The sequence below is a fragment of the Ricinus communis genome, chromosome 7 (genome assembly GCF_019578655.1).
Source record: "Ricinus communis isolate WT05 ecotype wild-type chromosome 7, ASM1957865v1, whole genome shotgun sequence".
NCBI lineage: Eukaryota > Viridiplantae > Streptophyta > Magnoliopsida > Malpighiales > Euphorbiaceae > Ricinus > Ricinus communis.
In genome coordinates, this window is record NC_063262.1 from 16,751,004 (window position 1) to 16,823,092 (window position 72,089).

Consider the following 72,089-nt stretch of genomic DNA (forward strand, 5'->3'; position numbering starts at 1 on the left):
TTCGATAGAACCCAAAGAACATTTCCAACTTGGAGAACTAGATTTCCAAGTACCTATTTTACTTGGGGCTCTCTGCATAAAAAAATTTAAAATATTTACTGGGTCCTCAATGACGTTCATAACTTGGGGCTCCCTTTCTAAATACTTAGTCGGTCCTTTACATAATCTGTTCCTTGAAGAACCTTGAGGAACCATATTTTGCTTAGTTGGTCCTTAACATAGTCTGTTCCTTGAAGAACCTTTAGGAATTGTATTTTGCTTAGACCAAAAACTCTTCCTCCACTAAAAGCAAAGATGTCCAAGCCTAAACCTCCTCCTAAAGCTGTTATCAAAGCTCCTACAGCCTCTAAAGTAGTGAGACGTTTAGGACGGATCAAACAAAAGAGTGCTTTCTCCAGTACTTCTACAGACCCATTAAGCCTTTCAGATTCTTCTTCTAATAGAAATGGAAATGAGTCTTCTTCCTCTTCATCTCAGGTGAGTTACCTTCAGTTCATGTTCTGATAAATGAAACTTCATATGTAAATGTTTTAATATTTATCTAACTTTTTTCTTATAAAGTGAGGAAATCTCATTGTCTCCTAGTGTTGGTGATGTCTCTGATGGAGGCCATCATTATGAATCTATAAATGATGCTGATGATGCTGAGGTTGAGACTGGTGGTAACTTATTTGACTAATATGTGCATGTTCCTAACCCTCCTTCTAGGAGCAGTGCCTCCAAGAATTCCAAGAGCATTGATGCTCCTTCTCCTTTTTATTTTTCCTGAGGTATTTCTGATTTTTCAAAGTCTATTTTTTACCTATATTTGACTTTATTTCTAACACCTGATCTGATATAATATTTTATTTCTTTACAGGTTATAGCCTTAGTACCTGAGTATGCCAATCCCCTTTCTAGCCTTGATTTTGGTTTTCTCACTAGAGCCTCCTTAGATCAAAGCTCTATATCCTCTTTTCACTTTTGTAAGTCAGCCAAGGTTAATCTTCAGCATTTATTAAGCCTTAATCTGATAAGTCTGAATGAGGCCTAGCAACAGGTAGTCTAGACTTCTCTTCATACTCTAAGGGCAGTTGCCTCTACACTAGAGGATTAGATCTTGATTTGGGATATTGCCTCCAAAGTTAAGGCAAGGTTTCCTGGGCCTAGAAGACTCATACCAGCATTTCTAGCCTTTCTTAGAGGTTATTGTCTTTTAAGGCTTTGAAGGATAGTTTTGATTCATTGACTATCACAGCTGCAAATGCTTAGAGTGCCTATAAAAGAGTCGCAGATGCTTACTAGGAGACTTATGATGATCTTCAAGCTTTAAGACCTTAAATGATTGTTAAAGAGGCCAGACTTGTTAATCTTTAGGCAGAGAGTGATAAATTGAAGGCAGAGCATAGTGCTGTTTCTTTGGAGTAGCTACTAAAGGTCAAAAGATGAAAGCAGATTATCCTTCAATTCAGGCTTATAATGGAGAGCATGTGGTTTTCCAAGCTACTCAAGATTCCATGTGTTAGAGATGGAGTCAATTTAGTCTCTCTTATCTAATCACCTTGAGCTGTAGTATATTGGTTCTTCTTTGGTATAAACTCTTATACTCTTTACGATTTTTTGATACTATTATGATAATTCTTGCAAGTGTACAGTTTCCACAATAGTAGTATAGGATTGAATCTAGATTATCGTCCTATAAGAATTTGTAGTACTTAACACCAAAGTATATTATAGTTTTATACTAACTGATGTGCGTAAAATACACACATATAAATGGGGTTTTTAAGATTGATTTTATGGACATTTGGATGTGAATTGGTCTCAACACTCACCCTATGCATATGTTTGTATGCATTAGGTCTAAAAGAAGTCAAAGAATGAAAAAGGAAAGAATTGAAGCATAATTGGACGTCAAAGCTGCCGAAACGAGCTAAGTACGAGCATGAGGAAGCTGAACATGGCCGTGTTGGTCTCAACACTGGCCGTGTTATCAACACGGTTACAAACACAGGCCGTGTTACCAATACGGGAACCAACACGATCGTGTTGGATATCAAAGAAGAAGTAGATTTTAGGGAGCACGGGCATAGAGAGTAACATGGCTAGGAACACCATCCCGTGTCCCCAACACGGCCAGGAACACGACCGTGTTGGCGGCGACAGAGGGTTTTAATTAAAAGAACGAAGAGAGAAAAAAATGGAGGCGGTTAGGGTTAGAACGTCCCAAACCCTAGCTTTTCTTTCCCTAAGGGTTTTCTGAGTTGAAACTAAGAGAAAAGGAGACTTGGAACAAGTTTCAATCAGATTCCCTTCAAAGATCGAAGATTGGGCGAGGTTCATCGATTGATTTTCAAATCGAGCAAAAGGAACAAGAATCGATTCAATTGGAGCAAAAGGATTTGGGGCTGTTTACTCTCATCCAAGGGTGTAATCGGGTTTTCTCTTCCTTTGCTTATTGTTGTAATTGAACCTTTGCTTATTGTTGTAATTGAATTCTTGTGTATTTTGAGAATGAATATGATTAGCTAGATTAATTAAATCCATTGGGATTTCTTTACTATGTTGGCTTGATATTATATTGTTGGATTGTTTGAGCTAGTTTTGTATTCTTCTTGTTTTCAGTATTAATAAGATAATGCATTATTCATGAAACGTTGTGAATTGTGATGTTTAGATTGCTTTATGAGATTGAGAAATCCGTTTGGCAATTGGAATTTTGAATAGCAAGAACTGGTTAATAATCGCTTAGAGATAAGGATAATTAACTAGCCGGATTAAGAATTAACAAAGCTTAATAGAGGCGGATTAAAGCTTAATGCTAATTTAAGAATCAATCGTTAAGAAGAGATTCCAACTTTAGGTTATTAGGTTTAGGGATTCGGTTATCTCGAGAGAGAAACCGAATTCGGTTAAGAATTCGTCCACAGGTAGCATAATTAGACTCACCGATCCTTTATCTTTTGTTTGATTGCCAACTAGTTTAGATTCCCTTTGGGTTTGTCTTCTTGTCTTGATTATTTCATTTATCAATCACTCTTGCATCTCCCTTAGGACTTAGCTTGTAGCTATTAGTTAGTTTAGAAATTATTTATCGCTAATTTTAGGTTAATATAACAAAGAACAAAGGAGTAACTCTGGGTTTTCACTTTCCCGAGGAATACGACCTGGATACTCGCCATTAGTGCTAGACTGCATCGATAGGTACACTGCCTTAGATTGTAGCTAACACGAGTAGCACCCATCACTAACTAAATTAAAACAATAGAATTTAAGTTTGAAAATAATTAAAATCAAAACTAAATAGTTGTAATAAAGAAATCAAAATGAATTAAAACTCTAGAATTAGAAGTACGATTGGCACCCTGACAGGAGATTTTCGAGAAAATTACAAATTTGGTCCCTAACCTGGTAAAATTACATTTTGTTCCTTGGATGGGCCAAATGTCAGTATAGCTTTTGAAAAGTATCAAACAAGTTAAATTGTGCCCTAAGGTAGGAGATTTCAATCTAAGTACCTGAAAGTAGAAAATTACCAAATCAACCCGAAATGGCAAAATTGTTTCAGAAATGGAAAGTAGTTGAGGGAAGTTTCTGCAATTATCAATTCAACAAGCATAGCTCCGAATTCTAACGGGCATATTTTTCCAGAATGCAGGCGAAGTCCTCAAAATCCAAGTAAGTGAAGTCCTTAAAACTTAAGCATGCGAAGTCCTCTAACCCTAGTGGAGTGAGATTGACAATTCTCTAATGGAGCGAAATCCTAAGCAGATGAAGTCCTCAACACAAGAGGGCGTGGCCCTATATTGAATCATCAATCAAAGTTCGAGCTTACGAAGTGTGACTTATACAGCTTAAATATTCTTTTGCCATATCCTTGATGTCGAAGATTTGTCTCAACTTATTTTACACATTTGCATGTTCATAAATTTTGACAAATCGAGGGCAGTGGTCAGTATCCCTTTTATGGTACAAATATTGAAGGAACAATGGAAAACTCTATGATGAGAGTTACTACTTTCTCAAGTCTCGGGAGGTGAAGGACAGGTGAATCCAAAAGCTGCGGTCGAGGTTAATTCAACTGAAATTAGCCTTTTGATATCAATTTGGACCTAATTGTCAAAAAATTAAGTTTGAAGGTTAAAATGGTAATTTTACAACATCAGGTACTAAATTACAAAAATTAGAACTTCTTCTCTAAAGCCAATCGACTCTATATAGTGCTAACCGACTCTCTGATAAAAAAGAACGAATTGGATTTTGACTCCCCAACGTCATTTTTCCGGACGATTTTATGTCCAAATACAGTTTCTAGAAGGTTTTCTTAGTGATAACTAGTATTTTATCGATAATTACTTTAATTTTAAATAAATAATTGGGATATTTATCAATATATTCCTAGGATTTATCTCTTTCTGTAGGGTTTCCTCTGAAACCCTACCTCTATAAATAGCAAGAGGAGTTTAGGGTTTCACAAAGGATGCAAGAATTAAGATTCAATCGAGAGCAATATTAAAAGCAAAGAAACACTCAGAAAGAAAGAAAAGAGAAAAATCAAAAGAGAACAAAAGAAATTGCTGATCATAATCAAAATTTAAAGACTCAAGCCACTAAAGAAAGAAAGTTTAGAAAACTAAACACTTAAGAAAGAGGATTTTTGGAAACTTATTTTCAATCGATAGAATATTTTCCTAAGTCAGATCCAGCTCTGGATTCCTATCTAGTTTTTGATTCAACTGCTTCCCCATTGCCCGAGACACGTAGATCCAACATACGCGGTGATGACCTGAGGGTTTCTACCACCATACATCTGTATTAATCATAAAAACTGTTCTTTTATTCTTTTTTGTTTAATATTATTTTCTTTTAAAAATATGATTAGGGTTTTTATCTTTGATCAGTATGATTAGATTAGAATTTTTAAATATGCATGTTAATAGGGTTTTGAATTAAGTAAGAACAACGGTTTTTTCTTAGATCTAATATTTTATCGATTAGGTTTTAGATTTACTTAAAAACATAATTATAGGATTGATATTTTATCAATATAATTTGATAATTAAGCCTAAATTAAAACATGATTCTTTGTTTTAATAACCTATTGTCGGGTTATAGGAGTTTAGGGTTTTTAGCAATCTAGCTTTTTTTAGCTCATTTAATTTATTTTGTTAATTTTTTTAGCTATTTTGTCTCATTCTAATTTTGCTTAAACACCTGTGCATGTGAAAATCGACTCTAGACTGTGGGATTGAACTAGCAAATGAGGCAGGATCAAAGGAAAACTAATGGAAGGCATCCCTAGACTCCAAAGCCTATCGACTAACCATGCTGGCCCAATATTTTTTGCTTTTTTAGCATTTTTAATGTATTCTTGGCCACTGTTCAAGAGTTTCCTTTTTTGCTTTATTTCCCTTATTATTATTTTGTTGTTTATTGCATGTTAACCCAATACATGATTATATGACTGATTAATTAAAATGGTCACTTTGACTTATGGTTGAAAACTGATTCAACACAAATTTGATAGTCTAATAGGTTAATCCACTTTAACTAGGCCTAAACTCTAAAATTCAATTAAACTAGTGGGCTTTAACATGTTTGGTTAGGATTTGAACTTAGTTATAATCAAGATCACAACTAATAGGCCTTCTCATAACAAGTAGTCCAATACGCTTAAAGGTTGGAATCAAAAGAGCATAGCATATAATTGGGCTAGAACAGGTGGGCTTTATATATAATTGGTTAGTAAAATTAGATTAATAACTTAAAATAGAAGGTGGGCTTGAATAATATGGACTAGACTTAGGTGTAGTGTGTGTTGCTTTGATATGCCTGTGTATAAAATGTTTGTATTTACAGGAAATATTTTATTAAATAATAAATTTAAAGGTTAATATACACAAACAAGGAAGTTGGCTTCTGAATCCATCTATGGACTTTGTGGCTTAAGCTTCCTTATGGAATCTGAGTAAAGCCACTCATTAGTAAAAGTGTCCCGGTGATTACCCGAGTGGTGACTCCCATCTCTGTGCTAGTCTCAGTGACTAATTAGTATGTTCCCAATTAGGTTGAAAAGCCTTACAGTGTCGTAGTCATTAAAAACACTTGGGTGCGCGCCTGAAACTACCGTTCACACTTAGATGGACCTCACATGCTATAGTGCTTAATGTATAGAAAAATAATTATTGTATTTATAGGATAACCTATTTAATAAGCTATTTATGCAGCTAGAATCTAAGGCAGTGAACCTATCGATGCAGTCTAGCACTAATGGCAAGTATCAAGATCGTATTCTCAGGAAAGTGAAAACTTAAAGTTACTACTTCGTTCTTTGTTATGTAACCTAAAATATATGATGGATGAATTCTAAACTTACTAATAACTGGAAACTGAGTTCTAAATGAGATGCAAGAATGAATAAATAAATGAAACAATCAAGACAAGAAATGCAAACCCAAAGGGAACCTAAACTAGTTGGCAATCAAATAAAAGATAATAGATTGATGAATCCAATTATGCTACCCGTGGACAAATTCTTAACTAAATTCGGTCTCCCTCTCGAGATAACCGAATTCCTAAACTTAAGAACCTAAAGTTGGAATCTCTTCCTAATGATCGATTATTAAGTTAGCATTAAGCTTTAATCCGCCTCTATTAAGCTTTGTTAATTCTTAATCTGGCTAGTCAATTATCCTTATCTCTAAGTGATCATTAACCAGTCTTGTTATTCAAAATTCCAATTATTTAATGAATTTCTCAATTACAAAAAGCAATCTAAGGAACACAATTCACAACATCTCATGAATAATGTGATATCTTATTAATACTGAAAGCAAAAAGAATACAAAAAGGAACTCAAACAATCCAACAATTTAGTACTAAGCTAACATAGTAAGGAAATCTCAATAGGTTTAATCGATCTAGCTATATATGTTCATGTCTAAAACAACTAGGAATTCAATAACAATGAAAGAATAAAAAAATGAAACAGATACACCATTTTCTTTCGAATTGGATGAACAGCTCAAAATCTGAATCTACACTACGATTGATCTCCTAAATTGCCTCTTGATTTGCCTCAAAACCCACTCTTGATCTTTAATGTGATGCTTGAACCACTGGAATTTGTCCTTCAATATACGAAATATGGTCTACCAAAGTCGAATATTGAAGTCTAAAAAGGGGTGGCTCACACATGTATGTGAGATCTAGAGTCAGAAAATCAAACCCCTTACAAAAGAACTCGATTTTGCCTATATAAATGTTTAAGCATGGCTGTGCTCAAGCCTGTGCTGGACCTCCGAGTCCTAAAAAATCAGCCTCTTCTCCCTGACCATGCCCTCGCCGGTGCTTAGCCACCACAGGCCGTGGTGGCCTTGGAAATCGTGCCGAAAGGTCACTGTTGAGGGTCAAATGTCGATGGTTCAGCACGGCTAGAGTCCAGACTGTGCTCAACTTTGAAATGCTAGCCTTTGCTCAATTTTAATGGATTCTGGTCCGTATTCGCACGTATTCCCTCAAATACTAATAATGTCCATCGATGATCACCTAAAACATGAAAGGAACTAAAACACAGGTGATTCTAGCATAAAACAAGATAATTATGCATAAAAATGGAAGTGATTGGGCATATAAACATATGTAAAACAATGCATATCACTATTAAACAATAAAATTAAAAATAAAGATACACAAATAAGGAAGTTGGCTTCAGGATCCATCTATTGATGGGGTGATGCTTCCTTACATAATTGATAATGCCACTCAATTAGAAAAAGTGTTCCAGAGAATTACCTGGGTGGCAACTCCCATCTTTGCGCTAGTCTTTGTGATTAGTTAGCATTTTCCTAATTAGGTGGAAAAGGATTGCAGTACTATAGTCGCTAAAGACACTTAGGTGCACACTTGAAACTTCTGCTTACAGTGGTGACTCTATTGGGGATAAGAGAAGTTGATTCTAGTGTATGTTTGTCTTTTAATATTATTATTCAACAGGTGATTCTTGCACCACTACACCATTATCACACATTGTGCACTTTGGTCCTTATAGCCCTGATGATGTCGGTTAGTGGTTCTTTGGTTCTACTTGAATCTTGAAATTATAACACCGGTCAACCATCACTCACAAGTAATGAGTGAATATCCTTCGTCGCATGGACCCTTAAGTGGAGAAATGAGCCAAAAAAGAACACTTTTTACTTGTAGGAGTCCTTTATCCTTACCCAAGACACAACTTACAGTAATGACCATAGTAATCTCCCTTAAGAAGTATGATACTTGCTATTTGATATATTTTTTCTTATAAGTACTTTAGCCACATATTGAGAAGCCTTGGCCCAAAAACATGTGGAATTAGGCCCCAAGCTCAAATATATAGGCTTAATACTTATACTAAGAAACATTGTCTTATTTATTTTAAATATGCTTTAGGAGTTTATGGCATGTGTGTCGGGCCTACTATCCCTTGTTTATAGGAAGCCATGCCCAAATTAAAGGGAAGAAAGACTTACCACGAGCCATGTGTACGAGAAATAAGGTCAAAAGGATGCTTTGTATAATAATTTTATGTATGCTAACCTTTCTTCTTTGTCTTTGTATCTATCACGTACATAATGCATCTCATGCATCGCATACATTATACTAACATTTTATTTTGTAGCCATATAGACACTCATTTGGATTGGAAGAGGCAAGATAGTGGAAGCCTAGAGAGAATCCCTATCTTACCAAGGATCTGAATTGTGCTAGAGCTCCTTGAAAAGCTAAGACATTAAGCTTCCACAAGTGAGATTGAAGTTATATATGAAATGGCCAACAAAAGACCTAATGAGTAGGATGTCGAGAACCTCAAGAATGTTGTCATCGAAGATTTGAGGGGTGTGATTCTAGAAGAGCTCCAACAACTTTTGGCTGGAATGGCTGGTAATCAAGCCCCATCTATTGCCCTTGTTGTCTCAGTTGCTTCTTTAATTATTAATCCTACTATAATTGCCACTAAAACTACTGCTACTACTGCAGCTGCTGCCAATGTCAATGCTGAAGACCTTACTAGTAGAAGAGTACCCCCTAGAACCTATGGAATTTTGATGAATCTATATTAGCCAAGCTAAAAGGGAAACTGCCCTTGCCACTAATGAGGCCGTAAGTGGTATTGTGCTAGGCTTAACACGATGCAAGGCTTGCTGAAAATCAAAAGGTTGGATCCGACCTATGATTTCAAGTAATTAGTACTGGTAGGTGAAGAAAAGCTGCCTACAAAGTTCAGGGTGCTTGAGATGAACAAGTTCAGAGGGAATGGTGATCAGAAGGTTCATCTAAAGAAGTATGTAAATATCATGGGAACTACTTATCTAAGTAGGACCCAAATTGTCTAGCTGTTTGTATTGTCACTAGAAGGACCTATTGTAAACTGGTATTATAGTCTGGAATCCGCCAAAACTGAATAGCGCGATTTGTATAATTCTTTTTTTAAGCAATATGACTATAATACCCAGTTTGAAGTATCAATTAGGGACCTCGAGCCCACTAAGAAAATTCCAAATGAATCCTTCTTTGATTTCTTGACCAAGTGAAGGAATAAGGCTGGATTGATGAAAAACAAGCCCTTTGAAAAGGATTAAATTCATATGGTGGTCAGAAATATTTTTACTGAATGTGTCGAAAGGCTTCAGATGATGAACACAAAGACTTTTATAGACTTATATGATGATGGGCTTCAGGTCAAAGAAATCGAAAACAATAAAAGGAAGATTGTACGAACTGACAGAAGGCCGAATTATCAGGCTGGAGGGAGCAGAACTTTAGATGTGAGTATTGTCCAATTAAAGTTCTCCAACTTTAGGCAACCTCTCTCAAAGATTTTTGTGAGATTAGTGCAGAATGACATGCTCCAACCAACCATCCTCAAAAATCCACCTAACCCTAATGCACCTGGCTATAAACCCAACATCTACTATAAATTCTACCAAGCACCTGGCCACCCTACAAACAACTGCATCCGACTGAAACACAAAATCCAAGACCTCATCGATGCCAGAAAACTAACCGACCCAAACCAATTTAGTACTAGAAAAAACCTCGTACCGAAATACAATAACACACCACCCCCAAACCATATGTCCATGATCACCCCTGACTTTAATGAGAGAAGGTCATGAACTCTTTCTAAGACATATCCCAACCCGAGCCAAAACCAAATAACCCACAAAAAAACTTCACCGAGCTGGGGGCACCATCATCTGTGGTGTTCCAACATCTAAAATGGAGCGGAAAACTTAAGCTCCAATTACTGAAAAGTAATTCAACCCCTCATAATGGCTAATATTGTGAGTATCACTAAGCTTTTGGGCATGTAGCAGATCAGTGCAACTGTCTCAGGCACGAGATCCAGGACTTAATAGACTATGGAGAATGGCAAGTTGACCAACTTCCTCGGTATGGATGTGAAAACCTATTGGGATAGCCCTCGAGCAAATTTGATTTGAAGGTCCACTATTCGAGGCCTCCTTTGGCTGAGATTCAAAGAGGATATTATGCCAAGTGGCTGGGCGTCAGATGGTGGTCAAGCCACATATGAAACTTATCTTCTAGAGGTTTGGAAGAAGGCTAAGAAGAAGTTAGTTATGGCCATCGATATCTGGTATTAGTTCTAGGGATGAGTGTAAAGTCTAAGACACTAGGGAGAAGGATATCTAGGCAGACAACGACTTTGATAAAGAAGCTGAGCTAGTTAGTAAGGTGAAGACACGGGGATTCTAGAGTTGAAGCAACTCGAGAAAGCACTTGAAGGAGGGGATAATGGGTTGTTAGAGCAGCTGAAGGAAGATAAAAAGACAACCGACATTTGGAAACTGTTAATACACTCATCAAATCATAAAAAAGCTTTAATCCAAGCCTTATCTAGTATAAGTATTAGCATAGCAAATACCCCGAGGAGATAATCAAATGGGTAACTGACAAGACCACTAGGATGATCACATTCTTGGATGAAGACCTACCACTAGAGGAAAGAGACCACAACAAGGCTCTCTATGTAGAAGTAGAGGTCAAGGGGAGAAGAACTCCATATCTGATGGTGGATGATGGGTCAGCCATTAATATATGTCCCTCTCGCATACTCCCTAAGCTGGGGATGACTTTGAATGACCTGAAGCCATCAAATATGGTTATAAGAGCCTATGACGAATTGAAAAAAGACATGGATGGAATGTTTTCAGCATTGGTAAAAATGGATCCTATTAAATCCTAGATAGAATTCATCATCTTAGACATCCGAGTAACTTTTACTTTATTATTAGGAAGGCCATGGTTTCATGTCAATGGAGGAGTCCCTTCCGCTGTACACCAAAAGGTCAAATTCCTTCATGAAGGTGAAATAGTGACCATTAATGTTAAAGGTGGTAAGGTTTGTCTCGGTTATTCAAGAAGTTGTCAAGGAGCTGGAAGTCCCTAATGAATTCCAAGTTGTTGTTCTCTACGAGGACTACATGGATCCTAAAGTAGCGAGCATGTTTAAGAAGATGGATTTCATACTTGGAATGGGGCTAGGGAAAAACCAGTAGGGTATCGCTGAGCTACCAAATTTTAAAGATCAGAAGACTCTACATGGGCTGGGTTACCATGAAAATGAAGATGAGGATGAACCAAAAGGTAAGACTCAAAAAGATGTATTTAACCAGGAGTACAAACCCTACTTTAGGGAGCCCGAACCCGTTACAGTAGTTGGGATTGAGGTGCCTGGATTCTATATATTCAAGAATTTGATTATTGACAGGATGGTTGAGCTGAGCGTCAAAGAAGTCTGTCAGAAGATCACCACCAAGGTAGAGGAGCTGAAGCTGGAAGCATTTATCTCTCTGCTTGAGAAGCTGAGTCAGCAAGAGCTAGTTGCGCTAATAAAGGAGCATATCATTCATGTATTCTATGATGATATAATCACGTCCCATCTTTATGAGGATGATGTTTCTTTTATTTCTAAGATCAATGATATAAACTCCAATTTTGCTTACTTGTGTGATATTTTTCCTAATGGTAGTGTGCATTTTGATAATTATGACATGTGCATGTTTGACATTAATTCTATACAAATAGATTCATTTAATTTAGGTACAACTGAAATCCAAGGAATATTTTGATAGCTCATGATATAAATTCTGAGGAGAAGAGGAAATTAGAAAAAATAATAGAAAAAAGAAAAGAAGTATGTGTTTGGTCCTACAACGACATGCCAGGGTTAAACAGAAAGATAACAGAGCACCACATTCCAACCTACCCGCACATCAAGTCGATTAAGCAGAAGATGAGAAGATCAAGACTGAAATGAGCAAAGAAGATCCAGGAAGAATTCCTTAAGCAAGTGAAGGTCAATTTCCTTGATGTAATTGACTATTTGGAATGGTTGGCGAACATCGTCCCAGTCCCGAAGAAAGATGAAAAAGTAAGGATGTGCATGGATTATCGGGACCTGAACAAGGCATGCCCTAAGGATAACTTTTCTCTTCCGCATATAGATGTGATAGTCGACAATGCTGCTTCAAGTGTGATGTACTCTTTCTCCGATGGTTTCTCCGGGTACAACTAGATCATGATGGCAGTAGTGGACAAGCTGAAGATGTCATCTATCACCAAATAAGGTACATATTCCTATAAGGTTATGCCTTTTGGATTAAAGAGTGTGAGTGCAACTTATCAAAGAGCAGCCACTACCTTGTTTCATGACATGATGCAGAAAAAGGTGGAGGTGTATGTAAATGATATGATGCTAAAGTCTGAAACAAGGGAAGGCTCCATGCACTTGATAAATTCTTAGGACGAGTGGAAAGGTATAGCTTGAGGCTTAATTCGAAGAAGAATGTATTTAGAGTAACATCAGGAAAGCTGCTAAGTCATATAGTGAGTCAGTGAGGAATAGAGATCAATCTAGACAAGGTTAAGGCCTTTCAGGAGATCCTAACGCCAAAGATAGAGAAAGAAGTTAGAGGATTTCTGGGACATCTGCAATACATCAGTAGGTTCATTTCCAAGCTCTCGATGGTTTGTGATCCCATATTCAAGCTTTTGAGAAAACACCAAACCATTGTATGGGATGAACATTGTTATAAAGGCTTCGACAAAATTAAAGAGTATCTGATGAAGCCGCTAGTACTAAAGCCACCGAAATATGGAAAACGGTTAATTTTATACTTGGCCTTATAAGAGGAAGCCATGGGAGCAATGATGGTATAGTATGGGCCTAATGATATGGAGCATGCAGTCTATTATCTCAATAAGAAATTGTTGCCTTATGAGTTAAAGTATAATCTCATAGAGAAGACGTGTTTAGCCATGATATGGACTATGAGGAAGTTGAGACAGTATTTCGAGTCTATAAGGTCCAAGCTATTTTGATAGACCCGCTGAAATATTTGTTCGAAGCTCCGTCTCTTACAAAAAAGTTGGCAAGATGTTGGTACTTCTAATAGAATTTGACATCGAGTACATTACCAAGAAGGTAGTTAAGGGTAGCTCATAATGCAATTGAGGGAGATGACCCTTGGATCTGGAGTTTTTTGATAAAAATCAAAGGGAAATCGAGATTCAAGAATAGAATATGTACTTTGATAGAGCTGTGAACGTAATAGGTGCAAGATTAGGAGTAGTTCTAATCACACCGAAATGAGAAATGTTGCCAATGGCCAAGAGGTTGGATTTTAAAGTGAGAAATAACATGGCAGAGTATAAAGCATGTTTATTTGGACTGGAAGCGGTCGTGGTAGCAGGAGCGAAGCAATTGATGGTATATAGGGGCTCTATGCTAGTGATTCAACAAGCCCCTGAAGAGTGGGAAGTGAAGAAGAAAAATTTGAAGCTATATGTCAATTACCTTAATATTTTACTTTGCAACTTCTCTAAACGTCTGTTCATACACTTGTCGCGAGATGACAATTAGATGGTGGAAGAGAAGCCTTAGTTTTATGATCTGAAAAGATTTGTAGAAGATATGGTATATCTTGAGGAAGCAACTATGAAGGGAAGGTATGCATTGTGAATACAGGCCAAAAATTACCTTAGCTATGAAGGAGTGCTATACAGAAAAATGACTTCATGTATCCAGCTTCAATGTGTTACTAAAGCAAAAGCTCAGGTTGTAATGGAGGAGATGCATAAAGGGGCATGCGAGCCTCACATGAGCAGCATAGTTTTAACCAAAAAAAGTCATGTGTCAAGGATATTACTAGTTAATAATGGAAAAGGATTGCATAGCTCTAGTAAGGAGATGTCGTGAGTACCAGCTCTGTAGCGACTTGAGCCACATACCTCCAACTAAGCTTCATAATTTGACATCCCCATGGCCTTTTGCAGCTTAGGAAATCGACATCATTTGAGAGATAAAACCTCCTTCGAATGGTCATAGATACAAAGTAGTGGCAATCAATTATTTCTCCAAGTGGATTGAGGCACCTCCTTCGAATGGTCATAGATACAGAGTAGTGGCAATCAATTATTTCTCCAAGTGGATTGAGGTTGAGTCATTCATTATTATAGGGGGTGAGGCAAATCACTAGGTTTATAGAGAGGAATCTGATTTGCAAGTATAGGGTCCCATATCACGTTGTAACAAATAACAGTGTGGAGTTTATGGATGAAATAGCAAACCTACTAGTGGAGTATAAGATTGAACATTACAAGTCTTCTTCGAAGAGACCTCGGGCAAATAAAGTGGTGGAAGCAGCCAACAAGAACTTAAAGAGAATACTCTTGAAGATGGTATGTAATCATAAGGATTAGTCATTTTGATTACCCTTTGCACTTTTGGGATGTCAAACAATTGAGCGGACATCGATAACACAAACTCCATACTCATTAGTTTATAGGACCGAAGTGGTCTTCCCAGTTGAGTTAGAGTTGAAATCTTTAAGAGTTGTGTTAAAGGTTGAAATACTAAAGTATCAATAGGTTGAGCAGAGGTACCAGCAATTGGCTCTGACGGATGAAAAAAATGACGAAAGCCCTTTATCACGTGTATTTTTACCAAAAGCTAGGGCGTTCAATAAGAAAGTCAAGCCCGAAAGAATCAGAGTCGGTGATTTGGTATTAAAACACACAAGACCATCGTATTCGACCCAAGAGAGAAGTTCTATCATAACTGGGAAGGCTAATGCTTAGTAAAGAAAATTCTATCTAAGGGTGGCACTAAGATCTCAGACTTAGAAAGTAACGAGTTCTCTGAACCAATTAACCTGGATCGTCTCAAGAAATACTATGTATAAAAAATAGTAATAACAGAAAAAATAGCCTGCTGATTAGAAAACCTGGAAAAGGTTGGTTATGCAATTGTCAGAGCAATGAGAGAAAATAATCAGCTATAGAATCTAAAAAGACTGGCTGATGACAGGAGTTGTATCATGAAAAATCAAAAAGTACCCATTTGTGCATTTACTAAATGAATAAATTATTTATAATTTTATCAAACATACATATGTCTGTTTATTACTTTACGCACTAACTAAAATGAAAAACTAAGCTAAAGTCCTAAGCAAAATAAATGAGATCTAATAAGAAACGTATTTTCATCTTCTCCTCCTCTTTGCATTTACATCTACATTCTTAGACTCAGCAACTAACTCTCGAGTCCTCTTAAAACTTACAAGTCTAGGAGAAATGGTAATTTAAAGCTCGACCCAAGCTTTGAAGTTGTCGTCTATGGTCAGATCGCCTTTAAAGTCAAGGTTGCTCTATACCTCGAAAGGCCAAAGTCTCTCCATACTATCTAGGAAATCTTATCTCAGTGGGAAGCCTTCAAATTTGGGAGGAAATTCCAAAATCTACTGCTTTCGCTCGTATTGGTGATAAAGCTTTAGAGGTGTATAGAAGGTGGATGCCCGCAATCCAGATAAAGGCATGTAGTTGTTGTATACCATGAGCGTGAGATGCTAAATTCTCCACCAGGGGTAATCCCAACGAATGAGTGTCTTCGGAATGCCCTTCATCTAAGAAATCTAGCTATTATGGCCTCGAGAGGCAGCAATTGATCGAACTTGCACGTGCTTCGACTCGTACTCAGCCAAATCTGTAAAAAGAAAGGAAACAATAAAAAGAGAGAAAGTGAAAAGGAAAAAGCTAAGTTTAAAACCCGAAAGGGCAGCTTAGGCAAAATTTAGGACATTGACCTGCTAAGTTGAAAACCCGAAATGGCAGCTTAGGCAAAAGTTAAGGCAAAAATAGTTAAAAAGAAAAGAGATTTCATTGCATACCTGCAAGAGAACAAGGCTGCCAGCAAACCATTGATGGGTTTTATAACAGTGATGGTTTTAGCTAAGATGACTGGAATTGGATCTACTCCATGCTCTACTTGTTCAATATGACAACAATTCTGATATCTATCCCTCTTTGAGGAGCAATCATTAGAAATTGGGAATAGAGGCAAAAATCTAGCATCCTAACTGAAGCAGGTCTACCCTTTTCTTTCTTCTTACAACAAGAAATTAAGGAAGTGAGTGTGACATCCTGGCCTAGAGAAGCAATCCGATGAGAGCAAGAAATGGACGCAAGGGCTAGGATAGGATACCTGGACAAGGAGCAGGTTCTAGAATAGCAGCACCCTGAAGTACGGGGGTACATGAATGAATCAGATTGCACATTGGAATGGAGTAGGGAATGATCGATAGTATATATGTAAAAAGTTAGAACTAATCACATGATGCACTTTTTGGTTGTTTGGCTATGAAGTTATAGGAACTCCAAAGCTAAATATGCTTGGTTCGGGGAAGTCTTAGAATGGGTGACCTCCTGAAAAATTCTTAAATCCGCTAAAGGGACAAAACCGTGAGGCTAGTGGGCCAAAATGGATAATATCTTATGTGATTTGGTTCTGGATCATTACAGTGAGAGTGATGTATTCAGCAATAGAATGGAAAAGTACTTTAGTAGGGGGCATATTGAATAGCTCTACCAATTTGCCAGGAAAAGGATCATCAAGTCTTGGCAAAAAAATCGGATGAGTAGAGTCTATGGGGCCTTCAAGAATGGTAGAGAATTCTTTAATCATGAAACATAAATCCTACCCATTGAATCGTAAAACATGGTATCTTAGGCACCAAGCATTGATGGTAGAGCGAAGAAAACCATAATCAAGCTTGGTATGTTGCATAGCTTTGAAGGAGATAAGGTAAAATTTTCCAAGTTTGATCCATTCTTCACTAGTCAAGATTTTGAGAATAGTTTGGAAGGCTTTAGCACTTCTCTAAGCCATAGTTTTCGAACTTTGGAGTTATGAATCATGTATGGAGAAGTGTGAGGAGTGTATGCATATTTATAGGCCTTATATCAATGTTTAAGTCAAACTTTATGACTGTGGAGCCGAATCGGCTGACCATATAGTTGATCGACTGTGTGATGTCATCTGGCCATTTTGCAGCTCTTTGAGGGACTTTCGACATTTTCTCGGCCTCTTGGTCATATGCATACCCAAGATATACAATATTAAGAAGAAGATAATGATGGAGCATAGATTTAAATGTCAAAAGTGTGAAATTTTATATCTCGAAAAAGTCAAGTTTTACAGAAAAGTAATGAAAAGCAAAAATACAAATAATAGCAGAAAAATAAAAAATCAGGGCTCTTTCCCGAATCTCCCATCCCCTTATCAAAGTCGGTGCATGTCCCCTGGATCTTCAAAGTAGACAGCTGAAGCGTCAAAGTGTCAATCCTACGTTGTTAGGCCTAGATTTGACGTTGTCAGTCATCCACTTGCCCTTGCATACTCTCATGGTCCCTCTAAAGAAAACCCAAAAGAAGATTAGTCAAGTATTTCTTACATGCATACATGCATACATTTTGCATTTTACAAATTGTTTTTTTACTCGTCAGTCCTCGCTGAGGACGAAGAACTGCCTCCTTACAGCGTCGACCAGCCGATGTACGTGCTCGAACTGATTTCTCTAGACCTGCGTGATTATTTTTATGTGTTACTAACATTTCAAGAAATGGAAAAGATGCAAAATATCAAAAGGAATATGACTTACGTGCATGCAAGTGCTTGGAATAAACTTTAGCGGAAGGCAGTACTCTATGGCGAGCCGATGCTTTATAGCACCTGCGGGACTCCAGTAAGAGCCCATCGGATCCGAGAGAAATATAATGCTCCTAGGCACCACATCTAGCATCGTTGTAGGAGGTGCTTCGGATGTGGCACCTGTAGAGGAGCTCAAAATGTGTGAAGGTCTGGAGCAGTGAGTAAACCGTCCCTCTGTCAGCTCAGAAGCTGGGGGCGCATAGCGAATGAATTGTGGCATGACAACTAAATGAGTAATTAATCAAAATAAAGAAAGTGATAAGCCAAGCAAAGTCAATGACAAACTTGAGCCATAATGTCATTGCTAAAAGGCACGGTCCCGAGTAACTGAGGGATGAAAGAGGTGTAGTCCGTCCTCCAAGACCGGATGGTGAGGTCTTCGAAGTTGTTAAATCCCTCTAAAATCCTACTCAGCTCTTCACTAGCAAGATTTGCAGTCCAAAACATAGAAGGAGGGGGAGATAAAGGAACTCGACGCCTGTTAGGCCCCATCTCCCAACTGTATATCCTCTCACTAAAAAACCATGCCCGATAAGAGGGGCTAGCCAAGAGGACCCTCCTGAGATCGAGATCTGCGATAAAGAGCATATAGGGTCCCAAAGATCACGCTCACCTAGCTAGTCACTACGAGTCTGCAAATTGTAAAGGTAAGTAACTAGAAACTATAAGACGCACAAATAATTAATAAATTTTCTTTTATCTTGTTCCAGGCTAGGGAGTTGATCTACAAACAGTGCACATGGACTTGTGCCCACTCCAAAAGGATGCTCCTACACGAGCCGCAGCAGCTCAAGCCCGAGAAAGCATGAGAAATGCTGATAGGCTGTGAGCCCACCAAAAGGCCAATTTCCAATGCCCAAACCTGTAAAACAAAATTCAACTGTTGCTACGCAAGTATAGAAAGCATAAAATAAAAAGATCAAAATAGATGGGATTTACATGAACCGCATGCTAAAAGTTACAAATCTTCTTGCTTCCCCGCACTATAATGTCAATCTAGTGGTACAGGTAGGCAAGAGCCGAGATCCCCAATTAAAAGAGGAGACTTGGTCTAAATCCCGCAAAGGGGCCAAATAGTCAAAGTTTAGTGAATTTCCTGAATCACTAAATAGAGTAGTCCCAAAGAGATATACGAAGAAGGCCAGAGCCATCTGATCCACCTCTTGAGCATTCCAAGGCACAAAGCCCATATAGTGGAAAGGAATGCTTTGACAAGCTATGCACCCAGTGTTCTTGCATGCCAACAAGAACCCAAGTAAGTCCATGATATAATACTCTCGGATATCAAAGTGTTGATCATGAATCGCATCGTCAAAGGATACAGGTGTACCTGTAAAGTCTATCCCCGTAATGGCAACGAATGAAAGAGGGGAAAGAGTCAGCTCACCCAATATAGTATGGAATGTATGGGTAGTGTCCATCTATCTCTCAAGCAGGGCACATACTGAGGTATGATCCGTCCTCCCGCTGACTGACGAAAGCATTACAACAAATTGGCGGAAGCTAGTGTCGTCGATCCTAGCCTGAACAGAGCTAGGAAGCTCATAAAACCACTCGCAAGCCTCATAGAATTTTTTGACGAATTGGATCGATACAATATCACTTTAAAAAAGCAAAAGCACAGGTATATAAACACAATGCACACATATAAAGGCCTCAAACAAGTAAGTTATATCTTTAATTTATTCTTATTTTATGTTAAAAAAAACTAGTTTTCAGCCCGTGCCAGTCGTTTTAAACTGCGTAGAGCTGAATCGGCACTATATAGAGTTGATTAGCAGTGCGCATAGATGAATCGGTTTTGTGGGTTAGAGCACGGCTTTCATCAACATTTTTTATAAAATTTTATATATTTTTTAGTGCAAGAAAAATACCTCTCCGATGGTCGAAAATGCCTGGCGAGTATTCAATTTCGCTAAGAGAGGGATTTCCTACCCTTTGACAAGCCCAAGATCATTCTAGCACGAAATTGATGGAGAAAACTTCCAGTTTGGTGCGATTGGAATACATCCCAAGAATCTAGAAGTCAAAGCCGCCATTTTAAGATTGATTTCATGAAATTTGGTTAAAAAATGAGAAAGAAATCAAAGAAAGAGTGAAAAATGATTTGAGAGAGAAGTAGAAATAAAATTGATAAAGTGGATAATGAATGGATGCAAGGATATTTATATGTTCGAAAGAGGGTAAAAATGCCATTTTAGTCCTTGACCTACTAAAATTACACTTTAGTCCCTGGATGGACTAGTTACCATTACAAGTCTCCATAAGACATCTAAAAGGTCAGTCTATATCCCAAGGCGGAAATTTTTGAAAATTACCATTTTAGTCCTTGACCTATCAAAATTATATTTTAATCCCTAAGTGTGCCATCGAGAATATCTGCCAAACAACTTCTGTGCTAACTCTCTTTATCTTATTGAATATTACTAATTCCACCAGTATAAATTCTAGAGTACATCAATTGAGTCAAGTTATACCTCAAAATGGAAACTTTTTACAAAAAGTATCCGAAAGTGGAAAAATTTACTAAATTGACCAAAGCGGCAAATACAACATAATTGTAACCCGAAGGGGAAAGTAGTTAGAGAGAAGTCTCTGCAAAGGTAAAATCAACGAGCGTGGTCCCAAATTGATGGACGTGATTCCCAAGTCAACGGATATGGTTCCCAAATCAGCGAGCGTGGTTCCCAAGTCAATAGGCGTGGTTCCCAAATCGATAGGTGTGGTTCCTAAATTACAGCTATAGTCCTTTAATCAAGCAGGCAAAGTCCTCAAGTTTCAAAAGTAGATGAAATCCTTAAAACTTAAGCGGACGTGGTCCTCACATCAAATCAAATTTTCTTAACTCGAGCTTATGGGGAGTGGCTTCTGCTCATCAAAAATATACTTTTTTTATATCCTTAATATTATTATTTGTTTTAATTTATTTAATCACATGAATGCTTATAAATTTCGAAAAACCGGGGGCAACTGTCAACATCCATTTTTTGGATTCAGATATCGAGAGAATTATGAAAAAGCCTATGATAAAAGTTACTACTTTTCTTGAGTTTCGAAAAACTGAGAACGGGCAAATCCAAGTTAGGGCTGAGAATAATTATCACTTTTCTAGAATCAATTTGGATATAGTTGTCAGAAAACTAACTTTCAGGGGTATGTCGTTTCAGCAAGTTTAGGGACCAAATTGCCACAATTTTCCAAACTTTTTAGCCCTTAGAACCAATCGGCTCTACAAAGTGCCGATTGGCTATTCTTCGCGATTCAGACGCTATTTTTACATGTATTTTCAACATTTAAACACTCAAAATATAAAAATAAGTTTCTAGAAGTAATTTGTGATAATTATTGAGGTTTTTAAATTTTTTATGATAATTGTTTGAATATAAAATATTTAATTTCATTTTATTGGATATTAATTTGATAAAAGGAAAGGCAAATTGATAGTTTTTATTTTCAAATAATTGAATAGTTTTCTATTTCTCTAGAGTTTTCTAATCCTACTACTATAAATAAAATATGACACATTAGGGTTAGTTGCACTCTTTAAGTTATACTCTAAATTTACTAATTAACGTTCATTAGCTATACATAGGGAGTTTTTGTAGCAAGTTATTAAGATAGAACTCTAAATTAGGAAACTTATTTAGAACGATACAAATTTTTAGATCTCAAGCATAACTGAATTTTCTCAGCTAATCTTTAATTCAATTGCCTCATAGTCTCCTGAGACTTACAGAACAATAATCTATGGTGACAACTTGAGATTTTCCCCTACATCTACATCATCCATAGCATCAATACCTCCTGCCTTATTAGGTTTTTTATAATTATTTATAAATCTAGAAACATGCTTAGGATGTTTTATTGTTATTTTATATGATTTATGTGGTTAGAATAGATTTTTCCTATGAATTTACATGTCATGACAAATTGAGTTTTAAATATGATAATAAGAACATGTAGGATTTTGAATATGTTTGTATGATTTTATTGGATTTTAAACCTTATTAGTTTAATAATTAGGAAAATATAATTAATTAGTTTGTATTTATTTGAATTAAATTTCTAAGGTTTCATGATTAAGATTTGGAGTCTACTTTAGTATGATATTTCTACTTACTATCAACTTTGTTTTCTAGGGTTTGCATGTTTTTTTTTAGTTTTTAATTGTTTGATTCCATTTTTGTGTTATCTATTCTAAATATATATTTTAATCGAATTTTCTATATCTTATGCATGTGCAAATCAGCTTCTAGGCATGAAAAGTTGCAGAAACTCGCAAAAAGACCTCTCAAGCCTCCCAGAGCAGATCGGCTCTATGCTCTTGACCAATCGTTGTGCTCTTGGGCCAAATTTTCGAGTTTTGATGTATTTTTTTGCGATTTTATGTTATATATTTAGTATTTATGTGTTTTTCCTTTGTTTTTTATTGTAAGAAAAGGATGTAATAGCTAGTTTTTATTTTAATTTCTACATTTATATTTTATATTTTATATTTTATATTTGATGTATGTCAAATAACTGTAAAGTGATTACTCAATTAAAATTCGGACACATAAACACTATGTTAAGAATTGGACCTAGTATAAAAATTGTAGTCCATTAAGTTAATAAGATGGTAATTGGGCTTAGCTTAAAATTAATATAGACCTATTCGATTTTGCTATGCTTTAATTATAATTAGGTCATAATTAGCTTTAAGATCATAAAATTAGACCTTTACATAAAAAGTAATATAAGCTTAAAAGGCTTGAAACTAAAACATAACTTGTATATTGGGCTAGACTAAAAAGGCTTTACACATAATTAATTAGTAAAATAGGTTAATTAAATTTGGGTTGGATTTTAATAGAATGAGCTGTCCGGATCCAACTCTGGATGCGGCAAAACTTTCTTATGAAATCAAGAAACGCCACTTAATTAGATAAAGTATTCCGGAGAATTACCCTGGTGGCGACTCCCATGCGCCAGTCTTTGTGATTTGTTATCATATTCTCAATTAGATTGAAAAGCCTAATCGCTAAAAGTACTTAGATGGACGTCCGAAAACGTTACCCACACGATTATATTCAACTCTTTCTCAATTCTCTTTCCAAGCACGCTTTTTCCATATTGATATTATTGTAATATATATAAAAGTGTGAGAGGGGAGAGGATAAAATAATTTTATTATTTGCTTAGTTAATTTTGTTAAGTAAATTATTTATGAATTAACTTTATTAATAATACAAATACTAATAATTTATCAAGTATAAGTCTAATTCTAGAAGTCCAACTCTATTAGAATTTTAATATTAATTATAAAATAAAATTTTAAATAATATTAAATAAAACAAACTCAATAATAATTAAAATATATCATAATCATAACATATATAAAAATGTAAAAAAAAGCAAGACAAATAAATCTATAAATTATAATTACTAAAAGTTAATTTTATTTTTAACAAGTCAGCTAATAATTATAATTTTCTCATTAAGTCTTGAATTGTTAAGCATATTGCAAAGTAATGATTGATTACGTTTTTTAACCCCTATCTGAACAACAATAAGCAAGATTAGTATTATTATTCTTATATAGCAATTTATATTATTTTAAATTGCTTATTATTTGCTTTGTCCGAACGTTGGCCTTAATTTTTGACATGTGCTTTCTACGAAAGTTGTCCAATTTGGACTAGAGTTAGGATGTTAATAACTTTTTAATTTATTAATTGTATTCATGTTGTGTTATAAATTAGTTAGATCATTTATTAATTAATTTTAATAATATAATAATAATACTAATAATTTATTAAGTATAAATCTAACTATAGAAGTTCGATTCTATTAAAATTTTAATATTAGTTATAAAATAATTTTTTAAAATAAAATTAAACAAAAATAATGTAATAAAATTAGAATATATTATAATAATATCATAATAGAAATCGAAAAAGGAGAATATATAAATATATTAATTATAATTATTAAAATTAAAATTATTTTTAATTTTTAACAAGCCAGCTAATGATTATGGTCTTTTCAATTAGCTCTTGGATTGTTAAGCATATTTTTAAGTAATGATTGATGAGATATATAACACATGACTCAATAATAATAAACGTGATTATTATTATTATTATTATATAAATTACTTTATAATAATTTATATTATTTTAAAAAGGATAAAATATTTTAATTAATAATGAATAAGATACTTTTTTATTTACAAAACTATAATAAAAATTAAGTAAATGGATTATAATTTAAAAAAATTACTTTTTAATAGTGGATTTATGAATTCTAAGTTTGACAAATTTCTATCTTAATGAAATTTAATAATTTAGTTAATGGATTTATGAATATAATGCATGGATTAATTTATTTAAAAAGAAAGAGAGGAATTTAAATCAACATTGTAGTCTAAGGACTATTATTAAAGAACTTTCAAAAATAGAACCTACAAACTCTAATTCTTATGAACCCGTGAATCACTAACTTGAAAATCCAATGAACAACTTGAAATCAAATCCTAATATCGTCTAATTAGATTGTAAGATAATCAAGAATTAGAATTTAAGGAAAACCAAGTCTTTTAAACCTCAATTCTAAGTACGCCACAAGGATAGATCAATTCATTGCTAAGTAAATTTTGCAAAACAAAGATACAAGATACAAGCAATTGGGCCTGAAAGAAAGTATAAACTTTAATTAATCATCATCCCAAAATAATATATGAATTTGACATGTTTTAAAGACATCAAAATCTTAAGAGGAATATAATTCTTACTTAACTAATTTAGTGTAATATGAGTTTCTTTACAAATTTAAAAAAAATCTAACAACTAATCAAATATGATACTAAGAGCTAAATATGGCCTTCATAAATTTGGACTTTAAGAACATTAAACAAAGCCCATTCTTTATGATTTTTATTTGGTCCGAATTCTATTGGATTTTCATTGTTAGTCCACTCTTGCATATAGCCAATTAAGAGATCCTTGAAGCTCGTTGACCTTTGATCTTGTAATTGGACGTTGTAACAAACTTAATGGATCATTCCTTAATTCTTTGTTATTGCCTTCTTCGTTAAGTCCATCCAAATCTTCAAGCTTTATTCAATCCATATCAACTATGCTAAAAAATTTATAATTTAAATTTAACAATAATTACATTTTATTTTATTAAAAATAACAAATTTCAGTTACTAAACTATTATATATATATATATATATATATATATATATATATATATATATATATATATATATATATATATATATATATATATATATATATATGAAATTGAAAGGATGGACAAATAAATTCACTAAATTTTTTTATATATTATTTATTATGATTGATTAGATCATAATTTATTAATTGTGTCGATTAATAATTAATTCTTATAACTACTTATTATTTACTAATTTATATAAACTATTTGTAGGATAAATAACCTATAAACTAATATTTTAACTAATTGAAAATTTTATTAAATTAATTAACAAAAAGAAGAATGATAGAAAATTAAAATTTGATATAACATATCAATTTTTTTCTAAGAAATTATATAAGAAACCCTATTAATATTTTTTAATGAGAGTAATAATTTATATTTAAATAAAATTTATTATTAGCAAATAGTTAGGGATATTATAAATATTTAGCATAATAATTTTTAATTTTTAATTTTTTATCTTTTATTATAATAGATAAAATATTATAGAGATATAATTTTATTACTTTTTACTTTATTATGATATAGTACATATGACTAATATCTGATAAAATAAAATCTCAATTAAATAAAATAAAATTTCTATTTAGTTAAATTTTAAACAATCATAATTTCATGGTGTGATTGAATTTTACTTTATTGGTGTGACTACACGTCAACTTGGTTTATACATCTATATGGTATAAAAAAGGCAATTCAAATATCCTTGAATATAAGATAGAATTAATATAAGAACTTTTAATTAAATCTTTGAAATATATTTTTTATTTAAATTATATGCCTTATTTTTTTAATTTAAAATTTGATAAAATAAAAAGATAAAATTAAAATAATAAAATAAGTACTGAAAATTACTTGAATAGATAAATTTTTAAAAAATAAAATATCATTTATAGTTAAAAAGAATATATTATGCAAAATATTTTTTACATTTTTATCATATTTTCTATTTTATTTTTAAAATTATTAATATAATTGATAAATATATCAATTAAAATAATATTTTAAAATAGATGTATTATTTTTATTAAAATATTTTAGAAGGTTAAATTTAAGTAGATTTTTTCAATTTCTAAATTAATACATATAAAAATTATATGCCAAAAAATTATATATGAATCCAATCATTACCGTGTGCGACGCATGCGGAAAAACACTAGAATGCATAAATATGTATAACTGAAAGCCAAAGTGACGCGGTCTCCGCTACTCTCTTAGAACACGAACTCTGTGAAAAATCATGGAAGTTGGTGAAAGCTCTGCTGTCAATTCCTCTTCCGATATAATCTGGGCCAAGCTAGGTATCATTTCCCACTCCACCCCTCCCCTTCCCCCCTTTTTCTTTCGTACTTTTTATTTTCTTGGTTTCAGGTGGTCTTTTTCATGCCAAGAACTAGTCTTGGAACAACAGCTGTTAAAATTTTCTTTGAAGCCAAATTGAAATGAAATGAAGCAAGAAATTTGCGTTTTAATGTGATATAATGAAATTCAGTTTCTACAGATATGTACTTTTTTCATGCATGGTTGTAGGAACTTGAATTTTTAATGAAATTTTTATCTAAATGAAATTAAAGTTGTTTTCTTTTTGACATTCCTTTTAGTGAATCCTAATGGCTTTTACATTCTGAGTAGCTGCTGTTGGCATGTCGTGGATGCTATTACTACTGTATTTATACTTGTGAGTTTTGGTAGTGAAAGCATCCAAAATTTTCAGTTACTATCTTCTTTTATTGAACCCATATTGAATTTACAAGGTTTGACAGTCAACCGTGGTATTAGCCATGTTTTAAAGATCTGTTGGTTTTCTAAATTTAGATTCTTTGCTTTGGAAGTTACATCATGTGATAGCAATGGTTTGATGGGATTGATTACAGTCTGCAAATCTTTTACATGGAACATTTTACCAAGATGTTGATTTTTGATTGATATTTTTCTTCGTTGCAGTACCATCTGACTCAAGATCCTCTGACATTGAAATAAGGTCAAATGAAGCATTAATCTGCTCAGCGATCACCTCATCTTCTCTTGAAAGGCAGGAATGGTGCAAATTGACGAGGAACTCAGATCAACGTTCTGCCACAATGCAAAATACAAGGTCTTTTTTACTTCTCATAGATGTGGTTTTCATTGTAAACAACTATGCGCGAAATTTTATTCATCAACTTTTCTACATATAGTATCCCTCTTTTCCAAATAATGGAAGGTTGGATGGTTATAGCATTGAGCAAAATCTGAACAGCCAGTGTTCAGTGGATGAAAAACATCTTTGTATAAGCTCTTATTGTTATGAAGTATGAATCATCTTATTTATCTGAGTAATGCACTTTGTTCATTCTTATTGTTTCACAACATGAAGGATCAATTTTATTTATCCTTTTCTTGATATCTCAGTAATCTTTGGAATTAACTTAATTAATTATTGGGCCATGAGGATTGAACTTTTAGGGTAAAGACATCTAAATGAAGAGAATAAATGTGCTATCTTAAGAAGCTTCTCTATATGTTTTTCATCTGACAATTTGTCTAGTTTCTTTTGTTCCCTCTATATTTTATCACTTGTTTTTTTTTTTATCCTTCTTGGTATATGATGTCTCAACTCTAGACATTGCATGCATTTTCAATTTTCATTTGAAATGTTATGAAAGTTTTTTTCTTTTTCATTCTTAAAAAAAGAAAATCTTGTTGGCATAAATTAGTTATTTCACAATTAGTATGCTATTACTCTTACACATATCAAACAGTTACATTGATTTTTAGTCAATAGAAGACACCATAACTCCTCTCATTTTCTTCTAACTTATTTACTAATTTATTTTATGTGATGTAGTTCAAATGCAATACTTGTTGATGAGGCTGTTGTCCATAGTCAAGATGATATTATAATCAATTGTGGAAGTGAAATTATACCTGGCCCTGAAAAAGAAGGTCAGCATTTTTATATTCTTCGTCTTGAGGATTAATACACTTTAAGTACTCATGCTTTCTGCAAGAACTCTATCTATGCGTCACTCTTCCAGGTGTTTCTTTATATCTTACTGAAAACTCTTGAATTTAAAGTTTAATTTCTGTCCTTTTGTGTGTAAATTTTCTTGAATCAGTAGCACTAACTGGTGCAGATGTGTGATGCCAGAATGATAATGGTTCTTAACAATTATCCATTCGTTTTATAAGTATTGCTAGTGTTGGACCTTGACATAGATAAATACTTTATTAATTAGTTCCTATTTTCTTCCCTGTATTTCTTTTCCCTTCTGCTTGTAACAAAGAGAAGTTGTTAAATTGATTCAGAAACAGAATATTCAAGCTTCAACTTACTATGATAAGATATTTGATGATTAGTGACTGTACCATATGAGCCAGATCTGTTTTAGACTTAAGTCTGAAGGGCATCAACAGTCTGTAAAGTGTTGACTACTTAGAAAATATTAGTAGCATAGGAACTTATAAACTCAAAGTAATTCTGAACCTTTAAGCATTGAACTGCTATAACTAGTTCCACTTCTGTCGGGATTTGAACTTCTAAAGGAAAGTAAAAGTATTTTGCTTCCTGGTTCAAAAAGGACTCGAAATAGAAAAGCTAAACATGCAAAGTTAATTCCTCAAGACATCGGAACTGGATGGTTCAAGCAAAGCTGGGGCATTAAAAAGTACCTTTGTAGCCTGAAAGCAAGGGAAACCAAAGATAAGCTCTGGCAATAACATTTATGCATGGTCGCCTTACTTGATAATAGTCTATCTAGATCATGATCCTTAAATTCCATCTGTGGCCACATTCTGAGTGAGTTGATTTGGTACAATTGACAATTTGGGGACATTCTGAGTGAGTTGATTTGGTACAATTGACAATTTGGGGAGGCTTGAAATCTGTTTTCCAGAGTGCTAATAAGTCACAAACTTAATTTTTCCTTTTTCTTTTTTCTGATAAAGAAATTTCTGAATTTATTCTTTCTTCTCAACCATGGTACCAAACTGTTTATATTTGTAGGTTATTTGAGTTATAGATTTAAAGTAATGCCTCCTCCAAAATCCTGCGCGAGGCAATTAAAGGTAAATAGTTATGTTGGCAATATTTGAACACATACTTTCTCTGCCATTACTATCTGCAGGCATGGTTATCCTTTTCTGCTATTTACTTTTTTTTCTTCGTCAGGTCTGTATAGATGCTGATCATGCAAAATGTAGTATTTGCTTAAACATTTGGCATGACGTTGTTACTGTTGCTCCTTGCCTTCATAACTTCTGGTATGTGGATTATTTTGTATTGTATTTTGTTCCCATAATATTATTGCTGTTTCTATGTGTTGATCCCCTTTATATTCTCTGTAATACAGCAATGGGTGCTTCTCAGAGTGGTTAAGGAGATCAGTCGAGAAACATTCGACTGTGCTTTGCCCTCATTGTAGGGCAGTTGTACAATTTGTTGGTAGAAATCACTTCCTGCATAGTATTGAGGAGGTAATAGCTTAGGTTTTATTAAGTTCCTTCTGTAATGCTTGTCATTGTGATCATTTGGTATATTGTACATACATTTGTGTGCAAACATGTAAAAATTCTCCACTTCTCATTTTTGTATGTGGATGCTGCATTAATTTTAATTACTTTCTTGGTTACAAATGTGTGATTCTTTTGTTACTTGAACATAATAAACTATCTTTTATTGCTTTTTTATAATATTTAGGACTAATTGCAAAAATAATCACTACCTTTAGTGTTTTTTGCGTATTTAATATGATTTTTTAGTCTTTGGCAATATCAGCACGAGCTTTATATTTTTTGCAATTTAAAGCATTGGCTGAAAAATTGAATATAATCTTGCTGATGTGGCGCTGGAGTTGGCTTAAGTACTCCATGTATATGCCACGTCAAGAATCTTACCTTTACTTAATTGCAAATACACTCACGAACTTTGATTGTTTTTTTTCTTTTTGCAATTTTATCACGATTTCTTAATTTTGGAAAATTAGTATACAAATTTAAACATTTAATTATTTAAGATATAATTCAATTAGAATAAGTAAATAATAAATTTAATTACAATAAAAAAATTAAAATTAAAATATTTAGTAATTAATATAAAATTTAATTGCAATAAGAAAGCTATGTATTTAATTAGAATAAAATAAGAGCTTTTGCCCTTGGAATTAGAGGTCTCAATTTTAAGACCTCCCTCCACCTACTGTGAGTTTTATCTTTCATAGAGTAGCTAGACAAGGTATGAGACCCCATTGAAACTCACCTGAAAAAGATCTCATACTCTACTAACACTAATAATTAGCATATATTAACCATATTTTTAAAAAAGTTAAAATAAAATTGTAAAAAGTATATATTCATATCATATGAAGAGAATAATTAAATTTTAGATTATGTTAATTAAGTATTAGCTATGCAAAATCTTCATATAAATATTGGCTAATTATAATATCATAAATTTTAAATCATAAGAATTTATTGTAGAACCTACTTATGCTTTGTAAATTTATAATTGATTAATATTAATATTAAAATCATGTTTATTATTTTTCAAAAATTTTAGTAATTTAAAAATTTAAAATATTTATTACCATTTACCCCTTTTATTTATTATTTACTATATTTTTATTTTAATTAAATGCATAACTTCCTTATTGCAATTAAATTTTATATTCAATTACTAAAGATTTTAATTTTATTTTTTTGTCTTATTGTAATTAAATTTGCTATTTACTAATAATTGAATTGAATAATCGTATAAATTAAAAAGTCATGATAAAATTGCAAAAAAAGCAAAGTACGTGATTTTCTTTGCAATTAAGTAAAGGTGGGTTTTTAATGTGGCATCTATATGGAGTAGCTGATCCAACTTTGGCGCCATGTTAGGGAGATTATACTGCATTTTTCAACCGGCGCTTTGAATTGCAAAAATTGTGAAGTTCATGCTGAAATTGCCAAAACTAAAAAGTCATGTTAAATTCGCAAAAAGCGTTAAAGATCATGAATCTTTTTGCAATTAGCCCTAATATTTATCTGAGTATCTATTCCATGTGCATTTTTCTTTGGCTTCTTTTCTGCCTCTTTTCCCCCTCTTAATGCTGTATCAATGCTAGTCTGACACTAATTAAAATGCTGCTGTGTAAATTGTATCTATAATATTACAATGTAATCGTGGATCTTTATTAATATCATGTTATTACCTTAAGCAATGCCAATAATATGATACGTTGAAGCAGTGCCATACCATTTGTAAAATATATGTGCTGCCAGTTTTATTTTCACATGAACTTTTTTGTATTGAAGTGCACTGATATCGTTTATTTCAAACCAATATTGGAAGGTTTCTGCTGTTCTTTGATTATTTGTATGTACTTGATCTTGTTGGCATGCTTCCATATACTTATTGTTTGTTTTTCTTGAACATATTTCTTTAATTGTTTAATTAGAAGATGACCTTGTCTTTTGTTGTATGGTTTTGGTTTTCTGAGAATTTCTCTTTTGTAATCATGGTGCTGCTTGTTTGTCTAGGATATACTACAAGCCGATTCTTCATTAAAACGATCAGATGAAGAAATTGCTCTTCTAGATTCTTGTGCGTCAGTAAGATCTAACCTTGTAAGTATTTAATTGTTTGGAACTTGTTTATAGGACAAGAATCTATATGATGTCTGGAGTTAGGAGCAAATTAAGCATGTTAGCGAAAGAAGTAGAGGCATGAATTTTTGGTTCACCTGGACTTATGTGACTTCATAATCTGTTAATGGTGTTGCAAAGTTGCATAAATTATTTCCCATGTTAGATTTATGTGCATACATTTTCTGTTTTGGCCTATACTATGGGAAAGAGACAATGAAGAGGATGTTATTTCGTTTTGCTCTTCTTCTTGCAACCAACATTAACACACTATCATCATATTACAAACTCTTGATTAATCATGTTAGTATGTGAAACTTGTTAAAGGTCCTGCATTAGTTTTTGCTTTAAATTACTATCGATTAATGGATTCCCTTTTGCACATTTTTTAATTCATTTTTAGTCTTGGTGCTCCAGTTGTTTTATGTCTTTGCTTGGTGTTTTATCTGTTTTTAGTAGCATAACATTGCATTCTTCTATGTGTTAGGTCTTTTGGAGAAGGAAAAAGAAAATCAAATCCTTGTTGCTTGATTTTTACTTGTGGTATATTAGGTTATTCAAAGTGGTAAGAAGTCCAATCGGAAGAGAGCACATTCAACATTGGATGTGGAAAATGATGGTGTGGAGTTCCCATGTCCTCAATGTGGTAAATTATCAGTTGGTTCCATTTTATTTGTTCTTCCAGCATTAATTTGTTTTAAATTACTGATCTAGGAATGAGATTACTGTTGCATCCATTTTTGATGTTGGGTTGTCAAGGGAAAATAATAAGCACTTATTATTGCATGCTTTTTTGAATTGCTAAACGCATCCATTATGCTCTCTTTTCATCACTACAATGACACCAGGTTCATTGACACTTATTCATGTCACTATCACTGCTGCCGCTGCCATAGCATTTGCCACCACCCATCGTCATCGACACCAATAAGGGAACTGTATCAACATCAGCACAAAATTTTCATTTCCCAAGATTTTGGATTAGCGGTTTCTGTCACAATCTTAGTCGTGTTGGTGGTCATGGTATCATGGTGTTATCAAAGTGTAAGGGTTGTCAGTAGGCGCTGTTCATAATTTTTAAAGAATTAGTTTGCAAGAAAAGGGGTATTTACTAATTAATTATATGTAGTGTAATGGATGTAATAGGAACCAAGAACAGCCTGTTTCACTTGTGATTCTTAAATGGTTGTCCAAAACAATTTGCAGCATAAGAATAGGCAAAAACAAGAAATTTTTGTGCTCCCACAGCAATTATTATTGATATTGGTGCTCCCATAGCCACCAGTATTGTGAATTTCATTTCTCCCTGCCCATCCCTGCAAAGAACACCACCGTCATTGCTTTTGCTGTTGTCGCCACTCATTGGCAAACACTTCGTCACTTTGGGCACTGGCACCATCATATTTAAAAGAATAATTGGAACTCAAATGTCTTGACCTATAAATGTTGCTTTACATCTCCATTTGTCAATGTTATCTCTTACTAATAAGCCTTAAATTTCTAAATGAAAAATGAAAACTGTAAACAGAAAATTTAAGCTGTCTTTTGCAAGTTAAAGGTCCATAAGATTATTGAAGTTGGTAAATGCATAAGTATCCATTCCAATTTATTTATGTGCTTTCAATGCTACTTATAAACAAGATTCATTGAGCTGTTTTTGTTCTATCATTGTTCTTGTTTGCTAATTTTGAGCTACTTGCTGTCATGCAAATTTTCTTTTTCTTTTTCCTTGTTTTTTCTTCTAATTTTACTCTTAAAGATGTGGGTGTGAAGTTATTATTTTCTGATTTTGAATACTTGGTTAAGTGAAGTTCTATCTGCTTCATGTTTCTGACCTATGATTTCTTATTGCTTTTATCAATTTATTTGAACTGTTTTCATGTACGACACTCAGGTACAGAAATTAGCGGCTTTCGCTGCAGCCAGAACACGGTCCATTTGCAATGTCAATCTTGTGGAGGCATGATGCCTTCCAGAACAGAATTTGGTGTACCCCAACACTGTATGTGCCAGGCTTGTGTCTGTTTGTGGTTTAATTTTGGGTGCAGTCTTGACTTTTTTGATTGTGTAAACATGCTATTGGCTTTTTCTTTTTTTCTTTTTTGGTGTCTAAACTATTTTTTGTTCAATTAAGTGTTTGAACCTGCTAAAAATATATAATATGGCGTCTCTAACCGGTTTTACAGGTTAAAGTGCTTATATGTCTTATTTTGAATAATAAACTGATCTAAAATACATTCCTTTAAAATTATATCATAATCTCTTTCTTTTTTCTTTTTCTTTTTTCTTTTTTCTATCAATTTTCAGCACTATTTTTTTTTTAAATTTGTGTTTGTTTCTCAAGACTTCAAAAAAAGAAAAGAATAAATTCTTTTTATTTTCTCATTTATCCAAATAAGAAAATGAAAAAAGTTAAAATGCTATATTATATTTTTATTTTCTTGCTTTCACCTCCAAAAAATTAAAATTAAAATATTTTCTTTCACTTCAAAACAATAAGAGAGAGGGAGATATTAAGTTTTTTTAAAAAGAAAATAATTCTTAGAAATTTAAAATAATGAGTAAAATTTTCTTGAAAAATGAACAAAAAAAAAGAAAGTTTAATCTAACATCTTTAGATTTTTAGTGCTAAAAAAGGATTTAATAAAAAAATAGAAAGAAAAAAAAAAAGAAAGGGATAAGAAGAAATAAAAAAAATTGTTAGTAATGAAGAGTAAGAATATTTAGGTCATTTTGTGTGTAAAATAAGTTTAACTTATCATCTTAACCTGTAAAACTTGCAAGACACCATAATATACATAAATTAGCAGATTTAAACACTTGATTGAACAAAAGATTAGTTCAAACACTGAAATAGAAAACATTAAAAGGATTAGACACTAAATTTGTAAATTCCTTAATAGTTTATACCCTAATTTTTCATATTTGTATCTGTTTCTCCGATGAATCTCTTTCCGTGTCTTTGTCTCTTGGTTTTAATGTAAAGATAGTTTCTTGAAAGTAGGCTAATGATATTTGCTTCTTTGTTGATTATGTTTCAAGTTGTGAATCCACTGTTCAGTGGTATAAGTCCATTTAAGTTGGAGACAGAATTAAAAAAGTATTTGGAATGGAAATGAATGCTTATGTTTAATTTTGAGCATTTTGAATTATAAAGCATTTATACCTTTGTCATCATTAAGATATAGTAAAGTAATTTCTTCCTTTTCCTTTTAGGTTTGGGATGTGATAGAGCATTTTGCAGTGCTTATTGGCATTCTCAAGGGGTTACCCGAAGCAACTCTCATTCTGTGTGCAGTCATGAGAATTTTAAACCAGTATGTTTCCGTTTCTGCATAGAGTTTCTTACCCTTCCTCACAGCCATGAAACTTCTTAATCAGTATCTGCTATTACTCTTGGGCTACTAATCTGTAGTTCCTGTAGGCCACAGAAAACAAACCTTAATGATGCAGCTAATTTACCCTCAGTATACTTTCATTTTGAGTTATAAAATCATTGAAATTCTGTTTGTCCAACCATATCCTTATATATACACAAGGAAATTTCGGTGCCGCCCTCATCTTCTCAGGTAATTTCTATTTGGAAGTCTATTCTTGCTAGCACATCACAGAATGTCTTGACTTTCGTGGAGCACTAACATTCCATTAGTTTAGCAGATAAGATTCTTGTACGTTGTATATTAAGAAGGTGTTCTTCAGTTAAGAGCTGAATCTGCTTGCATGATCAAGGATCTTAACCAGATGAAATGTCCTAAGTTGGCTTGGTTGTAATGGGATTTTGGTTGGTAGGTAAGGACCCTGTGATCGACAGAAACATTCCTGTGCTTTGCAGATCCACAGCTGTCTCATCTGCAAGGGAATGATATGGATGTTTCATTCTATACTTATTCTGTAGCAGTCCATTATCTTAGATACAGAAGAGGAAAGAGAGAAATAGCTGGAAAGAGATGTATATGCATACCTGTTATGCGCCTTTCTCTTCCTTTTTCCTCCTCCCTTTTCTGCTTTCTAGAAACTAAAATATTAGCTCATTTTAGAAGAACCAATGAGCCACTTAGTCAAACCATACTAGTACGTCTTCATTTGAAGTGGTATTTAGGCTACATTTTAGCTTTTATGTTCTTAAACGAAAAAGAGCTACCAGTTATTTTTATATATAAAAGATATTATTCCTTAGAAAGTTTTCTTAGACGTGGATATCAATTCTAAATATTCTTGTCTTTTGGTTTTTATGATTTAATGGTTGATTAAACTTTGTTATTTCCATTATAGAATTATTTGCCACTATTATTCAATTTTGACTAGACATTCTTAATTTATTTTAGATTTGAAAGTATTAATATAGGCCACATTCTCAAATCCTAGTGAGCGTTTTTCTGAAGTCCTATTTGGCTAGGTTTTACCTATATATATAATTATCTTTTTTCTTCCAAAATTATCTTATGGTTTTCTTTTTCCATTTTTGTGATGTAGATATTCAATTTTAAACATTTCCACTAAATAAATTATGTCTCTACTAATTAATTACAAATTAATTTAGTCATTTTGCTTACTGGAAGGAAAAAGGTCATGGTAGCCCCAGCTTACTACAATTAGATAAAGGCTGTTATGCCCCAAAATTGGGACCTCTAATAATTTTGTTATTTACACTTCTTAAAAATGTTACTAGTCTCTTGAACACTAGTTGGCTTTGGTGATTCTAAAGTTGCAGATTATGGAGACTAAATATAGCACAAGGGTCCTTATTGGTGCTAAATATTGCTTTTCATTTTTAGATTTTGAAGTGGAGATGATAATAGAGTTCACTTTAGGTAGGAATTAGGGAATGACAACCGCAGCTTTTTCTGGAAGCCTTTATGATGTGGGTTCCTATAAAAATTCTTTGATTTATAACTTACCATGGTGCATGAAAATGTTAGCTGGAATCCTTCTCTCATATTTTCCTGTCTTTTCGCAAACATCCATAAGAATATGCATCAATTGGAAGTTGGTGATAGTTTTAGGCAATAGTTTAATGAGCAGAGAAACGTTTAAGTGAGGCTGTTTGCATGAGAGTTGATAGTCATAAATAGAGGGCATGGCTTTCATTTGGAAGGAAATTGTAGAAGATGAATTCACCACAAATGACACTCTGTGTCTGTTTTTATTTTTTGAAAAAAGAAAAGTGTAGAACTGTAAAAGAGAAGCTAATTTTGAATTGTGGACTGTGACGTCTTTCTCGTGCTGAACAGGGTTACTTCTTGGGATTATAAATCAGTTGTCAAAAGGCTGATATTGATATTAATAGTCATTAGTGAGGTTATTTCATTCTTCAAATCAAATGACATTCTATTAAAGTATCAAATGTGTCGGGATATGCAAAACGATAATACAACCTTTTTCTTTGTTAAATTGGCAGATGAATAGTAATTCTTTTTCTTTTTGTTTATGGTCCTCCTTTTGTATGCACCCTGTTGTATATGAGTGCTTTTCCTATAGGTTCTCCATCCACAACACAATAATTTTCAGGTTAGAATTTCTTTATGTTTTGTTGATATTTCTTTTATTTATCAAATTTCAGGAGCTCTTTTCCAATTTTCTGCAGCATCTGTTAATAGCTTTATAATGAAGTGTCAATCCTTGTCATTAATCTAACTCATATATATCTTCATATACCTCTAACAGTTCTTTTTTGTTCTCCAGACAGAAATTTATTTTCTTCTCCTACATCAGTTTCCTTTAAATGTTTGCCCATAGTTACACTATAAGTTTGTTATTTCTATCCCTCCTCCACCATGCTCTTTTTCATTCTTTATTTTTCCCCTTTTTCTTCGAGTGTTTCCACTCTCCAAATTGTCTGCATGTGGATGATGTTTATTGACTGAATTCATTATATATATTGTCAATATGAAGCTTATTATATAATGATTGTTTCTCCAACATTTTTAAAGATTATTGTTTGGCTGTTGAACAAGTCTTCTCGACATCTTATAGTTACATTTTTGGCATTTTATTTGTTTATTAGTTTTTTTAACTAATGATGTATGGTTAACAACTTTAGCTCTATTATGCTTGTCATTGTGTTTCATATTTGGGCTTTTGTAGTGTTTGATATTGAAAAATGTTAGTGCTCAAAAACTTTCTGATATTCACTTTCTTAATACGTCAAGTTTGTGAAAATTGTTCAAAGATCATAATATTATGCTTTGCAGATTTCTCGACGCAATATCTTGCAGATTCCATTTGTGGCACATGAAAAGAATCGGCATGAACAAGATGTATGATGTCTGTAATTCTAATATTTCTTATTGTAGTTCTTTTACTTTTAAATTCCGATTAATGCTAGTGTTTTATAGATCACTGAGAGGTGTATTAGACAAATGGGAAAAACACTGCAGGATGTTATATCGGATTGGATTGGAAAGTTCAACAACAGAGAAATTGGTGAGTTCTTAGTTGTTTAGCTTAGTTTAAAATGTAAAAATGGACTTGATTAGGTCCATGTCATGTTCTATTTATGCTATCACCAATGTCTATGCACTTCTCTTTCTTAGTATTAGGTTTCGCCCAATATTTATTTTTGTACTTTGGCATGATTATTTCTCTTGAACTATGCCTACGGAAGAAAGTATCCTCTTTTTTTTTTTTTTCCAAATAAAAATATTTGTAATTTTTGATTGCAGATCGTACAAGGTTGCCATTGAATCACGCTGAGATGATAAATGCAGGAACACATGTTTGCAAGTATGGATTTTTTTTTTTCTTTTTCCTTTCAGTTACTTTTCTATAGGCAGTGCATTACCTCCAATTTAATCTATATTCTACAAGACAATTTTAAAATGTAACAAAAGTTCCAATTCTTTGAAAACATAAAAGGATTGAGGTTAAAAGATATCTAATCTTAGATTTCGAAGTTCTTTATGAACGTACACTGCTAAATTGGCATTAATTCATTCCTATCTCACACCCATGAAAATCACCTTTGAAATACCCTATGGCAACCAAGAGAAGGAAAAGGGAGGGTTGGGGTTGAATTGGTTATTTATAAAAATCAATATCAATTTAAAAACTTTTGCTTAAGTATTAAAAAAATTTTAGCGGAAACAATTAATCAAAGTAATTGAGTAATTCTTAATATAAAATGCAATAACAATTAACAACATATAAACAAGCATAATCATAAATAAATATGAGAATGTAGAGGAGAGGGATTCAAGTGCAAGACTTCTAGTTGTTTGGCCAACTCCTTGCCTACATCAACTCTTTAAGTTTCATTTGAGATTTCCACTATCAATGATTCTTCTGGGTGCAAGATTAATACAAGTGCTCCGAAGCTCACACTTGAAACTTCTTTAAAGTGTTCTAGCGGCCAACATTTAAATTCTAGTGTTTTTTTTATGGCTACCACTCAAACCTTTACAATATACCAAATTTTCTAACTCTTCTTACCCAAGAAGTGTTTAGACAGTATTAAAAGGTTTTCCTAAACAACCCATTCAAGATTCAATTTTGAATGTTGTTAGAAAGATGTTTTAATGAATTTACAAGAAAAACCCAACTCACTCTCTATAAATAAGTCAAATAACAAAAGTAGAGTGAATTTACTACCCTCCATAAAGAGTTTCAATCCTAAGAATGAAGAAGAGGGTTTAATAATGATTTAGTCTCACGTTGATGTTTGAAAATGTTTCTTACATGTAAATGCACTTTTGAGCTCAAGAACTTTTGAATTCCATGTTCCAATTGAGTTTTTATTACCCAAAACAAGAACTAGCCATTATTCCCTTTAAATGATGAAGTTATAGCTTGTTAAAGGGTGTAACGACTGTGATATAGATGTCACAAGCATGAAGGATGCAATGACTATTTTTCTCATTCACGGCTATGAAAACTGATTTTAGAGTTGTTGTGGCCGTGACAGATCCTTCATGGGTGTGAGACATCGGTTCGTGGTTGTGATGCAAGTCGCGAATGTTTCTGCTAATTTTCTGCTCTATTTTCATGGGCGCAACATTATATGTCGTGGACATGACTGCTTCAAAATTTGAAATTTTGAGCTATACAGGTCCAAATGATGAACCTTTTTCTTTTGAAACTTTCATCCATCTATAACTTTGTAGAAGCACTAAACAAAGATGTTATTAGTAATAACTAGCAATTCGCTTGTGCTAATGTACAATTATTGATAATCTTTTGATCTAAATTTTTAGTTTTAAAATATCTTATTTTGATTTTAAATATATTATATTATAAGAAAATAATTGTATTTAGCAATTATTTTATTTTAATAAGCATTTCATATTATTATTTTACTTTAATAACTTTTAAATTTAATTATTATAAAAAATAATAAAAGAACATAATAGATATATAGTAAATTAGTGGCATTATATAATTACTAATTATTTTATTATATTTAGCTATCATTTTATTTTGATAAGTACTTAGTAATATTATTTTGTTTGATTAGCATTTAATATTATAATTTATTAATGTTATCATTTTATTTGATTAGTATTTAATATCATAATAGATTATTATATAACTACATCAAAGCTACATATATTTTTATATTGAAACTCTACATAATGTGGCTTTATAGAATATTGCCAAGTGGAGTCTCATGGGAAAACTTAGCCTATTTTATTTATATTATATATTATAGATGTTTCACATTATCAAAATCACATAAGAGACCTTGGGATCAACAACCTTTATGCCTACTAAACCTCATGATAGAACAACCAAACAAGTTGTTGGGTACAAAGAGAACATAAGAGAAACTAAACCAGACCAAGGTGTTTATTTGACCAATAATGCCAATTTGCTTGGGTCTTACCTTTATAGTCATAAAATGAACCACATAACAAAGGCCCCAACAAGGTCTAAACCAACATAAGTTATCTAATTTATGTTTATAAAGCTTCAATCAGGTGGATATGGTGAGAACTTATAAAAGAGTCTAGGGGATTTTAATTTTAGACCATAGAGACTAACAATTTTGATAGATCATCACCTGAAAAATCTAGGACATGAATTGAGAAAGGAAATGAATATAGTAGGAATGGGGAATGGAAGGCAAGAATTTGTTTTAGAGGGAGAGTATGGACACAAGTATAAAGGAGGAAAGGTCTTGCTATTGCAAAAACGATGACAGGTGGCCAAAACGATATTGTGTGTGTCAGAAAACGTAGCTAGTACGAATTTAATAAGAAGAAAGGAAAGGAAAGGTCTGAAAGGGGCAAGAGGAGATTAATTTTAAACATAGTTATCTTTTGAGACGGATGGTAGATCATAGAGAGAGGGGCAGGTATACTTTTCAAGAGGAGAGGGGTAACCTAACATGTAGAAGTATGAGTTCGCCTGTGGGCTTATTCTTATGTCCTTCAATATAGGGGGTATAAATATTATGAAAAGAACTCTACAAGTGGTGGATTTATTCTGGTGCATTCAAACACTGGTCCTGCCTCAGCTCTAACAAATTCTGAGTTTCTTTGAAACTTTTTTGGACTTGATAATAAAGTAGAAATAATTCAGGTCAATCGGGAAAGATCTAGGTTGACTTCCCGGAGATTGAATTCTCAGAAAATCTTTGACAGTTATGCATAAATTTTTATTGACAGTATGTTATCTAGGATTCTCTTTATACTGGTAAAGAAATGGTAGGTTAGGTCAATTTTGTGTTTAGTTAATGAGGTTTTTATAGATTCATTAGGTGCAACTATTGCTGATATCCTTGTTAGTTCTATCACCATGATTGCCTTCATTATTACTAGTTTTCCATGTACATACTTCAAATGTGACTTGTTATGGTTTTCTAACTCTTATATCTTGAATTTAAAATTTCTAAAAATTTAAAGATTAATTATAATAGAATATGATATATAGTTTGGTATTTGAAATGTCACTGTTTTTTTAATACTTTAGGTGTATTATAATCGTATTTAAATAAATATTTTATACTTATAGATTTCTCAAATGCAGCATATAGTCTAATGATTTTGGTTGGTTCTCCCCTGTTTATAGCCTCAAGTAATATAAATCACATCCTATTAGACTCAAGAAAAGAAAAGGAGGAAGATTCACAATGCTCGCATAGTTGACCATCTATCATGTATAATTAATTTAAGGATTCCTTATATAGTACATCATTGCTGGTCTGTTTACATTTAGAGTTTAAGATTTAGGGTTGAGTCCTTAATCTTTACAATTGCTTCACAATCATTTAATATAGTTCTAGATATTTCTTTGATTTTGGAAATCCCCAAAGTCTTTCTTCATCTTCATTCAGAAAATTATTATTTTGAGAAAATCTCACCTTATTGCATCACCTAATTCTTGATTTCTTTTTGTCTCAAATCTCACCTTCCATCTCTCATCAACATGACCAACAGAAGAAATTTTATGTACTCTTATTACCAAAATGTCAGATAGTGGAGTTACTTGAATTAATTTACCATTGAATTATATATGCTTGCAAAATAATTGAATAATAATCTTATTATTAAATTATAATTTTTTTTGAAAGACTTTTTGTTGGTTTATTTGTGAACAATATATCAATTAATATATTCACCATAAATCTATTCCGTGCTTTTTATGGTGAATATATAATTAATAATTATTTTTATCAAGCAATGACATTTTTTCATTTATTCTCTCTTTATTCTATTCAAATTGTACAATATAATTAGAACTAATTTTATAATTAGTCCTTATCCTAAAACAATTTATATTTAAAATAAATTAAAATTTGGTGATCTATTATAGATTTCGATTTTTCCTTAAACATAGATAACTTATTTTGTAAGTAAATAATGATTCTTTATCTTAAAAAATAACATATTAATACAATTAATATATCAAATACAATAATGCCTATTTCAATATAATTTTTTTATTTATTATTTTATTAGAGACTTCTGTTGTAAGACTCTAATTTACAAACTCCTTGAAATAATCAAAGTAATGTATCTGGATACATACTGATTTAAATAAAAATGCAAACTTTGTTGGGAAAGCAATAGAGAGTGAAATGCAACTTAACAGTACATTAAGTCCTATTCTCCCCCTGGATCAATCATGGGCTTAAAAAGAATCCAATATTAGCCCCACTTTGGAACCATAAACAATTAGATTATTAGTGGAAAAATTTCCAAAGGTGTACATACAAAACAAAGATAAGAAAGAAGAACAAAAAAAGTGTCTTTTAGGATTAAAAAGGCAAGATGGAGTGTACACATGCTAATTTGATTAAGCAATGGCCATTAAATATTCTAAGTTGCAAAGGACATAGCAACAAACACACTATTTGTTTGTTTTATAATTTTTTTTCGCTTTATCAATGTTTATGTTTATATACAGTATAGACAAATTTATTTTATGTAACATTCCTTTTCTTTTTTCTTATTAAAAAATGATTTCTTTTTCTAAAAAATATCATACTAATTATAATATTAACATTAATTTATATAAATTTAATAATATATTAATTACTAAATTACCAGAGTAACCTCATATTTCAATAATGATTAATAAGAATTTAACACAGGTTTCTTAGTAAATTTGTCTTTCCCCCTCCCTATTCATACTTTCATATATATATATATATATATATATATATATATATTATAGATTGTAGGTAATATTATTAATTTGTTAGTCCTCTATTCTTGATGCAGTGATTGTTATGACAAATTGGTCTCCTTTCTCTTATACTGGTTTCGGATTTCAATTCCTAAAGATGTAAGTCTTCTTAGTTTCAAGAAATCAAGTTGAAATTCCTCATGTTTCTGGTAAAATATTGCTTTTTCTAGTTTAATATGTGATCTTTATATGCTAAACTGGAAAATCAGGTGAGAGGTGCATGTCAGAAGTTAATGTCGGTTATCCTGTCCTAGCCCTCTCCCTTTAGTAACGGAGTTTCATTATTATACCAATGAAAGCACTTCGTAAGTAAAAATTTGCGATATAGTTTGTCCTTTAGGAGTTATAACTCTTAATAAAAAAACGGGGTAATAACTGAAATTTTGGAGAGAGTAATGCAATCTGATGGGACCTTTGAAAGAAAGTCATTGATAATGAACAGATGTACAACTATCGTATTGCATAATTTTTATACAATGGCAATGCTTGGTCCATAAACTGTTCTGGCATGCGGCCATGAAAAGACCAGGATCGTTTTCTTCTTCCTCGCCGTCTCCTTCTACTGCTTTTGCTTCAGAGTTTAGGAATCCATTGTGTTCCTTTTTTGGCTATGGTATGGTCCTTGGAACAAAAAATTTCTTTAGTCAGTCATGAAAGAGGATTGGACGGACACTATTGCTGTCATAATTGACAGTTAAGAATTATTTAGTATTTGAAGCTTTATATAATGCACTCGTAGTTTCTACAAACATGACATTTTTTTTCCTTTCCATTTTCTCCATTTCTTTTTGAAGTACACTCCACCCACCACCTTGGTTTTGGACCATCTGATGCATTCTTGTCCTAATGTGCCTCTGATTCAACTTGAAATTAACACTTGTGCACCTTGACTTAATCTGGTTTTCGTTGGTTCCCTCCTTTGTCCTTTATTCTTCAACAATATGGGATGCATAATGGCTATGAATATGGTTGGCCGAATAGAAGAGGCTAGTAATAGATTAGCTATTCTTCAAGAGTGGGTAAATTCAGTACAGAAATATGTTTATTCTTGTTCCATTGTTTGGTTCATGAGTATAGTGTGCATATTAAGCAAATATTAGTCCAAAAAGAGACCATAATATCCCTGCTTAATTTTTCTAGTATTATTGTAGCAACCAGCTTTTGTAATATGAGTCTTAGCAATTTCCATTGAAATACAATTAAAATAACAAGATAAACACATAGTATAAATCAAGGATGGATCTAGCATGGGGTTAGTGGGGCACTTACCTCCACTACCCTAAAAGATTTTTCTAATTACTTATTTACATGCGAAGTTCTAGTTTGCTCCATATCTAAAACTATTTTCTTAACAATTTAATTTGTTCTGACACTTAAATTATATAGATTGCTTAGAGACTGCATGGTTAATTTCAGATCTATTCAAAACTAATTAGTGTTTTATAAATTAAACTAACTAGATATTTAAATTAGAATAAAATTGTGAACTTTTATGTAATTATTAATTTATTTCTGTTTGATGTGACCTTATGGGCTTAATACTTAAAATTAAATAAAATTCTCATGAATGTGATGGGTCTTGTACATATTGTATATACTATAAAAATCTTGATTTAGTTAGATTATTTAAAATAAAGATTAAAGTTAAATAATGAAATCTTACACACAAGGCAGCACACACACAGATATATATATATATATATATATATATATATATATATATATTACATATCTTGCTATCTTCTGTCTTTGATATATCTAATTTTGGATGTAATAATAATAGAGTATTCATATTATATCAATTTTGTACCAATATTTCTTGCATCACCCTCATTATTATGAAACTAAAATATTAACTTCACGAGCATAATCTTAATGTGATGGGATGGTTTTCCAAAATCTTTTTTTTTTTTTTCAAAACTCAATTTTAGATGTCCTTTAAACTTAATAGTATTAGTGAAATATTTTTCCCACTATCAAAGAAATTCTGCTTATATTCATGGAATGGTAGTATAGTATGTCTTTTCCTTATTGGATTTTTTATTTTTTTTATTAGATTACGATTTCTGATGTAAAAGGTCCGCAAGTGAGTGGCATTTGCAGTTCGCGTTGATAATTCTGATAATCTTTTTTTCTCCTTTTGTTTTCATCCGTTGTCGAGGTTGTATTTTACCTGCGTTTTTCAGTAGTTTGTACCACTGGAGGCACTTAGAAGGGAAGATTGTTGGTATGGACATGCATGTCGGACACAGCACCATAACGAAGAACATGCACGCAAAAGAAATCATGTCTGCCGCCCTACGAGGGGTAGGGATACATAGCATGGAGCTGGATAGACTGCCAAATTCTGATCTGCTGGGTAACTTTTGTGTTTGCTTTTGTACCATCTAATTGGTCATTTTGTACTTCGGGTATAATTTAATCGAAGTTTTGGTATTTAGCATGCCTGACTTGTGCAAGTTTCTGATGCAATTTGAGAAATATATGCTGACTGCATTTTGGAAACGAACCATGCCCAACTTAGATAAATTGATTCTGTAGGAAGATATATGTATAAATGCCAAGTTTAGCTAGACAAATTACTTGAAATGATCATGAATATAAGAAGGGAAATAGGAGAACATTTACCATTCATGTTTATGGTCAGATGCACATTTGCCCCTGAAGCTTTTTTACCCTTCATGTTTACAGTCAGATGCACATTTGTTCTTTAATGTCATTTACATTCCTCTAAGAACACTTGTTATTCTTGCTCTGATTCTGTTCTTTAGCCCTCCCAATTTTGATAAATTGTATTTGATATCAGTATCCGAAAATGCATCAAATTCTTTGAATCTATTAAAGAAGCATGACTTGCAAGGAAATCAAAAGGATTTTTGAAAATCGAACATTAAAAACAATAAAAGAATTTCCTTCAAACAATGCAATACACAAATTCGGTCAATCTCACATTATTCTTTTGTGATGTTTTCAGAATTAAAATCGAACATTAAATGAAAAGAATATTAAGATGTAAGAGTTTTGTTTTAATTTGACTCGATAAAATCGAGTATCAAGAAGCTCAGTTTTTTTTGGGTAGTATTTGTATTGATTTGGTTGAGATTGAGTTAAAATCGATAAATTAATATGATTGCAGCATGCAGGTAGTATCTTAAAGGATTTTAGTTGAATTTTGAAGTTAAGATTTAAAAGTTGCAAGTAAACATAGGATATATTTTCTATAAAAACGTAAGAAATGATAATTTTTTTTCTTTTGTGAAAATAGGAGTAAAATGTATATGTTATTAAAAAATTAGTAACATTTTAGAAAAATATTGTGAATCTTATTCCCTTTTAAGAATAATTTGTTTCATATTAATTTTCTTAAGAATCTAGCTTATGTTACATATATTCTAGTTTCTGTGCTCACTATAGAGCAGATTATTATATAACAACTTACATAAGTATTAATTATTATGTGTTGCACTTAATTAAATTTGCTATTGTAATTAGAGATGAATGTCAATTAAAAAAATAAAAAAATAAAAAAAATATAGTAAAATATAAAATTGAAAGATGGTAGGATTATAAAACATACACAATTGCAGCAATTCTTATCTTATTTTGGTACATATAAACTATTATTAAAATTAATTGTAAACATTATATATATAAAGAATTAAATTTAAAATAATATAAAAACTAAGATATCAGTCTTAAAATAACTAAATATTTAATTGAGATTGTTTAACTATACAACTAACTAATTTTTATGATACACAAAAGATATTCATATTGATATATGAATTTATAAATTAAACTATAAAATTAAACTTTTAATATAAGCAAGCAAAAAAAATACTAATAAGAATAGTACGTAATCATGAAACTTCTTAATAAATTAAAATAATTTTTTTAAGTATACCTTTTAAGAGCTTTTAAAAATAAGGTTACAAATTATTGTAATGTTATTCCGAAAAGTTATATTTCTTGCATTCTCATTAATCTTATTTGAAGATGGAGATAAAGATAAAATTAAAAATGCAGATGGAGATGAAAAATATAGAATATATAAATGACAAATAGTGACTTATATTAGAATGGTTATGGCGTTAAATAATGACTTTTCAATTATTGAAAGGGAAATCATGAGACATAAAATTAGCATAATATGAAAATCAAGAGTTGTTAATAACATATATAATTAATAAAGGAGATGAATATAGTTATATTTATTATCGCTCTCACTAAGTCCTTTAACCCTTGAGTATTAATGGTTACTTAACAACCAATTTCTTATATTGTTAATACCTAGGCTCACACAACAACCCTTTTGAGTTTTAGTTGGACAGAGTTTCAATGTAATTGAAAAATAAATTTGCAAGAGTTTTGGTATATCTAATTCATACACTTGGTTATAGAGTCTTTAAGAAGGGTATTTATACACAAATCAATCGCTTGGAGACATTATAATAAGGCCAAAACTCTTTAATTATAAGATTTGATGACTTGGCAAAAATTGCCTAAAGTCATGGAAAGTGCCCCCGCGCTCCCCAAGCGCGCTTGCGCTTTCTGAAAAGAGACATTGGGGCTTCAACAGCTCCAGCCACGTGGCATTGATAGGATGGTTGAAATCTCAACGATTACTGACATCACATTAATTGCAAAAATTGCCCCGGCGCCACAATAGCATCATCGCTCTTGCCTTGTCCACATCTAGAAGTACCCTCGTACTTCTTATCACGCTATCGTCTGCCAATTTTTATCTCAAGTCCTAAAGTGAGGCGTCCTCGCGCTTCCGAAGTGCTCTCACGCTTCTTGAAGCTTTGACATTTTAACTGCCAGGTATCATGAGGCAATTGGCCTACTGTCAGGTGGACTTTTCAACATCTTGCAAACTTTTGGCCATGTCAAAAGCGGCCTCGTGCCTTGAAAGCGCCCTCGCGCTTTTGGGGTCTTTATACAAGACTTGCTTCAAGGTTCAAGAATGTTTATTCTAAGCTTGGTTCCTTTGGTGCTCTGTCACATAGATACTCAGTCATGATGTTAATTTGGTTGTTAGGATCAAAATAGAGATCAATTGCATCTTAGGTCAACAATCTCTCCCTTTTTTATCTTGACAACCAAATTGATTAGGAATTCAAAATTGATTAAGTATAGATGCAATTGAATAGTTAAGAACTAACATTCAAGAGTCAAAGGAACAATTTACTTAAGGGTTTAACAATTTATTACTCCCCCTCAATTTTTGTATTTTCTCCCCCTAAGTTTTTATAATTAAACATGTTTTTCATCTAGATTCCAAGCATATCATATACTTTGCAATTTAAGAACTTGCCCCCTTTTTTATGTACTTATCCAATTTAGGACTTTCTCCCCTTTAGTCAAGTTAGGTCTCTTTCCTTCTTTTCATTTGTCATGTATTAATCATTTTAGGTTTCTTTCCTCCTTTAGCAAAATTAAAAAGAACAAGGAAAGTAAATTGCAAAGAGATAGAAAATAAGATAAGATTTCATTCATAAAGAAAATGCTTTATATATGTGTGATCAATTAAATGGAGGCATGTATGAGAAGAAAAAAATAAAATGAGAAATGAGAAAATGAAATAAAAATAAAAGGTCAATCTTTTTCTTCTTCATCCTCTTGAGAAACTATAAGCTCCTTTCTTTTTTCACTAGAGCTTACTTGAGGAGGTGGAATTAGAGCCTCTTTTTCCCCCCAATCCTTTACATTACAATGAGGAATCTTGTGGGCTTTTTGGATTTCACTAAATCCGCATGCAAATGGTGGAGATAATTCCAAGTTTTCTCCATTTGCTTAAATACTTTGTTCTCAAAAGGAAAAGAAGATGAAGTGGGAAAAGAGGAAGGGGTTGGCTCACTTGGTATCTTATGGTTTTTCTTCCTTTTCTTTCTATCATCCACATACTCCCCTATGAGTAGAAAGAACTCCTCATCTATTTCCCATTTAGGTCCAAGTCTAATGAATTTGGCATGCTCAAGGAAAGCTAATCCTAGCAAAAGTGGTGAGATAGGAGGCGTTAGAAAATTCTTGTTTAGAGGAGTGAGGGCATGAAAGTGTTTGGCAATTTTGGTGACATGTGAGAAGATAAAAAATGGCACCATTTTGAGTATTGCCAAGATGAAGAAGGTGATCAAGAAAAAATTAGAAGTGAGAATGCGCTTACCATGAATCATCGCATAAAGAAAAAGAAGATCTTTTTATGGAACTTTCTCAACCCCATTATCCCTTACATGGATGTTGGTGGCTATCATCCTATGCACTACCTAGTGTATTTGAGATCTTTGGAGTGGGAGTCTTTAGAATGGGTTTCTTTAGTTGAAATTTGCCTCCAAAATTGGAAAAAACAAAGAGGCGTTTCTACAAGATTTTCAATAATTGAGAGATGACTTCTTTCCTAAAAACCAAAAATAAAAGAGAATTAGATTGTATAAAGTGTTCTTCTCTCCCCAAAGAGCCTAAACTCTATCCCATAATAATCATTCTCATCCTTCTTTTTGTTAATCACTAAGGTAGAAAGAAATTCCTTAATGAGATTCTGAAATTGTATTTCGAAGATTTGGGATAGGAAGAAGTTTCTAAGCCCTACATTGTCAAGGAGTGTGTGTACCTCTTGTGAAATACCAAGCTTAATAAGGACTTCTTCATCAAAGAATCTACTAGGTTGAGTTTCTTTCCTTTATATAGTCATGTACTTGATTCTTACTTCATAATTCACACCCTTCGTTCTTTCTATGATTGTTTCAGATGAAGAAGAGCTTCTTCCAATAGCCTTTCTTGGATCCATACTTGTCTTTAAAGAAGTAAAAGAGAGATTTTGGGATTTTGAAGAAGAATGAAGGATTTCTAAAGTCTCAAAATGAATAAATGTGTAAAAAATGATACAAATGTATAAAATTTGGCTTTATAGTTTTAGTGAGAGTTTGAAAATGGTCAAAAATGGCTAATTCAACATTAAAGTTCATTTTCAAAAAATCTGTAATGACTAGTCTTTTATGGAATCGAGGAGAAGCGCAGTCGGCTTTTGAGAAAACAGTTGCAATGACTATGATTTTAAGAAACTGCGGTCGCGCTGAGTCGCGAGCACGCTTTTAAAGTCATTTTCAAGATTGCATACGGACCTATAAAGCATGAGCACACTTTTTATAATTTCAAGCAAAAACCATGCAAAAATGAATGAATGAGAATGCACTTTTCACATTGATCAAATCATTTTGTGTATGAGTATTCAAATGCATAAAGATTAAAATTGATCTAGTGTTAAGACAATTTCAATACTAAAAAAAATTGCACAATAATGAAGAATGCACAAGTACAAGCATAAATAAAAAAATATACACAATTAGCATTCATAGGAAGAATTTAAACTAAGGTGCTTCCATTTATCATTCATAGTTCTCCTTTTATGAAATTCATTCTCTCCTCATTTAGGGGCTTAGTGAAAAAATCAGTTAGTTGTTTTTTGTATCAACATACTCTAGTACTACACTACCATTTTGAACATGATCTCTCAAAAAATGGTGTCTAATATCTATGTGCCTACTCCTAGAATGTTGAATAGGATTCTTAAGAAGGTTTATAGCACTAGTGTTGTCACATTTGATAGGAATGTGATCAACCTCTCTCCCATAATCTCTTAATTATTGCGTTATCCAAAGGATTTGAACACAACAACAACCCGCCGCCACATATTCAGCTTCCGCGATAGAGAGAGCAAGCGAAACTTGTTTCTTACTAAACCAAGACACTAAGCATTCACCTAGAAGATGACAAGTTCCGGATGTGTTTTTCCTATCTAATAAACTACCAGCAAAATCGGCATCTGAATAACTTTTAATATCAAAGGATGTTTCTCTAGGATACCAAAGTCCTAAGTTTAAGGTTCCACTTAAATATTTCAGAATTCTTTTACGACATTTTGATGAGACTCTTTTGGACAAGATTAAAATCTAGAAAAAGGCAAACATTGTACATAATATAGAGTATGGAGATAGTTAAATATAAAAGTGAGCCAATCATATCTCTAAAGAGCTTTTTATTTATGCTCTTACACTTCTCATCCTTGTCCAATTTAGTTGTGGCACTCATTCAAGTTTTGGCTACTTTACAACCATCCATCTCAAGTTTCTTTAAGAGCTTTCTTGTGTACTTGGATTGATTGATGAATATCTCATCCTTGCTTTAGCTTGATTTGAAGACCAAGGAAGAATTTGAGCTCTCCCATCATATGCTCATTTCAAATTTTCTAGTCATACACTTAGCGAAATCTTCATAAAGTAACTAATTAGTAGCTCCAAACATAATGTCATCAACATAAATTTGAACAATTAGAGTATTATGTTTATGTTCCTTTATAAAAAGGGTAGTGTCAATCTTGCCATTTTAAAGCCCATTTTCAATTAAAAAAGAACTAAGCCTTTCATATCAAGCTCTAGAAGCTTGCTTCAACCTATACAAGGCTTTTGAAAGTTTAAAAACCTGATTAGAAAACTTATGATCTTTAAAACTGAGGGCTTGCTCAACATAGACTTCCTCCTCAATGAAATCATTTAAAAAAGCACTTTTCACATTCATTTGAAACAACTTAAAATTCATGTGACATGCATATGGTAAAAGCATCCTAATAGCTTCTAATCTAGCAACCGGAGCAAAGGTCTCATCATAAACAATACCTTCCTCTTGTAATCTTTTACAACCAATCTAGCTTTGTTTCTAGAGATAAAGCCTTGCTCATTTTGCTTGTTCCTAAACACCCATTTACAACCTATAATTTGGTTATCCTTGGGTCCAGGAACAAGTTTCTAAACTTTGTTTCTCTTAAATTGGTTGGGTTCATCTTGCATAGCATTCACCCAACTCTTATCATTTAGAGCCTCATTAATGGTCTTTGGCTCAATTTGAGAAACAAAGGCTAGATTATTTCAAGCTACTAGTTTAGAACGAGTACTTACACCTTTTGATAAGTCTCCAATGACTTGAGTAGGAAGATGATCCTTTTTGAAGTTTCGACCCTTGGAAAGATTTTGGGAGGTTTCCATCTCTTGGGGGTATTGAGTTGCATCTTGATTATGTTGATCTTCTTGAATTTCCTCTATAGGTTCGTCTACTCCTTTCGGGGGGGTCATCAACATTCACTTTGAGTTCCTCGAATGCACCTACAAGATCATTCATATAAACACCTTTCCCAAGATCAAGTTTGTTTGATTCATTAAAAAGTACATTCATAGACTCTTCAACTACTAAAGTACATTTGTTAAAGACTCTATAAGCTTTTCTTGAGGTGAAATAGCCTAGGAAAATTTCTATGTCGATTGTGGCATCAAATTCTCCAAGATTGTCCTTAGTATTTAAAATGTAGCATTTGCAACCAAAAACTCTAAAATATGAGACCTAAGGTTTTCTTCCTTTTCCAAATCTCATAAGAAGTTTTACTTAGTAAAGGTCTTTTTGAAAATTCTATTTGCAACATAACAACTAGCGTTAACAGCTTCAGCCCAAAAGTAAAAAGGAAGTTTATACTCATTAAGCATTTAACTAGCCATTTCCACCAGTGTTCTATTTTTTCTTTTCACAATTCTAGGAGATGAAAAATTATAAGAAATTTCAAATTCTTTACAAAGATTTTTGAAAAGATCATTTTCAAATTCTTTTCCATGATCACTCCTTATAGAGGAAATCAAATACCCTTTTTCATTTTGAACATGTTTTGCAAAAGATTTGAAAATATTGAAAGCTTCATTCTTATGAGCAAATAAGTTAATCCAAATAAATCTAGAGTAATCATCAACAATCACAAATGCATACGACTTTCCACCAAAACTAGCTACTCTAGTAGGTCCAAACAAATACATATGTAATAGCTGAAATGGTCTAGAGGTACTTACAATAGTTTTGGATTTAAAGGATGATAGATGTTGTTTTCCCGTTTGACATGGTTCGCAAGGCTTGTCTTTGATGGACTTCACTTTGAGAATTTCATTAACTAGCTCCTCTTTGGCTAACTTGTGTAGAAGCTTAATGTTTGCTTGTCCAAGTCTTCTATGCCATAGCCAAGATTCATCAGTAATAGACACAATACACTTGAAAGATTGATTAGCAACTTTGTGTAGGTCAATTGTGTAGGTGTTGCCACTTCTTGTTCTTTTGAATATCACTTTATCATCCACTAGGGAATTGATAAGACATCCACTGGAGTCAAAATTGACCTTGTTCCCGTTATCACACAATTGACTTACACTCAATAAATTATGTTTTAAACCATCAACTAGGAAAACATCATAAATAAAAGATTTACCTTCCTTAACAATAAAGCCGATGCTAATTACCTTACCATTGGTATCATTTTCAAAAGTTACTTTGCCTCCTTTATAGTCTTTGACATTTACAAAGAGGCTCTTGTCACCCGTCAATGTGCCTTGAACATCAACTATCAACGTGCCAAAGATTTATGCTTCTGGATTTAAGACACACCTACAAAAAGGAGTCAATTCACTTGATTTTAGGTACCAAACAAGGTTGGGCCTTTAGGGTTAGTATTGGAAAATACATTCATGAAAAGGTGCATTTTTCTTATTTTGCATTTCATATTGATGTGTCAAATTCTCATATGATAGTGGCAAGTGACCTTAGAATTCTTAATGGAATTTGCATTGGTCTTCTTAGTCACTTTTGCTTGATGCTTGGACCTCATATGATTATCTTCACACATGCATGAACAAGATTTATCAACATTTGTGTTCTTATACATGAATGCATGCTTTGTTCCTCTTAACTTAGCTTTTGAAACATGTGTGCCTTTCTCTTTCTTTTGAATGGGAGGTGTAGTATGTGTATTACTCTTTAAAACTCCATTTGAGTTTCTCTCAAATGATTATGGTTGAGTGGCTTTGACAAAGATTGTTTTATGAGATGAGGATGATGAAGCTCCTTGGAACCCAAATCCATGTTTCACAAAGGAAGGTCTTTAAGACACAACTAGTGTGTCAAGCGACTCTTTCCCTTTTTGTGAAATTTTAAAATTGAATTCCTAAACTCTTCAATCTCATTTTTCAAAGAAGGTCTTGTAGTCAAACTCCCTTCTGCCTTTGCACTCAAGGGCCAATCTTCGCTTTTGAAATATTATCCAATGATTTTCTTAAGTCATCATTGGAAGTTATTAAGGAGGCAGTTTCCTTCTTTAAAATTTTAAGATCTTCCTCCAAACTAGAACATTTATTTTTATAAAAATTTAATTTTGAAAGCATGTTTTATAAGAGCCCATCCTCATTATCCAACAAGTCATCGAAAGAATGAGAGAATGAACAAGAAGAAGAAGAAGAAGAAGAAGAATTGCATGAATGAGAAGTAGAACATACCTCTTACGAGTCTTCCATATTTGCCATGAAGCAAAGATTAGCCTCCTCTTCTCTTTCACTTTCATTGTTGGAGGATAAAGATGCATCACTCCAAGTAGCCTTCAAATCCTTTTTCTTTTCTTTGTCTCCCTTCTTTCTCTTCAAGTACTTGAGACAATCTGGTTTGATATGCCCTTGCTTCCCATATTCGTAGCAAGTGACTTCCTCCCTCTTGTCCTTACTTGTTCTTGATTTGGAAAGGACTTTTTGCTTGTAAAGGGCTTGTTGCTTCTTCTCCTTTTAGCTTCAACTATCTTCTTGACATGCTTGGAGATGAAAGCCATATCCTCACTCTCACTTAAAGCTTTCCCTTGATCTTCATCATCACTTGGGACATCAATTGCATCTTGAGCTCTTATATTGACCTTGAGAAGTAGGGCTTTCTTCTTCCCACTGTCTCTATCAACTTCATCCCTCATAAGAGACACCTCATGAGTTAGAGGCTTACCTATAAGAATATCTGTAGGAATCTTTCCTAAGTCTTCATTTGCTTCTTTAATGCTAGCCATTCTAGCACCATATTTATCGAAACGAAGGCTCCTAAGGATTTTGCTGTTGATGTCTACTAGCTCATAATACTTTCCAAGCTTTTTCATATTGTTGATGATGGTGAGAAGTCTATTTGTCATATCAGTGACGAACTCATTAGGATCCATCTTGAACATCTCATATTCGGTAACATATATTTGGATCTTCCTTGATTTTACTTGCTTCATGCCTTCATGATAGTTCTCCAAGGTAATCCAAATTTGATGAGCCATAGTGCAATGTTGCATTCTCTCACATTCTTCTCTAGAGAGGCAACTCACAAGTATAGCAATTGCTTGCTTATTCTTGTGGTTGTGCTTCTTGTGGATATCTACCCATTCTTCTCTAGGATAGATTCTTTCTTCACCATTCTTCATCTCATTATGAGCTTTCCATTCCTTCACCACATAGTCCTACACTTTAATGCCATAGAAATTCAAGTAAATTTCCATACTGAATTTCTAAAACGTACAATCGGATCCATCAAAGAACGGCTTGAGGTGTTAGGCTCCTTCATTGGTTGCTATGATCTTTATACACGCAATTACCAAGAAAGGAGGTTGAATTGGTGACCTCAAATTGTGGAAGTTACTGATTCTAGGTAAAAACACAAGAGAAAAATGATAATGTAAGAAGAGTAAGGGTTAGAGAAGATGATACAAGGGTTTATAGTGGTTTGGGAATAAACCTCCCTACATCCACTCTTCAAGATCACACTTGAGTATTTCACTATAATCACTAAGATTTCAACCTTTAGGTTTTATAAGTTCACCCAACAACCTGGTGTTTTAAAGGCTCACACTAAACCTCTTCCTTTAGTGAATCAATCTTTCACTAAGTCCCTTAACCCTTGAGTATTAATGATCAATCAACAACTAATTCCTTGGGTTTTTAATACCTAGGCTCACACAATAACACTTTTGAGTTTTAGTTGAACAAAGAGTTTCAACTTAATATACTTTACAAAGAAAGAGATTGAGTGTAGAAAGTTGAGAAATAAATTTGCAAGAATTTTGGTATATCTAATTCATACACTTGGTTATAGAGGGTTATTTATACACATACCAATCCTTTGGAGACATTATAATAAGGCCAAAAAACTCTTTAATTACAAGATTTGATGACTTGGCAAAAATTGCCTAAAGTCATAGAAGGCGTCCCCATGCTCCCCAAACGTGCTCGCACTTTTTGAAAAGAGATATTGGGGTTCCAAAGGCTCCAGCCACATGGTATTGATAGGGTGGATGAAATCTCAACGGTTACTAACATCGTATTAGTTGCGAAAACTGCCCCCGCGCTACAATAGCGCCCTCATGCTTGCCTTGTTTGCATCTAGAAGCGTCCTCGCGTTTCTTATCGCGCTATCGTCTGTTAGTTTTTGTCTCAAGTCCTAAAATGAGGCACCCTCGTGCTTCCGAAGCATCCTCGCACTTCTTGAAGCTTTGACATTTTGACTACCAAGTGTCATGAGGCAATTGGCATGCTGTCAGGTGGAATTTTTAACGTCTTGCAAACTTTTGGTCATGTGAAAATTGACCCCACGCCTTGAAAGCACTCTCGCACTTTTGAGGTCTTTGTACAAGACTTGCTTCATGGTTCAAGAATGTTTAGTCTAAGCTTGGTGTCTCTGGTGCTCTGTCACATAGATACTCAGTCATGATGTTAGTGATAACTAATTTGGTTATGATCAAAATAGAGATCAATCGCACCTTAGGTCAACAATATTAATGTTAATCGGAAATTAATATGGTTTTAAAGATAAAAAATAAAAATAGTTTTTTGATAAAACTAAAAAACTCACTGCAATCCAAAGAAATGTCTTAAAAATCATAAAAGATCTCAAGTGAAGAGAGAGAAAACCTTGTTTTAATGAAATTGGAAATGAAAATGGATATAGAAACTATAAAATTTATATTAGAATGATTATGGTGATAAATGATGACTTTTCAATTATCAAAAGGGAGATCATCAGATACAAAATTAGCCTAGGGAAGATTATGAGACACAAAATTAGCACAATATAAAAATTAAGAGTTATTAATAACATATATAATTAATAGAGGAGATGAAAATAGTTATATTAATATTAATTGGTATTTAATATAGTTTTAAAGATGAAAGAAAAAAAATAAAAATTATTTTTTCATAAAAGTTAAAACTAACTTATTACAAGCCAAAGAAATGCCTTAAAATTCATTAAAAAAAATTAAGTGAGGAGACAGAAAGCAAAAGATAAAATATTGCTATCATATATATATATAGATATAAAAAAATAAGAAATGATTGAGAATAAAATAAAAAGATTGCTTCTTCTGCAGGAAAAAAAGTTCAGGACCCATATACTATCTTCACGCGACATTGCTCCATTTAGAAAATAAAAGGTTGCACTATTGTCATATACTAGTAATTAGAAAATTAAAGATTGAAACTGGAAATAAGGAAAATTTTTTAACTAACCTTCACATCTGCTTAAGTAATTGCTTTTATTTAAGTTGTTATCCAATGATTTCATTTCTAAAACGTAAATAGATAGTTCTTTATTAATAACTTAGAAAAAGAGGAAAAAAAAAGAAAACAATCAAGACGAAGTGAGAACAAGTGGTATAGAATGTATAAAAATTTAAGAGGAGAAAGCAATCACATAAAAATTTGTTGAAAGGAAAAAACTTTCACTCATATAAAATAATAGTTATCTGTTTAAAAAGCAATAAAAAAGTATGGCATGTTATGGTATTAATAAAAAATTATTATTGATTATTTGTATAATGAAAGATCTTGTAACTGACTCCTAAGAAAGAGCTAAGATCTCTTCTAATACTTTATGTCAAGTGACATATATGTGCCAAATGGGACATCGACAACAATAGACATGTAATACAATACTCTCTTAGAAATAAGTAAATATACTATTTAAGAATTAAGAATATATATTTAAAATTATATAACTTGCCCTATGGAATATAGAAAGTAATGTTAGAGAATGTTTCTTATGAGAATTAATGGTAAACATTAACTTGATTTTAATAGCTTAAATTTCTTATAATAAATAAGAGTTTATACTTTAAATGTAATTTAATAATTTAATAAACTTTTAGTGCATGTAATATTGTTTCATACTCTAAAACAACTAAAAAAAATTTCATAATTTAAAAAATTAATGTTACAATTCATATGAGTTGCCAAATAAGAAAGAGAAAATTTATGTAGAACAGTCTTTTCATATATATATATATATATATAGGTATCGTTTACATTAAAAGAAATGAACAACATTCATATAATTCTTTTATTAAATGCAAGTAAAAGGTATATGTTCTTAAGAACATGGTGTCTATTAGGAATATATATAAAATATTGTAATCTAAATTCTATTTAATAACATATTTTATTTTTGAAATGCACTTCTTTTAGTAGTAATGGATACAATATCACAACTCATCTAACACGATGAAAATTATTATCAAAGCATATGTCGATTTTGAAATAAATGAGATTCTTATTTTAGGAGAATTTAATTTTAATATTATTTTAATTGATAGTTCAATTGACTTTCTCCCAAAGCTTATCCATTTTCTATGGCAAATGGGCAATGAGCCACTAAAGGAATGATAGAAAGGACACAAGTGTAAATCAACCTGCTCCTAGATATATAAGATAGGTTACAACTCTAACTAGTTTGAACTCAAACCACTACACCAAGGATAAAGGATTACATAGACATTAAATTACCATTTAGTAGATCTTCTATATTATTCATAGACATTAAGTTACCACTTAGCAAATCTTCTAGACATGAAAGTGTGTGGGATTCAATCTTTGTTAAAGTTAGTAGTTCTCGATCTTTATAGATTTTAGAGCGACAAATCTTCCTTGTGCCAGATCTATTAGCAAAAGTGTCTATAGTAACAAGGCTCGAGAAATTCCATCAATTCTCACATTGTTAGGCTAAGTCTGTGGGTCAGCCCATAACTATAAGAGTTTAGTCATCTTTTTTTCCAATTCAGATTTCTAATCTAATTGCATGCTTAGGATATTTGACCAAGGCAAGTTGACTTATGCCCTTTGGAGTTGTTGGTTCTACGACGTTCCTCGCTCGATGCGGTTAATAAAAAGGAACTCTCTAGATTAAGAAATAATATCCTTTGTAATTAAGTAGCATCCTTTAACTGAGGGGTGCACTGGATTATCAGGCAAATAATAGGTACTCCCACCCCAAGCAAAGTTAGTAAGCCATTTTATGTCAGCCGTGTAATAGGCGATCATTTTGTGCGGTTCAAGGGGCATTTGAATCACCTGCTAACACTTGACTGCATTTTAACCCCTATCCAGTTTTTGGATTAGCACTTAGTAAATGAAAAGTTCTTTAATAATAAATTTATAAATATAGGGGGAATTTTTTGCTTGTTCGTCAAGCTTTCGAGCAGCTCTTTCAACTACCGCCTAATCTCCCAGCATGTTTAAGAATCGAGATACCTAGACGACAGGTGTAGGGAGCTTGCATATAGAAAGCAGATAGGTCGATCAAACAAAAAAACACACAACCGACTCTCTGTTCCTAGTCACTAGTTGGTGTTATTAGGGGACTCCACAAGGGGTTCTTTATTTCATGTTCGCAGGAAGGATTTGACTAGAAAGTCATTTAAAACTTGATCAAAGAACCAACATTTATGGAAGAAGCTATGGAATTGATCACAAAAAAGTACCAATTTGAAAGGCTTGTTGGAATTAATCCACGGTGGATTTGCATTATACCCAACATAAGCACTTGAAGTACTAAATGGATTAGGTATTAGTTTGGTAATGGTTGGAGCAGCAACACCATGCTAAGGGAGATAGGGGAGGTCTGCTAGTCAATCCTTTCAAAGGAGTTGATTCGACCGATGAACATAACCATTAACTGAAACTACCAACTATGTAGATGGCTATATGGCGTTTAGTTCTCTAGATCTTTTATAATATACATTCAATAAATCGGGTGTATATTTATTATATATCGTATGTTTAGGATATTTGACTAAGGCAAGTTGACTTATGCCCTTTGGAGTTGCTAGTTCTACGAATTTTTTGGCTCAATATGGTTAACAAAAAGGAACTCTCTAGATTAAGAAAGAATTTCCTTTATAATGTAGCAACATCCTTTAAATGAGTAGGGGTGCGTTGGACTGTTAATAAATAATAGGTACTCCCACCCTAGGCAAAGTTAGTGAGCCATGTAACAGGCGACCATTTTGTGTTAGCCGTACAATAGGCGATCATTTTCTTTTTTTTTTTGCTTATACTCCTTAGATTTTCATCTTGATACTTGGAAAAATACTTTCTTTCTTGAGATATTATGTCTTTTTATGCAAATACAAACATGGATAATGAATGCACCTGGTTACTCAACAAAACTTACATCAAGATACTTTCTATACTCATAATTTTAGTTACCTTTTTACGCAAAAATCGATAATGGTCATGAAGATCTCCAATTACTAAGCAACTAAAATAAGCTGACTAAAATTATTAAACCTAGAGCTAGCAAATTTCATGTTTAGCATCCTTATTGTAGCTTTACAAAATTTTTCTTAATGATGAGGTAGGTTTTCCCATTAGGTTTGTATCTAATTTTTCTTTTAGAATCGGAATCACATTAGCTAGCTTGAGTCTTTATTTCTACCCATTTGTGCTTGTTTTGGTTTGGTCTATTTTTGGCTCAACTGACTTAACGCATGAGTAGATATAAAGCAGAAGATGATCTACTATAATACAAAAAGTTAAACTTCGAATTTTTTAACTAAAATATTTTTAAAAAATTAAATACATAAAATTTTACTGGATAAAATTTTTAAAATAAAAAAATAAAATCAAATAAATTAATCCGAAAATTAATTCGAACTCAATAAATTAACTGAAATCTTATCCGAAATTTGATGCAACCTGATTTAGATTTTATATAAATCTAATTTGAACCGAACACATAATGATAAGGATTCAAAAAAGAAAATAGAGCGAGAAAAACCCGAATTCGACCCAGCCAAAACCCCACCCAACACGAACCCAAAACTAGGAGAATTTGAATTCATCCGAACTGAAATTACTTGAGCTCAATTTGACCCACTCATTTACCATCTCTAATCACCACCTTTCTCATCAAAATCAAATGTTCTGAGTGAAATGAAATTAAAACCACAAGAACAATCAGGAAAAATGGAAAGAAATATAAAAAGAAGACAAATACATATATAAGACAGTATAAAAGAAAAGAAGAAGACCAAAATTATGTAAAAAAAATACAGTTAAAGTAAAAATATATAAAATTCAGAACAAAAAGGAAATGCTTAGTTACCTGGAAATTTTAATAATTTTTTAACTTTATATTTTTAATAATTTAACACAATTTTAAATAATTTAATATATTGTCTCAAATTTTCATAGATAGATCTAAATTCTTAATAATTTAATATACTTTTTACTAATTTAATACATTGTTTCAGATTTTTCATAAATTTAAATTTTCAATTTATTTGGACTCACGATAATTTATGTTAATTTTTCACAGAGACACCTAAATTTTCAGTTTTACTTTTACTAAGGTCAAAAGTGACTTGACGGAGTAATGGTGGAAAGGGACTTTGATGATGGTGCCTCTAGGAAAATTCATCCATTTTATTATTTTTGGGTAGGATTGGAGTATTCTGTTTCTAGAGTTTGTTTATAAAAGAAAGGAATTCTTTTACTCAAACGGTGTTTTAGGAAACTAAGTTGATGAGTTAGGAAGCTTTGGATTTTTAACATTTTATTACCGCTTTGGTGCTACATCAACATTTTAACCGGAAATTATTGCGGGAGAGTGATTTTAATTACGTTTGGGTACAATTTTTACATATTTTGAATGAATTTATTTAAAATTAATAAAAAAATTTAAAGTTTAGATCTTTTTTTTAATGATTAGGAAAAAGAAAATAAAAAATATTTCATCCATACTAAGACAAATGACAAAAATCCTGCTATGTTTTTCATATTATACTCATACCTTTGTCTTTTCAATGTTATACAATTATATAGCTTTATTTTCAATTCATTATATTATATATCTCCATCGTCCGTTTTTGCTAAAAATCAACTAATTAATGGAGAAATTTAATAAATCGAAAGTTTTGTTTGATCCGTAAAACTCATTCAATTAGGATAAGTTTATATTTAAGCTTTAGTTAACTTATATTCCTATTATTACAAAACTAAATAAATCAATAAATATTTTTATTTAAACTTAAGAAAAAAAAGATTTGTCCATTTCTATCTTGAAGAGTCTTTTTCATATGCTGAGGCTTTCAAGCCCTACAAAAATATAAATTTTTTAATTTTAATTCTAATATCTAAAATTAGTTAATATAAAAGATTCTTAAACTTAAATTAAATTTTAAAGTAAAATCATTTATTTATTTGTTTATCTTTTAAATAAAAGGAATAAGTTGAACTAAAAAATAAAATAAAATATATCCTAATTGAATAAAAGATTCATTTAGGGTGACTTTGATATGGTATCAATTTTTTATAGTATATCAATTATGTATTTTATCCTAATTTAATTGAATATTTAATTTTAGATGAACTTAATTGCATCAAAAGTTTAGGACCAAATAAAACTACTAATATTCATTTAGGGTAACTTAGTAAATAGTTGTATGCGTCAAAAAACCATAGTTAAAATCTATTCTTTAACTATAAATTATAAAAATATAATCCTTTACCGTTGACTTTGAGTCTAAAATAATTAGTTAGCTGAAAAATTATTTGAAAATAAATATTATATTAAATTTGAATTTAATTTGAAAAATTAGTATTAATATTAATGTTATTAATTAATTTGACACTAATATATTATAAAAAACACAAGGTATGAAAGTATCATTAAAACAAAATATGAAAGTACAAAAATATAAAATCACATTAGAGTCAGTAAATTACTTTATTATGTTTAACAGTAAATTATTAATGAAGTAAACTACAAAGTAATTATTTGTCACAAAATTAACCATAAAACCATTAATGTCAAAAGTATTTGACATCTTTTTCTTTAAATGAATTCTCAATTCTAGCAACGGATTTATTAGATATTTTAAAATTAGAATCTTTTTTTTATTATTTAAATCCTTCACCACGGCAAAATGTAGTTAGGTTTAGATATAATACAATTTTTAGTTATTGAGAGAATTCAAATACTCTCTTTCGGATCCATGAAAGAGCTCTTAAAGATCTTCCTCTTTTTTTTTTCTTTTGGAAGATACAAGAGTGAAACAATCAAGCTATTCATAGTGGAATGTGACATTTCTAGGTCCAACTCATAAGGTAATCTTTCGTACTTTTTTCTTAATTTGTTACTATTTATATTCAATTTCCTTATATAAGTATTTCTATTTGTTAGTTATAATATATCTTAAAAATCTTTCTACACATATTAAACAATGAACTATCCTTCAATTATATTGATCTTATTTTTTAATTTATAAATAGTATTAGGATACATCTAACTAAATTATTGTCCATAGCTTGTTATAAAAATAATAGTATTAACAAAAGGCCTAATAGTCTAAACAATCTAAATTTTTATAAGATTTTGCTATTTTGACCAATTCTTTAAAAGATTTCAATTTAGCCGCAAGTTAGCAGATTAAGTGCAATTTTGGTCTAATTGAGTTATTTGTCAAAATTAAGTAATATGAATAGTGATATAGACGCCAACTAGGAAATGAGAAATCTAAATTGATGGATCCTAATACCACATTATTTATACACGTTACTTAATTTTGAATTCTCATTTCCTGAAATGCGTCAATGTTACCATTAACATTGCTTAATTTTGATCAGCAACTCAATTTGGTCAAAATTGCACTTAATTGACTGAATCATGACTAAATTGATAATTTTAAAAAAATTGGCTAAAATAGCAAACTATCAAAAGTTTAGATTATTTAGACTATTAGACCTTAACAAATTTGTTGCATCCTCATCTAATATAGATGATTATTATAATCCAATGTAAAAATCTGCCACCAACTATAAAAGATCAAGAAAAAGAGGGGAGAATTACATTTAATAGTAAAGCAAATTTTTATTGTGAGAAGAAATAAGAAATTTACAAGAGTTAATTAATTTAATTATATTAATTATCTTATCTTATTGTAGAGTTTACTTATTGATCGGTCCAAATTATATATAGATATTTAAGGGTATTTTAAAGCTTTAATGATATATTTCTATATATAACATGGTGAAACTATGTACTTTTACCTCACTTAAGCTTAATTGTCTATTTTCATAAAATTAGCAAAAAGAGGAAAATATGGAGCTAAAAGAAGCTTAATGGAACATATGTTCATATCAAGGCCCAAGATTAAAACGCATGGACTGCTAATTACAAGGCCCAATGGACGTTTTAGTCATTTTGTATAATTATTAGAATTTATATTAAGAGTTATTTATGAGATAGTATTTAGTAGAGATTAAGATACTTTAAGTCTTATCTATTAGATAGACTTATATCATTATACTTATCTCTATAGAGATTTATTTAGAGGAGGACTCTTCTCTATATATATCTCTACAAAAATCTAACAAAAGGGAGGAAGAGAGGAGAGGACAGGGGAAGGAAGAAGGAGGGGAGTTTGTTTCCTACCTGCTCTCTACACCTGCCACCATTATTCTCTCCATAATTCTCTACAGTTTTCCATAAACACTTTAGTTTTAGTTTTCATTGTTCTTTTAGGATATAATGAGCTTTTCAAGAAGTGGAGACTGAGGACCAATCTTCTTCCTACTTGAAGAAATTCTGGATCTTGAGGGAGCTTTTTATTTTATTGCTTTATGTCTTTCTATTTAATACCATGATCATTGGGTTAAATATGTTAGGCTAATTTCATAAGTGTTTAGTTTAGTCTTTTCACTTTTTTATGAACCTTGTTATTTATTTATTCAATGAATGATTTCTTTACCTTCATATCTTTATTAGTTTCAGCTATTATTGTTAGTTAACCATCATATTAATTTAGCAATAGTAATTGTTATGAAAATCTTTAGGTTTAAAAGTATTAGAAACATCATCTTTGCTTTAATCTACGTTAGTATAAGAAACCTAGGTTGCATCATTAGCTCGAGTGACTTAGAGAAAGAGGCACATCACCATCTCATTTATTAGATCTAGGCTTAAAGTAAAACAAGGAAATTACTAAGTAAATAGCTAGACTAAATACTGTTTTTAGCATATAGTTTTAGATCATGAGCATTTGCATTTGCATTGCATATTTATTTATTGTTTAGTTACTTTACTTTATGAACATTATTCTCTCAAACATACTGATTTAGAGTGTTTAGATTTACTTTTATTGTTTTATGTTGATAATTAGTCTTTATAATAAGTGGCCTCATAGTTCCTTGAAAGATCGACCTCGTGGAAAACGTATAGGAACAGTTCGTGCACTTGCGAGTATTAAAAAAGATACATCAAGTTTTGGCGACGTTACCGTGGAACTGTGTCCAAATTTATTATATTGATTGATTATCAAAAGTGTCTTGTGTATGTTAGTTTGTTTTGTATTTTGTGATTTATTTTGTAAATTTTTTTAAATTTTTTTTTAATATGAAATTTTCTTTTGTTTTGTATGCTTAGCATGAAACAACTAGAAGAATAATCAACAGAAGAAGCTAATATCATGGCAAACCCACCAAGAGAAGTAGGAGCTGAAAGGCGAATGGCTATGAAAGATTATGCACTGCCTACAATTGGTAACACTACTTCATGCATAGTTCTAGGTGATACATCTAGGAATTGTGAACTTAAGAGCATTCATTTTAATATGCTTCCTTCATTTTATGGTATGCTTAGTGAGGATGCATTAATATTCATTAGAGAATTTTATGTCATAGTTCATACTTTCCCATTATCTGGACTTAATGAGGATCAACTAAGAATGAGGTGTTTCCCTTATTCATTAAAAGAAAGAGCAAAGGCTTGGTTAATGACCTTGCCTCCTAATTCTTTGAGAAATTGGAATGAAATTTATCAAAAGTTTATGAGTAGATTTTACTCACAGCAAAAGACTAAAGAATTAAGAGGTGAGATTTCTAATTTTTATCAAGAGAATGTTGAATCTTTTCATGAAGCATGGGATCGCTTCAAATCACTTTTATTGCAATGCCCACACCATGGATTCCCACTCCCAATAACTAACCAATCATTTTATGATGGGTTGACACACCAATATCAATGTATGGTTGATAATGCAGTTGGGGCTGCTATGTTAGAAAGGACACCTGATGAGGTTTATGATATCTTTGAGATATTAGGAGCCAATTCTCAACAAAAGAGTGTGAGGACAAAGAGAATATAAGTAAATGAAGTGGTAGCTAATAGTGAGATGGCCATGCAATTGGCTGAATTAACTAAGCAAGTTAATATGCTTACTTCAACAAAAAAACTCACCAAATAATGAGGTATGTGGTATTTATGGTCATAGTGCTAATGTTTGTTCATCTTTTGATAATTACAGAGGAAATATGTATGACCAAACAATTTGATGAATTCTTACCAACCCATGCATCCTATGAATGACTCTTATTCCAACACATATAATACAGGTTGGAGAAACCATCCAAATTTTTCTTGAAAACACAATGACCAAAATCCACCACAATTATTGAGAAATCAAAATCAACCTCATTACTAAGACCAATATTCTCAATTCCAAAGGGACTCTAATCCTTTCTTTCAAGATCAAGAATAAACTCTTCGATCTAATGAATAAAGGAAGCCAAGTTTGGAAGAAACACTTCAATCATTTATGATGGCTTCTCATGATAGGATAGAGAGGAATGAGAAAAAGACAGATTCCATTAAGGCTTCACTGAAACATTTAGAAGCTCAAATGGAACAAATTGTTGAAGAGCTCAATAAAGAGGAACTATCAAGTCAACCTGAATAAGCCAATTCCATTATTACTATTAGAAGATGTGAGATTATCGATAATATTGCTATGAAAACTGAAAGGAATTCTTCTTCTTATGCACGTACACCTAAAAAAGATGGATTAGTACAAATCAACAAGGAAAGCATACAAAAGGAAGAAAAAGTAGAGCCTAATCTTAGGCTTGAAAAGAAAGAAAATGAAGTATTTTTTGGACCTGAATTTCATAAGGCAGCTCAGCCTTATAGATCACCTATTTCTTTTCTAAACCAACCAAAAGAGAGCAAAAAGGACAAAAAAAAATTTAAAAATATTGAGATGCTCTCTAAAGTTAATACTAAGTTACCTTTGTTGGATGTTATCAGGAATAAACTAGCTTATGCAAAATTCTTTGAAGAGTTGAATACCAACAAAAGGCGATATGCAAACAACGAAAAAGTACAAGTAGCAAGTGTAATGCTTCAACATCAATTGCCCCTTAAGATGAAGGATCATGGTAGCTTCACCATTGATATTATAATAGGTGATAAAAATGATACAAAAGCCATGTTAGATTTGGGAGCAAGCATCAACTTGATGTCGAAAAGAAAAGAAATATATAAGAGCTTCAAAAGCAAGTAATAAATGCCTATTGATCTCTTATTTTTGAATGAAGGTTTTGCCTTTTTGAATAGGGGTATAATAATTTGCATTATGCATCATAGTTATATCCTTTGAAGATGAGTTAGACTATTTGTTGTGAAACAGGTGTGAAGGATTGGATGCTTGAGTCTTTTGATTAACAATGATTGAGTTTATATTTTTTTAAAAAAATTATTATGATTCAAGTGTTCTTGGGTTGATATGATCTTTGTATTAGTGAGGTTCTTTTGAATAATATCTTTAAGCTGAGTATGGATGTTCTTCATGATTTTTGAAAAAGTTAATTCTCAATTGCTATGAGGACAAGTAAAGGTTTAAGTGTAGGGATATTTGATCGGTCCAAATTATGTATAGATATTTAAGGATATTTTAAAGCTTTAATGATATATTTCTATATATAATATGATGAAACTATGTGTTTTTACCTCACTTAAGCTTAATTGTCTATTTTCAGGAATATTAGCAAAAACAGAAAAATATGGAGCTAAAAGAAGCTTAATGGGACATGTTCATATCAAGGCCCAAGATTAAGATGCATGGATTGCTAATTACAAGGCCCAAGGGATATTTTAGTTATTTTGTATAATTATTAGATTTATATTAAAAGTTATTTTTGAGATAGTATTTGGTAGAGATTAAGATACTTTAAGTCTTATCTATTAAATAGACTTATATTAGTATACTTATCTCTAGAGAGATTTATTTAGAGGAGGACTCTCCTCTATATATATCTCTACAAAAACCTAAGAAAAGGGAGGAAGAGAGGAGATGACAGGGGAAGGAAGAAGGAGGGGAGTTTTTCTCCTACCTGCTCTCTACACCTGTTACCATTATTCTCTCCATAATTCTCTACAGTTTTCCATAAACACTTTAGTTTTAGTTTTCATTGTTCTTTTAGGATATAATGAGTTTTTCAAGAAGTGGAGACTGAGGACCAATCTTCTTTCTACTTGAAGAAATTTTGGATCTTGAGGGAGCGTTTTATTTTACTATTTTATGTCTTTCTATTTAATACCATGATCATTGGGTTAAATATGTTAGGCTAATTTTCATAAGTGTTTAGTTTAGTCTTTTCACTTTTGTATGAACCTTGTTATTTATTTATTTAATGAATGATTTCTTTACCTTCATATCTTTATTAGTTTCAGTTATTATTGTTAGTTAACCATCATGTTAATTTAGCAATAGTAATTGTTATGAAAATCTTTAGGTTTAAAAGTATTAGAAACATCATCTTTACTTTAATCTACGTTGGTATAAGAAACCTAGGTTGCATTATTAGCTTGAGTGACTTAGGAAAAAAGGCACATCACCATCTCATTCATTAGATCTAGGCTTAAAGTAAAACAAGGAGATTACTAAGTAAATGGCTGGACTAAATACTGTTTTTAGCATATAGTTTTAGATCATAAGCATTTGTATTTGCATTGCATATTTATTTATTGTTTAGTAACTTTACTTTATGAACATTATTCTCTCAAACATACTGATTTAGAGTGTTTAGATTTACTTTTATTGTTTTATATTGATAATTAGTCTTTATAATAAGTGGCCTCATAGTTCTTTGAGAGATTGACCTCGTGGTGAACTTACCCTTACTATAGGAATGGTTCGTGCACTTGCGAGTACTAAAAAAAGATACATCACATATATTGGATTGTGCGACAATCAAAAGGAAGATGAATTAATTGTTTACAAAATTTAATTTCAATTTGAAAACTTTTGCTTTCAAAAATTTGAATATTATGAATATTAAAACATTTAAGTGGAAATAATTAATCAATCCAATCAAACAACCTAACATGAAAGTGCAAGCAATAACATGAACAAAAGCAAACACAATAAGTATAAAGAAGAAAGAATTAAATAAAAGAATTTGTAATAGTTCTAATCATGCTTAAGCATGTAAATAACTAATCATGCAACTAACCACAAATCAAACCTAAACCAAGGAATCCTCATTAGGAGCATTCAACCTACTTAGACTAATTAAAACTATATTATGAAGATATCGAGTTAGTTTAGACACTCAAAACATCGATTAAGATAATAAGAGCATAAAATGACAAATTCAACTTTAAAGTAACTAAATCATGGTAAAAATGTTAACTTTATACTTGTGACTTAAACTAAATCATTTTCAAACAAGACAGAAAAAACACAACCATTTAGCCTTGATCAATGCCCCTAATCCAACATATTAAACATATCTAAGCACAATTAAGCACCAGAGCATGTATTAGCCTAAAAACAACCTAAAGCACGATTAGTAACTTCAAATCCACTTTAAATTATGTTAAATAGAAGTTAAACATATTGAAGAATATTATTTCATCATACAAATCACATTCAAAACCCTAAACACCTAAAAATGCACTAAAATGGAATTTCAAAGGCTTCTGCGATATTACCTTCATGGGGTAAGCTTAACCCATGTGGGCTTAGCAAAAGCCCACTTGAGGTAAGCTTGTAAAAGCCCTCAAGCTTCCATGTTTAGCCTTTTTATTAACGGATAACCTCTAAAAATCAATAAACGCAATGTATATGATGAAAGCGGTGATTAATATGTACAAAAGTAAGTCAAACTCCATAGATTAGGCCCTCAGGGTATTACCTTTAAAAATTTACAAAGAGAAAATAACTTTTGAGTAGGAAGAGGCTTTCTTAAGCTCCTAGGATACTAAAGGACTCTATAATGGTTTTGGACCTTACAAAATAAAAGCTTTTTAGCACACAAAAAGGAGGTATTTTTTTTTATTTCTATGAGCGTTGGTTTGGTTTGAGAAATGGGTATAAATATGGCTCTTTTAAGTTGTTCAAAGGAAGGAGATAGAGCTTTGAATTTTATAGGTGGTTTTTGTTGCTAGAAAAGTGTTAATAAAGAAGCTTTGATGAAGGTTCAAGGGTTGCATGTGGTAGCCTTGATGTTGGTTGAGGAATAAGATATGTATGGAGGTTAAGGAAGGTTTTAAGAGGTGTTCCTTTTGGTATTTTCTTATTTTAATATAGGATAGGAGATCAATGGTGGCTAGAGATGTTGGAGAGGATCTAGAGGTTTAGGATTTCTTAAGTTGTAGAGAGTGCAAAGTTGTGGCTAGGTATTTTCTATTTTGAAGAAAGATGAATTTACATGAGAAAGTGGGAATTTTTAGGGTATTGAAAGGTGTATTATCATTGGTTGAGGGAACGAAGGGTCAAGGATCACCCTATAAAATGTGGACATGTCTCCCTAAATGGATATATCCATAAAAAAATGCATAAGATTATAAGTTGATGGCTTTCTTAAGGGTAAATCCATGTAGGCTTATCACCTAGTCCACGTGGACTTAGCTATGGGCTAAGCACACAAGGATTTAGCGAAGCCCATGTGGTACATAGGTTTTAGGCAGTCCACTAGGGTTTTGAGCTACGGGTGAGGTTTTTGGGTCTTAATTTTGTGTTTTAGAGGGTTTCTAAGGATTCTTTCAATCTGACGATCCATTCCAAAGGTTTTTAATGTCTTTAGGTGCTTTTCAGAGCTTTCTTCCCTTTGCACTCAAAGTTCGCCCTGTCGAATTTATCATAGTCTCGTTATCGGGCTTACATAACAGAGTGAGTGAAGTATTAACACACATTGTGGGTAGCAGTTTTGGGCACACACCCAAGTGTCTCTAGCGTCTATAACACTGTAAGGTTTTTCAACCTAATTGAAAACACACTAACTAGTAATAAAGACTAGAGCGGAGAAAGAGAGTCATTTGCCGACTAATTCTCTAGGACACTTTTACTAATTGAGTGGCATACTAGATTCCATAAAAAAAAAAAAAAAGCTTCTCCACATCCAGAGATAGATCTAGAAGCCAATTTCTTTATTTCTGTATCCCTATTTTTAATTTTATTGCTCAACGGGTTATTCCCTATGAATTCAGCATAATATATCTACACATTAATCAGTACAGCATGTAAGGTCCACCTAAGTCTAACCCATTTTAGTTAGGCCTCATTTCTATTTTGTTAGCCTAAGTTAACTATTCAATTATGCACAAGGAAGCCACCTAATTTAGTCAATTACAAGTTATGCTCTTGATTATCAAGTTCTTACTCTAAATGGAATATCAATT

General features: G+C 32.2%; 1 protein-coding gene, 1 long non-coding RNA gene and 1 other non-coding gene across 10 annotated transcripts; 1 reads left to right on the forward strand and 2 right to left on the reverse strand.

The window, feature by feature from the left end:
* Nucleotides 1-17,489: 17,489 nt before the first annotated feature.
* Nucleotides 17,490-20,019, reverse strand: LOC125370713. Its single transcript, XR_007216766.1, has 4 exons — nt 19,906-20,019; nt 19,419-19,633; nt 17,982-18,893; nt 17,490-17,903 (listed from the first exon to the last, which is right to left on the reverse strand). It is a non-coding gene; the product is annotated as an uncharacterized LOC125370713 (long non-coding RNA).
* A 6,368-nt stretch (nt 20,020-26,387) lies between these two features.
* On the forward strand, nt 26,388-46,118 carry LOC107260824 (E3 ubiquitin-protein ligase CHFR). 8 transcript variants are annotated; one of them, XR_007216614.1, is made up of 16 exons: nt 26,388-26,554; nt 27,198-27,348; nt 28,081-28,178; nt 29,239-29,300; nt 29,404-29,495; nt 29,585-29,708; nt 31,755-31,841; nt 32,412-32,505; nt 33,754-33,861; nt 35,076-35,176; nt 38,051-38,116; nt 38,195-38,282; nt 38,522-38,582; nt 39,760-39,903; nt 43,520-43,583; nt 45,674-46,118. XR_007216614.1 is itself a non-coding variant. In XM_015715572.3 (15 exons), the coding sequence occupies exons 1-15, from the start codon at nt 26,494-26,496 to the stop codon at nt 45,694-45,696; spliced, it is 1,308 nt and encodes a 435-aa protein (XP_015571058.2). In that variant the 5' UTR covers nt 26,388-26,493; the 3' UTR covers nt 45,697-46,118. The 8 variants fall into 8 exon arrangements, 6 of the variants coding, with proteins under 6 accessions (XP_015571058.2, XP_015571060.2, XP_048232505.1 ...); XR_007216615.1 differs by having other exon boundaries at nt 45,671-45,746; XM_015715572.3 differs by lacking the exon at nt 39,760-39,903 and having other exon boundaries at nt 45,646-46,118.
* Nucleotides 46,119-66,488: 20,370 nt separating this feature from the next.
* Nucleotides 66,489-66,596, reverse strand: LOC112533855. The gene has a single exon (XR_003078209.1). It is a non-coding gene; the product is annotated as a small nucleolar RNA R71 (small nucleolar RNA).
* Between the last annotated feature and the right edge of the window lie 5,493 nt (nt 66,597-72,089).

Excerpts from the sequence above, each read along its gene's own strand:
- LOC107260824 (XM_048376547.1), top strand. The coding sequence starts at position 26,494 with ATGGAAGTTGGTGAAAGCTCTGCTGTCAATTCCTCTTCCGATATAATC. Across the intron at positions 29,301-29,403 it reads CCTGCGCGAGGCAATTAAAG|GTCTGTATAGATGCTGATCA; the intron begins GTAAATAGTTAT and ends TTTCTTCGTCAG. Across the intron at positions 38,283-38,521 it reads GTTCAACAACAGAGAAATTG|ATCGTACAAGGTTGCCATTG; the intron begins GTGAGTTCTTAG and ends TTTTGATTGCAG.